The sequence below is a fragment of the Salarias fasciatus genome, chromosome 9 (genome assembly GCF_902148845.1).
Source record: "Salarias fasciatus chromosome 9, fSalaFa1.1, whole genome shotgun sequence".
In the NCBI taxonomy this organism is placed as follows: domain Eukaryota; kingdom Metazoa; phylum Chordata; class Actinopteri; order Blenniiformes; family Blenniidae; genus Salarias; species Salarias fasciatus.
This window is the reverse complement of record NC_043753.1, coordinates 11,957,769-12,029,857: the sequence shown is the minus strand read 5'-3', so window position 1 is coordinate 12,029,857 and position 72,089 is coordinate 11,957,769. Positions and strand designations below refer to the sequence as shown.

At 41.0% G+C, this 72,089-nt stretch overlaps 2 protein-coding genes across 2 annotated transcripts; one reads left to right on the top strand and one right to left on the bottom strand.

Moving 5' to 3' along the window:
- Positions 1–29,860: 29,860 nt before the first annotated feature.
- On the bottom strand, positions 29,861–36,633 carry fbxo15 (F-box protein 15). Its single transcript, XM_030100075.1, has 9 exons — positions 36,539–36,633; positions 34,994–35,098; positions 34,341–34,565; positions 32,732–32,935; positions 32,504–32,633; positions 32,290–32,372; positions 31,271–31,416; positions 30,211–30,335; positions 29,861–30,127 (listed from the first exon to the last, which is right to left on the bottom strand). Exons 1-9 carry the CDS (start codon positions 36,631–36,633, stop codon positions 29,861–29,863), a joined length of 1,380 nt encoding a protein of 459 aa, XP_029955935.1.
- Positions 36,634–41,191: 4,558 nt separating this feature from the next.
- Positions 41,192–44,128, top strand: cbln2b (cerebellin 2b precursor). Its single transcript, XM_030099842.1, has 4 exons — positions 41,192–41,515; positions 41,900–42,446; positions 43,051–43,170; positions 43,299–44,128. The coding sequence occupies exons 2-4, from the start codon at positions 42,159–42,161 to the stop codon at positions 43,494–43,496; spliced, it is 606 nt and encodes a 201-aa protein (XP_029955702.1). The 5' UTR covers positions 41,192–41,515; positions 41,900–42,158; the 3' UTR covers positions 43,497–44,128.
- Positions 44,129–72,089: the final 27,961 nt, after the last annotated feature.

Here is a 72,089-nt window from a genome sequence, read left to right as displayed (position 1 = left end):
CCGCAAACACCCGTCAGAAAATATATGTGTGACACCTAATTTTGCAAGTAATTACCAAATACATGTCATGTGCAAAACGGCATGAATGAGGGCACGGAATGGCACACGGGTGCATGGAGGTAAAGTGACTGCATAAAAACCCTGTAATTATTCTAGCTGTGGTATTCCCGTGCCTTGAGGAAACGGGGAGAATCTGAGTTGATGAATGCATTAAGGGTTTACAGCAGAAACGAATATGCTAATTATATAGTGTGTTTGAGAGTGAGAATTACAGACACGAGGAAGAGATGGCAGACCAAAGCCATAGCTTTAATAACCAAACATCAGGGCAGCGCAACCAATTAACAGTCAGTCTGCCGTCGGAAATGCCAGAGCACACATAAGATAACAGATTAGCATTAGCGCCCGGCGTTATTACTGGGTGGAGGCTGTGAGAGTTGAGCAAAGTGTCAGTGATTTCTCTATCGCTGATTAAGCAAACGTAAACACCAAGACGAATGTCGCGCGAAAACTGCTTATTGATTTTACCCATCATGACTCGTGCTCTCCGAGGGACTATTGAACCACTTCCACGCTTCGCGACGATGCCGAGGGATTGGTCTTTAAAGGTCAATGAAGATGATGCATGTTTAGTCGAGTCTACATTGAGACGTTTCTGAGTTACTCCAACTTTTTGCAGACCCGGTTAAACGGTTATGGAGGCTATTCGACATGGAGCAGACGGCGAGCCTGACCGTATGCTGTTTGACTTGTTAATTTATAAGAATGATGACTATGCATGCCTGCTTGCGCTGTAACAGATTCATCTTCGGTTTCATTTTCACAACTGCTAATTACACCAGCTGTCCGTTTTTTTGGATGAATCCTCTCATTTCACACTGAGGGAAGAATTCACAATGAAAACTGCATAATAGTAGAAAGCATCACATATTATACACAATGAATACAGTTGTAGAAGTCAGTTACAAATCAGGGTGTACATTGAAAACAAGGAAATCATGATTGGAATTTGTCCATAAGTGACTGTTTGAGTGGTAAAATGAATGGATGTAGTGTTGTATGATGCAACAAATCCAACAAAACAACAAGAAAGTTTGAAAAGTGTCAAAAGCAGGTCTGGCGCACTCCGCTCAGGTGTTGCCTGTCCAAGTGATGAGTGCTTTACTGACTAATGACCAAAGATCACACACCAACAAAATAACAACGAAAATACCAGTGAAAGATTCTCCAAACCGTCTGTGTTTCCAAAACATAACTTAAATGAAATGTGATTCATTTGGTTATTATTAACCTTAAAGGTACAATTATTTACTATGAGAAACATGAGTGAAAGTCATGAAAAGAGAGAGAGAGAGCACAGTTCCTTTATTGACTTTTACTCGACAATCTTTTCAAGCCTGGTCTGTCAGTTGTGTTGTTTGTGCGCCTCTTTCCTCTCAGCTTAACCTTCTATTCATCTGCTTTGATCCGGCTCTCTGAACAGGCAGCACCTTTCGCAACAAGCCCTCTGTTGCCTGAAATTCCTTGTGAATGGTGGCATTGACTCTCTTCTGGATAAATGTCAAGTCAGCAATCTTCTCATGACCGTTGTTGAACCTGACCGACACGTTCACGGTGCTCAAAAAATGCAGCAATCGCTGAGTGAGTGGTGGTTAACCTCCAGTTTGTAGTTACCTCAAAAACAAAGAATGCATTTTCTTCACGACTGAACGAGATCAAACACATTTGTGGATATAAATACACGTTTTCTTCCTTCTATCTTGGAATTGCTGACTGTAGTTTTACATTACATGTATGCAAATATTAATTTACCAACTATGCAAATAAAAGATTAGCTCCCAAAAAAATTCCCATTGACACAATTGTGTGTTTAGGATCGTCCAAAAACAACACAGATGAAAGTAAACAAACTTAATTTATCTCATCGATAACTTAAATGACATGCCTATTCATCTTCGGATGCATTTGAATGTCACACAAACGTGAAGACACTCGTCTGCGTCCCTTTCTAATCTGATGTTGAATAATCAAGTTTAAAAGATATATTGCCCGGCACATGGTGTACATCACTCTGACGTTATCGCCCGCTTTGATTAATTCACACATCACCAAGCAGACAATTTGTAAACAAGCGAAGCCTGCATGGATTTTTTTTTTTCCTTCTCTTTTTGATCTGACAGAACAAAATGGATGTGGCTCAGACGGTGAGGCAGATCGTCCTCTAATCCCCAAGGTTGCTGCTTCGATCCCGAAGTCTCCGTCTGCTGGAGTGTCCCTGGGCAAGACGCTCAACCCCAAGTTACTTCCAATCAAAGACGAACACCCCCAAAAGCATCTTCAGCGCCACTGGCTTGTGTAAGTGTGTGTGAGTGTGACTGACTGTTTAACTCTTTGCGACTTTCAAGCTTTTGGTTCTGGGACTAAGTCCTCATTTGAAAAAGGAAAAGTACGAAATACAACAAAAGTGTTGCACAAAAAACATTTCAGGTTAAAATCAAAAATCTGTATGAATTCAGATGATAAAGCCTTGCACAGACACTTAACCATCACACACAAAAGGAATGGTTCGTGGTTAATCTTGGCGTGTGAAGGAAAACACCTCTATTTGTAGACTGTGAATGAAATTCAGTTCACAATAAGTAGTGCAGCAAGAAATCCATTTTACAGCCCTGGCCTTATCTGCATTTGCTTAATGGAGTGATGATTAGTGCCATGAAGTATTTAATGGTTTTTATTGTGTATAATTTACTGCGACTGTGGAATAAAGTCCTTTTTTACGTTTGAACACCATGAACGCTCCCTATTTTAAGTGAACATACAAGAAATAAGCATGTTTGATAAGACTGAGGGTGTTTTTCGTATGTGAGCTTGTCATGTTTTTATTAGACAGGTTTATTTGGTGAGAGGAACAGATTAATTTGGAAGTTGTTCCCCCACTGATTTAAAATGAATAATTATCCGGTTAATGACGGGCACAGTAATCAGATTGAACATTGAAATGTGCATCTTAATCACGCACAGCAGTCAGATTTCAGTGCGAAGTCGTAATGTAAATTCTCTGTTTTCCATTGTCTCCGTTTTCTTTTTATTCTTTTAGCTTTTTTTCCAATACAAAAATGCCTCCTTGAGGTTGCAGGCTGTTCAGCTTTATACTTTACGTCAGACCTTTCAGGAGGGGAAAAAACCGTTTCCTAATTAGCCTCTGGTGCTGGACTCATTTCCCCCTTTTAATCTCTCAGGTGATTACCAGGAAAACAATTGAAATCCTTTAAATGATGGCGCACTACTGTATTTCAGTCCTAAATTACACACCAGATCAAAGGTATGACGCTGTGTTATTTGATTCTGGAACATTTTGTGGCTTTTACTCAGACTGTGTGAGTGACAGCAGCAGGGAATCAGAGGGGATTAGCTCAGTCTTTAATGTTTCCACCCTGCATGCTAAACAGTTGAGCTTGTCAGTTAAGATTGCATCCACAAAAATGCTACAAGGGAGGTCATGAGAGAGAGAGATCAGTGGAATTTAAGCATAGGAAAGCATGCATGGGAGGATTCTTCGCATGCATTGTACTGATAATGCGATGTAGTAAATATTGCATGCTGAAAAACGAACAACAAAACACAGATGGAGGGATTATGAGCGTAAATGTTGACTCAAGCTGGTAAATAAAACAGGATGCAATTAATTGAACTCATTTTTGTTAGACACTAGAAAACAGACAAGTTACTGGGACAAATTAAAGAAATTTTAGATATAAGGTAATCTTACATATCATACAGCCGTTCTTTGGCACGAGGGGTGTAAATATGAGGAAGAGATGAAATGTTTTACACACAAAATGAATGAGAAACTGTGAGGGATGGTGAAAAGTTAAAGGAAGGGAAACAGCAGCAAGTTATGTTCTATCACTGAGAGACAAAGCCTGACATGAAATAAAGATAATGTCTCTGGCAAATGTTGAATTCATATTAATGTATGCACGCAGTATTTTTAGTACAGAGGCGTCTCCACAGCTGGAGAATCGGCTCCACTGAGCCAAAAAAGGCTTAGCTTTTTGTTGCCGCTTAGATTCTTTTGTTGGGAGGGGAAAGGTTCAACATGAGTGAAGTATTTTGGTTTTTGAAACTTGCCCGGCAGAAGCTTTGATCTGCACCCCACCGTGAGGTTATGAAGCATTTTCATATTTAACCCTCAGGCTCACAGTAATGCACAACAATATTTGTAGAGATATGTTATTGAGATAATGCATATATTTATGAAAATCAAATTAAAAGAACATTAAAAGTGAAGATAAGCAACTAATAGGATATGAAAGATAAATCACTAAGATTAATCTTCTGAATTTCACCCTGCTTATATTGCGTCATGATTTTTTATTTTATTTTTTTAAATATATATTGAAATTCATCATTGTGTGTGTATCACCCTGGATTATCATATTGCAGAGAAGGTGGCATTATTGAATAATCAGAAGATCAGTCGTCACGTGTTATCGTTGCAGAACCAGCAGAGGAGAGAGAGGGCAGGCGGTCGCCTTTGCTTTCTTCACAAAGAAGCACTCCTCCAATCCTGTTTATGTTTCAAACATTTCATTTTCACCGTCTGCCATCTGAAATTCAAAGCATGTCTCAGGGGAGCCGGGAAAGTGTTGAGGCCTGCAGTCAGCCGTCATACCGCTTACTCAAGCGTTAAAGGTAATCAGTAAGTCAAGCAGCCGCACACCTTATTTGGTCCAAATGACTGTGGGCAGATTTCATGCGGCCAGAGCCAATGGTAGGTTCAGCTGGCCAAACATCCTGTCGCTTTACATGTCTAAACTCTATTGATTGCATTCTCAAAATGTTGTGATTGTTTCTCAAACCTCCAGACTGCATCCTCCACAGCTGATTTGCTAACGAGATGCTGAAGAGTCCAGAAAACGGAAACACCGGAGTGGGATCCAAAACAGAAGGTGCGACATCGACTCCAGGCGAAACAACCGGAACTAATTCAAGAGAGCAGAGCAGGTAATTAGGCTGGAGACAAGGACGCTGAGCAGGGAGACTCACAATAATGCACAGAGTCAGACCTCCATACACACACCGGCGTTTAACGAGTCACAGGTGGAAACAATCAAGGATATTTTGTTAAGTAAGCCACACAGAGGACTCAACAAGACAACAGAGATGAGGGAAGAGAATGAACATGTGGGGACTTAAACAGACGTGAACGTAGGCAATCACATCGCCATAAAATGAAATATGCAAACAGGGCAAAGCACCAAACTGAAACAGTCATATTTTCAGGAGTCCAATCACAAGAAATCTGTGTCTGAAATCATAAATATAGGTCTAGTAGACCGAGACAAACAGTCTGAATGTTTTCTGACTGGAGTATCTAAAGAGAAAACGGGTATTTACCACTAACTGACTGTAGTAATCAGGTTTAATGGACTCACTCGTGATTGAATACATTTTGAAATGCCATTTTTAAATGCTTAAGTGTGCCTTTTTTTGTCTGGCACTTTGTTTTTTGTTTTTTCAAGTTGAAGTGTTTTGCTTGATGAAATCACACGCTCTGATTACCTAATCACTACGTTGTTTTGCGCCAACACTTGTTAGTCTTGATATAATCAGTATAATACATCTTGTTTTGTAGAAGCCATCATCGCTGGAAAGACGTTTTGAAAATTCCTCCATATGTTTAGGAAATGTCCTCATAATCACACACTCCTTGAGAAATGCTACACCAGTTCTGTAAGGCACATTATTTTTGACATCTTGAAATTTACTTATTTACGGATGACACTTGACTGAATTATCAGTTTGTTGGAGGGCAGCTGCTTCTTCAAAATTTTTATTTGTTAAACATGAGGATGAAACATTTATATCAGTTCTCGTGCATCTTATCAAAATATACTTAATATACAGAAGATAGCTGCTTTAAATCACACTGAAATTAAACCCAAGCTCTTGTACCTTACCACTCTGTGTTGCAGTCTGTAGGGGGCTGGCTGTTTAAAAAATAAAAATAAAATTAAAACAAAAACAGATTGCAGCTTCGGAACTGAAGCTTCTGGTCTCTGTTACTCGGTGGAGTTTTATGGAGTAATTTCAATACTTTGCCTCGTGTTTACCTATGAAGGGAAACTTTCAATCTGCATCCTCAAGGGAGATTTAAAAACAAGTTCAACTTTGGGACACGTACCAAAGAGAGGGCTTGGCACCCAAATTCAAGGAAAATTAATCTTTAATGTGTACATTATGTCCAATTATGTCCAAAAAAAAGTACAGTTTAATATAAAATTACAAAACATGTCATCAGGAAATAGATTTGCTTTATCAACAGCTGTTTAATCAAACAGGAGACGTGTTACTATGAAGTAATTGTATTTCACCAGCCATCAAGGCTTTTTCCCCAGTGGATGTGCAATTCTTCCCTGTACCTTTCAGAACTTGAGTTTTCAGGAAATTAATTCATCATTAGGGGCAAAACAAATGCACTTGACTGATGTGTTTCATGACTGAAGGTTAAAGAATTTTATTGTCTAATCCTCCTCTGCCGGTCCTCACAGGAAGGAGAGAGAGTAATAGCATCGCCTTCAGCACAGCTCACTCTTAATACTCCCCAAACAGGAAAAAAATAGACTTACACTAAATCATGTTAATAATTTAGCTGTGAGGGGAAAGCCGAGGCACAACGTGTTCTACATTTCAAAGTGAAATACTTTTATGAATTCAATTAAAAGCGAGTTAAAATAATGTACCTCTGTAGAAGTGGGAGACAAGCACATTCTTGGTGAAGTATTGTGCAAATTGACAAAGTGTGTTTTTGCAATATCAGGGCTTTGTCATCATTTACTTTGTACTATAACTGAGGCCGGAGGAGCTGCAGGCGCAGAACAAACGATGAAGCATCACAGAGGAAAGTGGGATGCCATTAGATGATTTAAGCCTCAGAAATTAAAACACTTGTAAACAGCGCTGATTTAAAATCTTTTAGCTATTTTCAGACACACTGAGAAGTGTTGACAAAACACAGCGTGCGAGTAGTAACGGCCAACAAAACACAGGAATATAGCTGATTGACTGAAGTCATTTTCCCTGGCTGAACTCTGCTGTCTGTGGGCAAAATCAGGGGAATGAAAAATTAACTTCTCCCCCAGGTGCCAATGAAACCCGGTAAACCGATGGTTTATCCAGGCATGCAAAATAGGCTAACTGCACAGGAAAGCCACAAAGCCCGAACACATACCAATTCAGAGCTAACCACTGCTAACCACTGTGCAGCCTCAGCAGACTTTAAGTTCCCAGCTTCACAAAATATCAAGCAAAGGTGAACAAAGATGAACATCTTGGGTGAAACTTCTCTGGGTGGAGAACGGATGAGACGTGTTGACACTCACTAAACACATCAGTACGCTTCATGAAAGCCACTCGCGTCAAGACAACACAGGTACCGATGCGATGAGTTTCTTAAAAGCTTCATGTGAACGAAATGACAGAGAAAAGAAGCATCCGACATCTGTTCAGTCGGCTCTGACTGGCTGACATATTCTAAGCCAACAAAAAGTTGACTGGCGTTAACTGTGCAGCCAAACTGTTTCATGATGAAGCCTCTGATGATAGGTTTGATTGCAAAAGCATCTGACAGCAGCAACTTGTGACCCAACATGAAAACTGCATTGTTTTCAGCATTTCTGCCATTTTCATGTAACATCATTTTCAAAATGTTACAGTGGAAATGCCAGATTTTCTGAAACATAAACAATGAGGTTTCACTTTAACGCTGTCATTTAAATAGGGTTAACTTATTTAAATAGGTAAATAGCTTAAATAAGTTGCATCTGTCAAAAAACAAAACAAAAAAAAAACATCATAAATAAGCTTTCTGAAATATAGGTCCTATAAAGATGTCTTCCATATAAAAAGGAGTTTTTCCTTTCCACAGTTGCTTTTGCTTGCTCATGTGACTGTTGGGTTTCTCTGTAAGTGTCCAGAAATAATTATGTTGCAATTGACCCTATATAAATACGACTGAATTATATTGAAATGAGTTTAAAACAACATTTCTGAGTCAGACTATGACACATTTATTTTCCCATGCCCAGATGTAACCGTTTCGTAAATAAACCTCGGCCTTGTTGTTCAACACCACATGTGAATTTGTCCTTCAACTCTGGCTGTCACGCTTTTCACACATGCTTAGTCTTCTTTTTATTCTTTATTTGACTTCTAGTCTGACGTCATTGTGCAGCACGGCCTACCTGACTGGATGTTGTTCTTTGTACTTCATCTGAACACATATGATTTCACACTGGTTTGAAATTTAAAAGTCGCACAGCATTTGAAAATATGCCTGTTGAAAACTTGTTTAATCTGATGACTCTTCTAACGATATTACCAAGCAGTGAAACGCAGCAGCTCCAACTCAAAATATGCAAAGTGAATCTATAGTCTAACAATTCTGTTGAAGAGAGATTAAATGCTCTCATACCATGTATGTTTTTTCTGACACACAGTCTTTCCTGAAAATTGCATGCAATGAATTGTGTTTTTTGATGGTTGTTATGATGGAAAGACAATCAATGACCAGCTTTGAAGCTGAAATATCTGTTAAATCTTCATATTTAGTCCGCAACTGTTATAACCACTCAAAATATGGTTTTAAAATAAGCCTTTTCACATATTTCAAATATATAAAAAAAAAAAATCTCTCACCATGTTTTTCTTTTACAATACTCAATTGTATGAATTTTTAACTGAGAGAAAAGTGAAGTTCCCTTATCACCACTCAAATGTCCAACAGTCACGCCTTGTATTGTATTTTGTATTTTTCTCTCCCCCTTAATTTTCTATACTCGCCCCTCCTCCCTTTTGAGTCTCAGGTATTTCCGTCCACGGCTCCTGTATTGCACCAAGCCTGTCACTTTCCTAAATTCCAATTATGTTGCCGACCTCTGCTCTCAGCCTGTTGTGAGGAGTCCTTGACAGGCCCAACACAATCAACCTCAGTCATTATCGTATATCAAACACATTGCAGCATTAGTGACAGTGTCGGCGCTTGAGGCGAAAACCTTCATTTTGTGAATGGCTGCCGTGACAAGTGTCTTATTATTGGGAATTCAAAGTTTGTAATATCTACCAAATGAATAGGTGTTTTTAAATGGGCTGTAATAGAATAATGGGAACGCAATATGGGAGACATAACTGTGTTATGTTGTCATAAAATTAAATTTTGCGTGCGAGTGACACACACACAGACCATAAATGAATGATCCAATTTCACAGCGATGTGTTCACTAGAAAGCACAGCAATGCAAGCCGTTAGCTATCACTGAGCATGTTCATTTTTTTATACGTATATCACTGAAGGTCTCGCAATGAGGCTAAGCAAATGGACTGGCAGCTCTTTGAAATACATTTTCCATGTTTGCCATTTTATTTCTCCCATTGTTATTTCATGTCTCCCATTGTTTCTCTGGGGGTTCAGTCTGTTCTTTTTAAAGCAGAGCTTGTTGTGGACTTCACGTTGTGATCAGTAATTGCAGTAAATAATAGCGTTACCACTTTAGATTTGTTAGTCTTGCCAACCAGCAATTTCAGTTGCCCGCTCTGAATGGCCGTGACTTCCAGGGCTTGAACAGCTGCAACAGTGAAAGCAAGAGAATGTACCACACTTTATCACAACTGGTTTTGTCAATCTGACTCATGTTCCGTTGTTTTGAATGAGTCAGGAGAAAATTGTGTAAAATACCATCATCACGCATGTACTTGCAAACTATTTTAGTTGCGTAACAACAAAGCCATCAAACCATGAAATTACTGTGTTGGAATATCATTTTCATCCTCTCACTTGTATAGTAAGATAAAACTGCAATTTTATCACCGATCCCACCAAGTGAAATATTATCCTCAACGTCTCTGGGATCATTTGATATGCATTTCTGTAAGATTGTAGATGCATATGACTTGTTGTGTATATTTACAATGATCACAGCACTGTTCACATTTCAGCTATTACAATTTGTAATTTTTAAGGTCAGTAACATTGGTTTCTCCAGGGTTATACCAAGTGCCTTTGCCAGTCAGATACACAGCAAAGGAAGGCAGTGTTTCTACACTCAATGCATGTACTGATTTGGAGGCAGGGGAACAATTGTGTGTTCTCAGAACAGCGAACACTCGGTCACCCTGCGCTCCTGAGTTCACTTCATTCGCAGTCGACACAGCAGCCATGAAATTTAAACAGCCGTCAGGTGTGTTTGGCTTGCCTCTGTGTTGTTTGTGTGCTGGAGAAATCACCAGGAAGCAACAGGAAAGTTTTTTGATAACTTGTCTCAAGGGTAGACATATTTGTAGACCCGTTGCTCTCAGTCATTATCGTCGATACCAAAACTAATAAAAATGCTATTGGTTTCATGGAGGGATCTATCCTGACAGCCGTCTCCAGGGCTTCATAAAGTGCTGTAAACGCTCCCAGTCTTACAATTCCAAAAACCACAAGAGGAAAAAAAGCTTGCTCAGGGCAACAGGTCGCAACAAGAGTACAAATGTGTGTGATTTGTAGTCTGCCGAGAATGCTGTTGAGTTTTCACAAAATTTCACACAAGCACACAGGACAGGTACTGTGATTATCCGAGGGTGTGAGCTCAGGCCTTCAGCACCGACGGTGCTTCATTGATTTCTGTAATCACTTTGAGGTAATTATACAGGAATATGCTGAACGAGGTCCTCGGGGAACAACACAGAACACTTTCCGTAGTGCGACTGTGTGATCACAGCTCCCCAGTGACACTCGCCGTGCTCCGCAGCCGCCTCGTGACACAGAAAAGCTCCAACTCGACACATTAACTATGTGCATTGAGGGATGGGTCTTAATGCAACAGAGCAGCATCAAATAGAGAGGATCTCGCATACATTATTGCAAGCTTTTAAGTTTACTTTGTGCTTTTCTTGCTAACACTTCCTTTAAGTCGGGGGAACGACTTCAGTGCAATGAGTGTACACACAGCCTGAGGTTTGGGAGACGGCTCAAAGTCTCCAATTAAATTGATAGGTTTTACAGCAATGCCAGAAATTGGAATAAGACAGGAAAGCAGCATGTAAAATGTTCTTAAGCAAATGTGGAGGAAAGGAAGCGAAAGTAATAAAAAACAGTTTGCATCAATCTAGGAAATGGCAAAGAAAATCAAAGGCTGTACATTATTTTTTATTCCCCAACCAGTTAAATTGAATTGTCCAGAAATCACTCACAAACTTGAAGGGACAAGCAGGCCCTTCAGTGTTTAGATTACTCCAGACGCTGAGATGGAGTGTTTTTAAAGTATGGATCAGCTCTAACTTTAAATAGAATGTATCTATTCCAAGGTTCTGCGCCCTGCGGCTCCACAGCTCTACAACATCTACACAGTGACTCTTTATAGATTCCACCACATTTGTGTAGATTAACATCCATCAGTCCATTTTTCCATGTGCGTGAATCCAATTTAGTGTTATGGAGAGCTACAGCTGATCCCTCATGACTCCACGAAGACAAGTTTTATCTTTCTCTTATCCTCAAGAAAACTCACTTTGAACATGTTTCTGTATTTTCTCAACTTAAATTATGCATCATATCACACTATATCGGCGCTGCAGAGTGCTGCAGTTTCCTTGTTCTGCTTTTGTGGTCTTTGATTTTCTCTGATTTCCTTCGACAGTCCTAAAACCTGTCTCTTGTGCGAGTTGGTCATTTGCCTGGAGTGGTGGACGTGTGTGGACTGGGACTGTGTCCCTTCTCCCATTGTCAACTGGGTCAGCCTCCAGTACCCCAAAGCAAGATGTAAGATAAATGACTCAAGCCATATTACCTTCCCAGCTTCTTTTAACTATAGGTGACAAAATCAGACATTTGTGATTAGAATTTTGAGAGTTTCTCAGTCCAGCCGTTGGTAAACTTGAATAAATTCTAAAAAAGAAAAGTCTCGAAAGGATAAACAACTTAATTTAATGTGGACGGTCTGAAGGTTTCACATGTTTTGAGGCAGCATGATGCAGTAGTGGTTCTCACTCTCAGGTCTGACTGCAGACACTGCTGGCCTTCTGCACACGTGTGGGTTTTCACTGGGCAGTCCAGTTTCCTCCCACGTGCGTTTGAGGTTAATTGGTAACTCTAAATTGCCCATAGGTGTAAAAGTGAGTATATGTGATTGTCTGTCTCACTTTGTTGGACTGTTGACCTGTCCAGGGTCTTCCCTGGCCATATTGGCTCGAACCCTGTCCGACCCTGAGTTGGATAAAACTCCTGAGAAGATAGATGGATGGCTGCACTTTAAAGCTTTAAGGCTCCAAATAAACTTGTCGGTTGTGAGGGGGCAAAAACGGCTCTTGTGATTGTAAAGGTTGCCGACCGCTGATCTGTCCCCCTTGGTGTAGCGTATGAGATTTCGTGGCCTCTTGCAGTGAGGGTTGAGATTACAACTCAGTCGGCCTCCTTACCCTCCCCTCTCTTTTCCAGATGCTCCTAGCTTCCTCGCAACTGTGGCTGTGAAAATGTGATTTGGTTAGCCACCTGTATGTTAAATAACTAAAATAGAAGAGGCACACTTTCCTTCTTTTTATCTGGACTGCTTTTTGACATTCCGATCTTTACTCAATCTATTAAAACCATGACAGGGATTTAAGAGCACAACTTATGTTATGTTACCAGTTTACTTTTAGCTTTTAAAAATCACCTTGGTTGTTTTTTTTTTACATAGAGATGGGCTGTGTAGAAGCCTGGCAACTAAACAAAAGATAGGGTTTTTATAAAGTCGATGCCAGCAAATACATGTGGGCAGAGCTGAGCGACGTCCTGGAAATCCCATAAAAGCATGTGCATATTTTTGTATAATAACAGTAATCGTGCTAATAATAATCACAACGTATTAAATACAATGACTGCAGGCTGACAGGGTTTGACAGCGCATTTCAGGCGTATGTGACAAACGGTTTCCGCTCAGTAAGCAGAGGTGATTTTGAGATGAAGACTGAGGCTGTTCCACTCAGGCTGTCACAGGAAGCTGGCAGCATCAGTTCCACTGACACATCTGAAATTGGCTTTGGTCTACCTGTGTGTACATGGGGATCTGGGTCGACCTTTAGCAGCCTCATCAGCGAGAAGAAAGGGCAAAGTAGTAAAGGAGAAAAGAGAGACGAGTCGTGGCGTAAAACACCGTTTTGTGTCACGGAGAGTCACAACAATTAAGTCTTAATCACACGTCATGTTAATAAGGTGTGACCAGTGTTGGTTGACTTCTCGCAGGTGGTGGGAAATATTGACAAGTGCAACACACATGTTCTCTCACTCTTCTTCTCTGGCTCTTTTTTTTTTTTTTTTTGACTCTTTCACACTTTCTTGTAAGTGTATCCCACTCCAGGCTGAAAATAAGCGAAGGCTTGGTGAAGAAAATGGCCAGCTCGTTCAAAGCACTCAGAGAGACCGATCACAGAACTACACTCAACGCAAATGTCTGACTTTTGCAGCTACAATAGCACACAATCACACCTCCAAAAATAATGGACTCCCCAAAAAAAAAAAAAAAAAAAGCATAACAATGAATGGTGTTTCATAATGAAGCCGCCATTCATCTTGCAGTCCGGATATAACGCAGGTAGAAACCCGCTGCATGAAGTTGTAAGAATGGATAGGCTATATGAACAGGATACTATATATGGCCATATATGGGGACTGATCCTTCATGTGACGTCCTCTGAGTTATATACAGAGTTGGATTTTGTGTTAAAAGTTGTGCTGTTTTGAAAGAGGCTCAAAGATTCAAAGCACTCCAGTTAACATTAAAAAAGCTGCATTCAATAAAGTGAGGCTTCCTTATGTTGACTTTCTGCTGATAATACTGCTGTATGGAAACTTGAAACTGTTCCTTTCCTTCAAATCAATTCATCTGCAACAGTCTGATTTTACTCTTGGGGAAGTACTAAATTTTTGCAGTTTTAAAGAAATTGTTAGTTCAGTTAATCTACATGTGAACACCTCTATAAGCCAAAACGAAAGCAAAAGTAAAAAATCTATCTAAAACAAAATACAAAAATGAGTCCTAAATATGGTTTATTATCATAATATAAAAGCTTGTATCATTTTTCTCCTAGACAATTAAAAGAATAGCATTCCTTGTCCCCACTGACAAGCCACTGTTGACTGTCATGCGTCATATAATGCTTCATATTCATGTTCAGATATTTATAAATCCATATGCAACAGCTGCATAATGAAATGAAAACGGGCATGCTGATTTTTATATACAGTATTTACAGTATTCCGCAAACTCACATTCTTATCTTTCAATGTGCTTTCAAAAGAACCCCGGTGAAACTGATTTGCATCAGCTGAATGGCTTTCTAGAGCATCTCTCAGTCATACTTAAGCCCCCCTCCGTTTGTCATGGTTCACACACTCTCCTTCCTTTTTTTCCCCCCAAGAAAACAACAAACACTTTAACACCTACAGAGTTTCAAATGCCAGGGACGAAGCTCACTAATTAAACTTCAAACAATAAATCAGATACCTTGATTTGTGCATGCATGCCGTCCTCTTCGGCAGGCCGTACATGCCCGGGCTTCTTAAATCAAAAGGCTTTCTCGTGGCTAATGTGATTTTCTCTGCATTTGTGTGTTGGCTGTAGCTCTTACGTGACTCCTTCAGATAGTGGGATCACTGTAAATTCCCGAGGGTGTTTTTGCATGACTGTTGTTCGTAAGAGGCTCTAAATAACATACAGTACATCCCCCATGCTGTATTTATGCCAAGCCTGCCTATATCCTCATATATGTGATGCAATGCCTGCAAAGTAAGTGGACCTTTAAGTAAGTGGACCCGCCACTCTACATTATGATGTCTTCATATTATATGAACCCATGGAATTTAATGTGCAACCTGGGTTGAGGTAATTTTGTTATGCAAGTCTTTGGTGTGAACTTTGCGTTCTTAAACTGAGAATTGCAAACATTCTATCGGAAAGATGATCGTAACGCATCAAAGAAAGCAGAGAGGAAGGTTAGAAATATATATCTTTAAAACCTTTTCATCATATTTACTTGTCGTATTTGTGTTTCTGTGTATTACACATAACATTGTGGTTTATGTACATGTTGACTGGACAGTGCGACACTACTGAAAAGTAATTGTTTTTGTCCAAATCTCCTGTATTCCCCAAGTAGAGACTTTATGGATGGATTAAAATATCATGAGAACTTAAGCATCTTTGCAAATGCAAAGGTGGATTATGTGATGGACCACTCTCAGGATGACAGAAGGTCGTTTGATTTGATTCCAATTGGATTGATGTTCGGCAACCTCTACTGCAAGAATCCACATATAAGCACCTCGACCGAATCTAAAGGAAGGCAGAGGGGAAAAGACAATTCAACTCACCAAAAATACTACATGCCTCTGAAAGAAAGTGACCTTTACGCTTAATTTTCTGCACAGAGTGAGCTCTGAAGATACCAGGAAATCTTGACGCATTCATCCTGTATGAGAGTCATTAAGCTAAAACCACACCTTTGATTTAAAAAAAATGTGAACATGGGGGCGGTGTTTTTAAATCCTCCAGATGAACAGAAAGAAAAGACAGCGGTCATAACTCACCTTTCCATACAGTGAGTACATCGCTGTGAGATGTCCTTGATGGGGATTCCTAATGGAAGTTAACATTATAGCACGTGGCCAATGTTCATCGAGCCATCTTTCAATCCCAAGGTTGATGGTTCAAGCTCCCAGTCGCTCCCAATATTTCACGTTGACACACGCCTGGTCAAGACACTGAACCCTCAATTGCTTCCAATAGAGGTTGAGCACTTTGGCAGCCATTGCTGCGTAAATGAATGAATGTGGTGAAACAGTATGAAGCACGTTGAGATTGCTAACCTGATAAAAATTCTCGGTATTACTGAAGTCGATTTATATTCTGTGATGATTCAAAATTAATGAAAAATATGAAGTTTGTGAAGACATCAGAAGATAGCGTTGTACTTCAGTCATTCAGACCGTGATCAGATGAATCCTTTCTTCAAACCTCAACAGAATTGAAGAAGTGAACAACAACACACAAGATGATGAAGAATCCAGCAGAATGAGATAAACAGTGGCTCATTTTGAAAATATAAATCATGTAAGTATTGAATACATCTAATTAGCTACATAGCTTCGACAATGTTAATTAGAAATTTTGAGCATTTACATTTGCTACTGATGTCATTATCAAAGCAAGTCTGTTGTCTTTATTCTCTTATCAATTTCCTCAATTTTTACCTTTATCAGCATCGTTACACTGTTTTGTGTCCATGCCCAGAATGCATAGTGCCTGGCAACCATTCCAGATAGAGAAGATGAGCATAACTCGTCTCGTGTTCCATTCAAAAGGAAAATGTAAGGAATTTTTCTCTTCGCTAACATCATCATTTTTCAAATACTGTGATTTTACCTGATCAAATTTGCGGTCTGTTGAGTATATAGACAACAACAAAGTAAATCTTATTGATATTGTGAGAAGATACGAAGAGACTTTGACCCAACCAAACAGTCTAAAACATTTTTTTCAGTATATTATATTAGTTTTTTCTTCCTTGCAAAGTGTTTGAGTCACAAAGCTTCATTCTGGAAGCAGCAAAAGCCGCCGAATCACACACCTTATGGATCAGTGCTCAAATAAGGGACTTTAAACCTACATGAGGACACAAAAAAATGTTCTATCTATTTAGTTGCTATCAGCAGAATCTAAAGGCCGAAGACCTTGAGAAAGATGCAGCGCATGTGTGGCTGAAGTATCACAGGTCAGGAAAGCTAACCTGCAGTGCTGGAAATGAATGGATGAACTGAAATGGACTCGGGGCATCTACAGAAAGAAACGCACCGCTGGCAAAATCACAGTGACGTTGATGAATGTTGTCCTCTGAGTGTTAGGTAATATTCTCTGATGAGATGCAGTGTGCGCTCCAGCCCACAAGGTTGGGAGTACGGCAAAAAAAAAAAAAAAAAAAAAAGTGATGACGAGAGGGTGTGTAGAGCCAGTACAGCAAGGCCACAGGAGGAGGAATGAGGAGACCAGTGATAAGAACAAATTATGCCATCACACCTGGACAATAGACCTGGAGGAAGATGTCAAAAGTATCCTTTTTTTTAATGGGAAGGTTTTTGATATGTTGTTGGATTAATATAAACAAACTTGACGTTTTCAGTATATTTTCAAGGAAAGATGTTTCCCAACACGAGAAGTGGTTATCTGAGGAATCTAATGAAACACCGATCCTACTGAAATTGTGCCACATATGCACATGTTCTTAATGAGATCATCCCTCTTCATTTGAAACTGTGGTCATAGGACCATAGGATCATAGTTCAGGATCTAATCAAAATCCATGTAAATATAATGTGGGATTACTTCCCAATTTCAAAGCTTCCTGAGCATGGAAGTTACTAAACATCACCGCATGAAGTTTCACAGAGAAGTGGAGGCGGCTTTATTTTTTCTAAAGAAATGCAGAAAGGAAGACTATAAGGTCAAACTAACAAATCAATCTTCAATACTTGGGTTTTTTTTTTTTTTTTTTAAGTAAAAATGGACTGGAAGCATGCCACAAATGTATAGTGTATACAGTGTAACGCATTATGGGATTGACTGATTGGGTCAGATGATATTCTTGGTGCCTATAAACTCACTCAATAATCTGATCACTTTATTTAGCGTCTTTCAATATGAAATACTTCAATCAAATAGACAAAAACAATTAAGACAGGAACTATACAAACCTAACGATAGTTAGATCTATCGGATCGATTACATGCTCCACTCTCATTGCATGGGAGTATAATGTCTCACTGTGTGTCTGAACTAATTTCCTAGATTGTGCAGATGAAAAAAAAAAATCAAGTCTATTATAAGTATATTGCCCTGAATTAAATAAAAGTAACTATGAATCTTGAATTTGCATTTGAGAAGGCTCATGTGAGGCTTCACTCTCCCTTGATATCTGCAGCATGAAATAAAAAGCAACATTTGGCAGATGCTAAAACAGTAACGGATTAAATCAGGCTCTTTTTTTGGGGGGAGAAAATAGCAAAAAATTGAAGTCGATGCATGGTGAATCGTTATCGCCTTGCTCGTGCCTCCTGTTGTCTGGCAAGCAAAGCAATTTTCTTAAAAACAGGAGTGCTGCTACACCGTTCATCTCAAGCTTTGGGGTCAATATCAGGCAGAGTGTATCGAGCGTGACAGGCAAATCGTTCACAACAGGTTTTGAGGGAAAACAACAAAACCAATTCTTACACCAGCTTTCGCACACACACACACACACACATACACACACACACACACACACACAAATCCACACAAATCTTTTATTTTCTTAAAAGTGTATGAACGAAGAAGTGTACATTTCAAAGGTTTCTTTTTCATGCTCTGCTGTGTAATTTTGTTAAATTTGGGTGTAAACACACAATGTAAAAACTATAGAAAGCACAGATAAGAGCAGAAAAAAAGAGGATCTCTAGAAACCTGGAAAGTCATGCAGCTGCTGTTTTATGTATGGCAAAAAGATTCACAAGGCGCTTCAGTGCCTTCTTGTGGCCACTTCATAAATCATCCCTGCTTGCAAGAGCAATGCCTTGCAGCAGTCACAAAATATCACAACTTAAACCCCTTTAGAAATTCTAGGTTACATACTATCAGAGGTTATTCCAGGTCAACAGGAAAATCCAGCTTTTTTTCTTTTTCTTTTTTTTTTTTTTTTGTTATAGCTCCTGATTTACTCAGTGATTAAAGATAAAGCCTCTTATCTCAATGCAAAGTCTCCACACGGCATTCAGCGCCACGGAGGATGCTTACAGCACGACAAGTTACGCAAACATGAAAAATGATCCCCCTCCACTTCCAGTAATCACCATTAAAATATGTTTCCTCCACGCCACAGTGACCCCACCCCCACCACCACCCACCCATTTCATTTCCGACAACCACTTGCACGTGAGAGTAAAAGTAAATGCCCCACCCCCCCTTCTCTGTTTCTCTGCAAGCGAAAACCATTCATCTCACTAATACCAGAGGTGAGTGATCATGAAGTGTGGAGACTCCAATGGAAAAGTTGGGACCTAATAGTATCAATCATCATCATGCCTGCTGATGAAGATCTCTCATCAGACAACACTTTGCGGTGGGGGAGACGAGCGGAAGCTCTCTCCTCAGCCGCTATTAAGCGCGATCATTAGTCAGGTGTGTTGGTCATTATTTAGCACGGAGCCTGTGGGATTGTTGCTACGGAAGGGATAACATTCATCAATCCCATGCAGATGTGACACATTCAATCACGGAGCGAGGGACTAAAAGAAACCCATTTGATTAAGAAGACAGCATAATGAAGTGAGGTGCACCATACTCGACCTTTCACGTTCACTCCACTCTGGCGGAATGAATCAGGGAGCCATGTTTAACCGCTCGCTGCACTATGGGGGCTTTGTTTCCTCATATGTAACACAAAGGCCCATCTTTTATATAACAAGATTGATTATTTTCACACCACAGTGATGCTAGAACACAAATCTGGTGACACACAGTCTATTAAGCTGAACATGATCATTTGTCTTAATAAAGTATTTAAAGTCACAACATTCCACACTTTTCTAAGAATGCCGAAGTTCTGATCTCATGAGTTCACAGAGACCTTAAACTTTGACCTCAGTCAATATTATTCTGTCATTTTTGGTGAGCAAATCTGGATATTTCTGACAACTATAATGACTTTTCCACCTTTTTTTTTTCCGACTGGAATGAGTAAGGTGCAAATGTTAGACTGTGGATTTCGATCCCACCATGGTTATGAGCTCGCCTGGAACGTGTGACTGAGGAGGACACTTTATTTGTTTGTACAAAGGCAAGCGAATTGGTTTTTCATTTATTCTCAGATAAACTTTATGCTGTTAAAAATGTCTTCTGAATTCTGTAGTAAGGTCATTTTTTTCATTCATAAAAAAAAGCATTTAAGGGCTTTAATAGAATACTCATTAATTGGGACAAACTGATTAAATGATTGATTGCTGGTATAAAATAATGTGGGTTCAAAGAAATTTTATAAATGAGTGTGATGGGCAGATGGACAGTATGATGCCTTTGGATCGGACACAAATGTCCTCACTGTGGTGTAATAGATCAGTGGATATCAGTTGTAAGGACAATGGTGAACTAGAAATCCAGTTCAATAATTAATCCAACATGTCTTTCTTTTTTAAATTTTTTTTTTATTTTTTGCATGTAAGGAGCAGATGTGTCATATCTGCCCATTAAATGACCAGTATTCCTATGACTCTTGCCAACAGTCAAGTATAGTCAGGCAAACTAAGCAAAGGGTCATTGTCATAGTAACACAATCTCATCACTTTAATATGCTCTGTAAAACTTGACTCTGGCAGCCACATAAAATGATGAGTGAACACAAAAAGCCCAATAGGAAAGAGTCTCAGTTTATAGCGCCATTTGATGTATTGGAAATGCCATCCTGCACATGCACCGTGGGGATGAAGGCTCGGAGCCTGCGTGGTGCAGTCGAATCAAATCTTATGACTCAGCGACATTTGGATGATCTGGCAGGCTTTTCCGTGGAAAAGCCCAGGTATCACTGTGGCAGACTGCCCGACACATCTGTCTTCATTTGCTTTTGCGACAGCGGCGAGTGTGAGGAAATGTCATCCCAGCCGCACCGACTGCCGTCATCTTTTAACGGGTGTCACAGGTAGGTGGCCCCGCAGCAGCGATGTGATTAAAAGGTAATCATGCTGGCTTACTTCATTGTGCGTAATCGAAAAAGTAGAACTGTATTGTTCCTGTGAGGAGAGCTGAATGTCAGAACGGCACATGCAGAGTTACACTTGCTGGTGATTACAGCACAGCCTCACAGTGAGAATATCATTAGTTCAAGTCCAGCTTGCATGTTGTCTGTGTGTTTAGATTTTCTACACTGCAGTAACCTGTTACTTTACAGTGTATTACTCTCAACACTGGCCACATGTGCAATTTTATAACTGAAAGATTACTGGTAAACTACTTGGAAGGTTCACAGTTGATTCTGTTTTTGAAATCTGACTCAGTCAAGTGGCTGTTGCAGCTCTTCTGCTTTCGCCGACTCGATTTCTAAACGAGCAGCAGTGACCCACGCAACCCAGTGCCATCTCTCTTTAAATTTTCATTCCAGGCAAAGCCGTAAGCGAGCAATGAAGATCTCAGCATGGCACTTCACCGTAACAAGTCAGACACGAGCAGTGAGTCGAGGTCCCATGAGTATCCTCCAGTGTCAAAAGCCTAAACAACATGTTGCAATGACACAGATGCAACTGTTCAATAATTCATCGCCCTGTAGAAAGGGTTTATAGAGGAAATAAGCTGGGCGTGAGTGGGTGTAATTGATTAAAATATACCACTGACACTTAAGACACATGCTGTACAACCCATTCTGTGACACAGCACTCGATGTTCAGTGTTTGTATCCCTGAATTTCAGCATGAAAACATCTGTTCCCCTAGTTCACACATAATAAAGGACACTTTCTCTGTGTGCCTCAAAATTCTGCCTCGCTGTGTTTTTATCTCCCTCTCCCTCTCTTGCTTTCCGTCTTAATAGTGGTTCAGATCAATAGAGTTTGCCTTAGGCACAGACCTTTGCGCGGGAGCCAATTGTTCCAGGAACTCAGATGCAGCACAGCTCAGACCATTTTCTGTGAATCCTGTCTGCTTTGTTTCCACCGTCCTCAAAATGTGCTGCATTTAACATTTGCTTTGGGCCCAAAGAAAACATGTTTATTTTGCTTAATGTCAGCATCACGCCTCGAATAAACGATATCCACAATAATAGTGTCTTCGTCACAATTCTCAGGTCGATTTATATGTAGTTGGACTGAGAAAAATGTTTGATATGTGGTTCTTTCCTTCTTTTTGGGAGGCTGCATTAAGGTGTAGTGGTTAGCCCTCTCAACTCATATTGAGAAATCTCACTACCACAGGGCAAAGCTGTGACCAACCACTTCTACCACCTTTATAAGGATTTATGGGCTAATTTAATGTAAATAAATAGTTGTTTGCCTTATTGTCACTCTCTGCAGCTAATGTTGGGATTGGCTCAAACACAGCTAAAATGCAGTTTAGATTTAACATTACAGCACAGCTCTGTCTGCACTTCTGCATATCTTCACTGCCTCCTCTGCTTGTTTTTGGTTTCAGTCTTTTTCTCGGCAGGCTGATAATGTTGGTATAGCTTTGAATGCAGATGAGCCATGCAGCCATACATACTCCATACAGTCCTTCTTATGAGATAGTGTAGCTTTCAGCTTTTTTGGCACTGTTGACACCACTGTCATAGTAAATCAAATTAAAAGGTTGGTTGTTCAAGTCTAGGGCAGGCCAGAGGGCCCTTTTTTTTTTTTTTTTTTTGCATGTTTGAATGTTTTCTCTCTGCATTTGTGGGGTTTCTCAAGCACTCTCTCTCTCTCTTTCTCTCTCGCGCGCTCTCTCTCTCTCTCTCTCGTCCTATGATGAATTGGCAACCTTTCCAGGAATTATCCTGCCTTTGTCCATAGTCAGCTGGGAACAGCTCCAGCACCCTGTGACCCTAAATTCTATAAAGTGGTAGAGAAGACAGATGGATGTAGCATAAATTCTTCACCAACACTAACAGAAACCCAGTCGACGCTTTATAAACATCAGTGGAAAATAGTTTTAATCTGAACATCGTGCTAAACGTTGCCAGTGATCCGTACAGTGACATATAACCTTCTGCAAATTGAAAACATTTGTTTCTGAAACTGGAGTAATGCTGAAAGTAAAAGCTTAGGGCATAGATATTACAGGCGACCCTTTTTTAACCCCTATTCAGTTACAACTGGATCAGAGAGCAGTTTGGGCACCTGCCTACTGAACATCTGCTGTGAGACCAGGAAAACACAGGATGTTACTGCGAGCGCGATACAAACTAGTGAGCCATGGGAAACTGCGGAAAGTGCTTCTACAGTATAGTGGATAATGTGCTGACTCATGCCGTCTCTTTTTCTCTCTGGCACTGAGTCACTTATGGGGGGGTGGAGGGGATAGTGGAAGCAATTTTTTGACACAAAGAAAACTGTATCCGGCTCTCTTTAACAGTAATATAAAAAGTGGCACAGAAACCCTAATGCATCTTGCATTACATGTTTTCAGGTACTTTAAATTTAAGTAGCTCAAGTTGATGGAAAAGCCTTGTCAAGTGAATCCGCTCATCATTTTGTCTGAATTAAAGTGAGATTATAGTGAGATAAAGTAGAAGCCGTATTGCGTCAGTGCTGTACAGCGTTATACAGGAACACCTCTACTGAAAGGACAACTGCAAGTGGTCAGCTTATATCAATCCCAATAAAAAGTAGGAATAATAAATTTGTTCTACTGTATCTTACAAGCTGATAGTACATGCACTAAGAATGGTACTCCTCCTCCCACACTGTGCTTTGAGCTCTGAGAGCCACGGAACGAGCAGGGGCTTTGATATAAATTGATTTCCCCACACCCGTTTGATCGCGATGCACCATTTAAAGAGGAGAATTAAGCGTTGCTCCAGCTGGGCATCACGTACCGAATTATAACTCTGTCACGACTTAAAGTTTGCCCCGCTATCTGGTTCTGCTACTCTAGAGCAGCCTCAGTGAAGGAGGTAAAAGAAGAAAGAGGGGGGGGGGGGGGGGGGGTGACTGCAGTGGTACAGATGCTCATGGTGTCAACAAAACACTGCTGTGCTTGAATACACAGCTGGAAGTGCAGATTGAAAGGAAAGACCTGCAAGACTGCAGTTGTTTTGCTCTTTAAACACATTAACCTGTTCTGACCTCATGTATTCAACGAACTGGGTGATAAATGTGCAAAAATATGAGTTATGAGTTACATTATTGGTTGCTATGATTTGTCTTAAAAGAACATCAGAATGAGTCATCTCCCATTTTTTGTCTTCTGATGCCAAATTGCCATCTCGTCTGCTCCTTCCACTGCACACCTGTTTAATGAAGCCAGACTCCTGCTCTGCTCTCAGTACTCCTCAGATCATCTGCTTATCCCACTGTGGTAACTACTGAATCTCTGAGGAATGAAGGAGTCGTTGCTGCCTGTTTGCCTCTTCAGCTCCTGACTGCCATCCCCTCTGCTTCAGGTATCCTGTTTTTTTTGCCAGCTTCGTCCCGTTGAGTCTCAGTCCCTCCTCAAAGAGGACACACATCACAACACATCATCAGTGGGGTAAAACTAAGCTGTCTCACGACAGTCTAAACCAGTTTACTTTTCCTATCAGTGGGTGAACAATCCAACGCTTGGTGAATTCTGCTTCACAATGATGGGAAGAGTCGACATCGAAGGATCAAAAAGCGACGTCAGTATGAACGCTTGCCAGTTATCCCTTTTCAGATGAGATCTAGACCTTAGACCTGATCCCTCTCAACCCCACCAGCTTTTTTTTTCTATGTTTTGCTTGATGAATGCTTTTTTCTTAGGAGTATCTCCATTCAATTTTTGTTATGTTGTTGAACTCCTTTGTCTCCGTGTCTGAAGGCTGTTTGTTGGAGCCCACTCGATTCAACTGAACATGGTGCATTCTACTTGAAAACGTAGCATAAACGGAGAAGTCTGTGTGCAAATGCGACATACCAGCAAGCTGCTCTGCTCCTGTTGGAGCTGATGACGGACGTTGTCTGGCTGTTTGCCTACTACTCCTTCCACGCAGTTTTAAATAACTCTGTAGTGTGTCTTTCCTTGCTCTTTTTTTTTTTTTTTTTTCAAAAATTAACCTAGATGTCTGCTTTTAATGTCAAAGCTGCTGATGATAGTTTTCCAGCATTAACCTCAACCTCTTGCTTCACTTCTTGTTTGAAAAGGAAAAATCCACACTAGACTTTTTTCTCCACTGCAATGACTGGGGACACTCGGCATCCACCGATTACCAGAGGGAGAATCGATATTGGTGATAGGAATATCGATATACAGTATTGTTTCAATTTAAATTTCAATATGTACCTCAGTATTGATTTTTGTGCAGCTCTATTATGCACACACTATTTTCGTAAAACACGGCATGCCTTATTTCATCAACCAGGTGAAGTTGCTTGCTCCTCTTTGAGCTGCAGGGTCGTGAAGATGGACTTTTGCTCCTTCTGCTGCTGTGGAAGTTAGAAGGGTTGGAAGCTGATCTCCTCCTTCTCTTCTTCCTTTGAGGAAACAAGCTCTCCTCTCTCTCCTGGATCTGGGCCATGAGCTGAGGATTCAGGGACATCTCTTGTTCCAGCTGGACCTTCAGCTTCTCAGCCTCTCTTTGGAGACTCTGATGGTTCCTCTCTGCTTGATTCCCCTCAGCCGACCTTGAATTTCAAACGGATTCTTTGATTTATTTCAGACATACAAAACAATCCACGAATGAAATAAATTTGTTAAAGAAAACAATGCTGTAAAAGGAGCAATACCTTTGATGGAGGAAATGCTGCGTTGTTCTCAGGAGGTTGAAGGTCTCCAGGTCCTGTGACAGCTTGTCAGCATGAGACTTGATCTGTTTGTCGAGTTTCTCCTGCAGGGCTTCTTCTCCTGCCTCACTGCCGAGATCTCGTTCTGGTACTTGGTCCTGAGGTGCGAGGCTCGAATGCCATCCATTTCCTCCTGGACAGCTTTGTTTCTCTGCCTCTCCGTCCGCAGTTCAGCTGCCAGCTTCTTTTGTTTGACCTTGTCGGCCACGTGAAGCTCTTCACAGTCCTTCTGCAGAAGCTTCTTCTTCTTCTGTTTGATGGTACTTTGAACCTAAAAAAAAGCCCCTCTCCAGCTCTCTCTTGGCATTATTTTCCCTGCTGATAAACATTTCTTTCAGAGTTTTTGGCCTTTTGAGCTAAGCCCGCTATGCTTGGTGACTTTGGACCTTTTTTCCATTGTTTTGCAGCTGTTTACACTAAATATTTAAGCATGTTGATTCATATCATCGTCGGAGTGTCCGATGTAGGAAGTGAACCGGAAAGTAGTTTGCTGATAACAGGCGAAAATCGGAAGTACGTCACCGTGTTTTTTTTGCACAGACTCCATTCAAGCCGCTCTCACACAACAGGTGTGTGCGTTGCCATGGACACGAGGAATGCGACTGTAGTGGGCTGAGTACCACTCTGAGAGACAACAGCTTTCAATGGGAAGTGGAGGGCTCAAACAAATGTCTTTCATTCAAGAGACGATTGACCGATTTGAAAGATTCTTGATTTATTAGCGTCAAAAGAAACTCGTGGAATCCTGGTGTGTATTTCACGCTTGTCAGATTAGCCATATAGCCAGAGGGACTAGAAATCGTTGAACTTTTCAGATTCACCTACAAATTCTGACTTTAAAATGCATTGAAGCCGATGGGCAAAACATTGGCACTTGCTCCAAGAAACTTGTGTGTGTGTGTGTGTGTGTGTGTGTGTGTGTGTGTGTGTGTGTGTGTGAATTGACAGTCTCTCTCACTCTAAATTCCAACTATTCTTTATCTTGCTCTCCTTAATCCACTTCCATTGTAAGCTCCAAAAATGGCTCAAAATCTTACCAAAATTAAAAGTTCACAGTTTTTGTGTAGAAGATAGATAAAAGTTTAATGACATCGCTGCGTAAAAGACAAGAGACCAATTTCGGGGAATTTTCTCGAAAACAGCTTGCCGAAACACTTAGAAAAGTCATAACGCACTGCTTCCAAATTTCCTGCACGCTTTGATGTGCTTTTTTGCGGATGTGCTCTGAGCAGAGCGGGACTAGTTACACAGCAAATCAAAAATAAAAGCTCTGTCTGGGTTGCAGGACAGTAATATATGCCTCTTAAAGAGGCAGACGCATATAATAAAGTAAAACACATTATGTATGCTGGCACACACACAATCAGTCTGACTTACTATTGAATTTCATTAGTTGACTGTTTTTCTCCATCGAGAGTACTAAACAGGGACTGTGTCATTGGCTTCCGAGGCTGAATAGTTTGCGGGCCCAGCTGGTCACTCACAAGGGAGAGAATTAAAGGCTAAAAATGGAAGCAATTTTCTTCCAAGATTAGCCTGTGAGGAAACTCAGAAAGATGAGTTTAATGAAGCTTTATGTCTCTAAAATTGCCCATTCAGTAGTTTGCCGGTGGATTCTTTCTTAATTGTTATTTTGCGTGAAAGACTTAAGTTTTGATTAACATTCACGCTTGTAATTACAAGAGGGGGTAAAAAAAAAAAAAGCGAAAAAGGGAAGGGCCATAATACACTCCCTGCGTATTATGGCTGTGCAAAACAAGCCGGAGAAAATAGTTTGTAACTGTTATGCAGACAAAGAAAAGAAACATCTTCATCAGTAAGTTCTGTGTAGGTTTCACTGAAAACGCTCTTGCAGCAAAATCCAAGTCCTTGATGATTCTTTACTTAAGAGAGCCATCTGCTGGAGGACAGCCTATATGAAACTATGCTCTGATATCACAATCGTGTTGCATTTAGAGGTATTTCTAAGTTGAATTGCTCATCGTAAACTGACCTCAGGCACATGTAATTAATACTTTATGAAAATTCAAAACACGAACATCCTGTGCTTTTTGTAAAGACTGCGTATTCTTCCCCGACAGCCATCACTCTCACTGTTTGAATAACTTGCTTTATGTGCCTGGCAGTCTATTAGCAGCTCACAATACTCTCGACTGCTGGGCTTTCTAATAAAATGAGAATGAAGGATAGGCAGTTTGCAACAGATGGTGTGGAGGCAAACAGTAGCTTGAAGGTCAGTGTGATGGGAACATGCAACCTTAACGCTTTTCATGATGCATGTCATTCAGTGCATGTAAAAGGCAATGCCATTTGTCAGTGCACTGCTCCTTCAAGTCAGTAAGCCAGTGGGTGTTTATATGGTAAAATGATTAGTTATTTTAGTTGTGCAAAATAAGTTCTTTTGTGACATTTTAGTCGTGAAGCCTTGTGAAAATAATTAATCAGTCCCCAAATAATTTAAGATCTACAGGCAGAGATGTTGCTGATGCATGTGAAAATAAAAAGAAGCATCTTTTCAAGGTGATGATGACCCTCTCTAAGGAAGCCTCTGAAAGCCTGTTATCCAGCCAGCCTTATTGCATTGCCATCAGCTTCGCTGGCCCGTCAGCAGCATGGCGACTGTTTCCAACAACGGCTGGGGCGCTGATTCTCTCACTGCGGCCAGATTTGGCCAGGGTGTGGGCTTGGACTTCAATTTTCATTTAAAAGTGATTCCTTAATGTCTGACATTGATATTGAGAAAACGAAAGGCCTGCAGTATAAATACCTCAGGAAGAGCAACATAAACCTGATCGGTGTGAAAACATTCAAAAAGAACAAAACTTCAATCTGAAACACACCAGTATGTCTTATTTTTCTTCAGAGAAGAGTCGGAAACCCCTGATTAAATGGAGGTGCATTACTCCTAATGCTCACCTGAATAATCACATGAACAACAAAGAAACTGAAAAATCTGGGAAATGCATGAAAGACGACTTCAAAAAGAATTGTTCATGACAAATTAATTTCACGTCTGCATACTTTCTGCTAAATGAGGAAAACTAACTGATGAAAGAAGATTTAAAAGCTGCTATTACAAAGTCTCAATGTGTTGAAAATCATAGCACACGTCACAGATGCGCTTTTATTCATAACCTGTACTCAGCTTTTCCCACAATGCAATCAAACATACATATTTACAAGTGAATGGTAGAATAGATGAAACCAACCACTACTGGACACAGTGAACTCCAGAACTCTGTTGCTCGTGTGTTGATGAGAACCAGAAAGCTGGATCACATTGATTTTAAAGGCATTGCATTGGCTCCCCATGCCTTTAAGGATCGATTTCAAGGTTCTTTTAATGGCTTTTAAAAGTCTCAGTTGGTTTGCACCTTCTTATCTTACAGATTTAATTTCATCATGTGAACCCTTGTGTCCTCTAGCACCGGTCTTTTAATCATTCACCCCATTAATAAAAGAACCTGCAGTGAGGCTGCTTTCCAGCTTTATGAACCACATTTAAGGATCAGCGTGCTGGAGAACCCGAGGGCTGCAGAGAACGTTCATGTTTTTAATAAGGCTTTTAACTATAATAACTAATAATGTATATATGTGAGTCGTACATCAACAAAATACTTATGAACCACTTATAAATTTATCTTCTTACCTGTATGTAGCCTAAACACACACATGCAAATATAGTTTATCAAGATCCATATTTTGTGAGGAAGCATATTTGGGTATGTTAAACTAAATAAAAGAAAAGAATGCTGCTTTTTTCTGTGTTAGCTGTGAGCAAACAGCATGAGGGACACTGAAGGGATTATAGAAAGACCAGTATTATTAATTTTCAATTACATTTATGATTCACCGTCATTGCTGGAGCTTGTAAAGTCCCTGAAATCAATTCACTCATTAGCATTCTAGGAATACACCATCCAGAAACCATTTCTTCATATTCAAACATCAATGTTTTAACTATTGTGCACCACCTCCTCTTAAACTACACTCTTAGATTTCAAATCTTTTTTTCTTTTTAAGTTTCAACATTTGCTATTGATTGTACAGCTACTGTGTCATGAATTTTTCTCACTCTTAATTCTCTCACACATCTCAGAGATACCTTCAAATCAACAAGAAAATCCAATTACTAAAACTAGAAAAAACATTCGTACAATTTGTGGAGTCATAAATTTATTGAAAAATAGCTTACTATGGGTTTACAAAGTTTAACATGCCACAGATGAAGGTTGCAAAAACTGACATTACTTGAAATACATTCACCTTTCAATACATTTTATGACACGTTATTACTGTGAACTTGTCTGATATGCACAGCAGATGTGTATTCAGATCAGTAGGCTCGATGGAAATGCTCATTGACCCTGCAAACACTCACAGCGACGATTAAACTGATGAGGGTAAACTGCTGCTGTTCCTTCGTCCACACAAGCTGAATTTTCACCTGAGTGTCGGAGTCTTGATAGTGAATCTGGTAGTGCTCACCATCATAGTCATAGGACACATGGGTTTCCTGTGGCTCCATCAGCACTGGAGAGCAGATGCACTTGAAGGTTCTTCTGAATTCATCCAACAGAGTCACACTCATTATGCAGCAACTCTGTCCACAAAGCAAATATTAATCCATAATGATGTTATTATATGTTTGTTTTTGTTTTTTTCTTCTGTGCAGACAGAAAATACCTGTAGGGCGCCCTGCAGGGCCTCACATCGCCACGGCAGGAAGATGTTGCCTGACAGACGTGTGTGCTGGGACAAGTTAGTCCTACTGATAGCGGTAAACTGGATCCATCCGTCAGAGATCTCACCTGTAAAAGACAATAAAGTAACCCCTTAGAGTACAATTAACAACTTTTCACTGCCGGCTTATACATTACGTATAAGCTACTTTCAGAACAACATTTTAAAATATTAAATGCCTAATGCCATATTTATTGTACATATGTATGTAAATTTTTGCTAACTCAAAAGATGTATTTATTCCATTATGTGCAGTAAAATGCAGAGAAGCATATTCTTCTGACTATATTAAGATGATATTAAGGGTGCAGTAAAGCATTGTTTCCAAAGGCTGGTCTTTGGGGAGCGCCTGCGCTGGCTGTTTCAGATGGTTCTCTCTCTCAGCACACATGATTCAAATGAATGGCTCATCATTAAGCTCTGCAGAGGCCTGCTAACAATGTATTAATCTGAATCAGGGACACTGGAACAGGGAGACATTGAAAAAATGCAAAGGTGCAAATCTCTTAAGATTAGAACACGCTGCAGAAAAAGAAATGTATGAACAATATTAATGAAATGTATAATTATCAAGAATATGGTAAAATAAAAATGTTTGCAATGTACACAAATGTACACAATTCATAAAAAATGATTGGAAACTGCAAGTGTATTGGTGTATTAACTTTTCAAACGTATACGTGATCACAGACGTGTGGCAAGTTACAATGAAATGTTTTTTGTGCCTATGTGCAAATAAGCAAGATGCATGGCAGAGGGCAGACGTCAGGAGATACTTTTTCTTTATATCTCTTTCTGTGTTGGATTCAGAACAACACAAGCTTCAGAAACTAAACTATCTGTACCTTAGCAGACATCTGGATACTGGTAGACACTGTTGGAAAATGTTTTCAGTTTTTTTTTTTTTTTTAATAAGGACCCCATATACAATTCTGGAAATACTTCCTATTTCGTCACCTTCATTCACATTGTGACTGTGTAAATATGATGATAAATAAATTACTTCTGTGGCAGAAGAGCCGCGGACTGCTCCCGGACATGAGCTCGCATTTAGTGTTGTGGAGAATAATGTGGAGCTGGTAACCATGGAGACCGTATTCGGGATCTATATCATCAAAAGGAGCTTTGTCTGTTGGCTCCACATAGGGACTGGAAAAGAAAAAGCAGAAAAGTGAAAAATGAACTTGGACTACAGTTTGCAAATAGAGCATTAGGAGAAAAACATTTCATTAGGTTTATTAGTTTTGTGAGCTGCAATCCAAACTCATGGTACAGTAACTGGACTGTGTTGTCAAAGGCAGCCAGAAGAGGGAGCTATATCCACACCAAACCAGAGACCAAGTGTCCCAGCAGGACTGCAGATTAACACCTACTATGTTGGCATGGCACTGCTTCAGTTTAGTTTAGTTTTTTCCCATTCATGATCCGTGACAAACTATTAAAAAAACAACACGAATTTTGATTCTTCATCCATCAATCCTCTACACCACTTCATCCAACTGGAGCTGATCCCAGATGGCTGTGGGGAAAACGGGACACTCTGGACCACTCGCCAGTCCATCACAGAGAAAACACAGGGAGACAAATAGTTCCAATTACCCCAAATGCATGTTTTTTGACTGTCAGACAAAACTGGTGTAACCTAAAAACGAACAAACGTACACACAGGAAAGCAGAAGAAGGCCCTGAACCTGGATTCAAACATGGGATACTTTCAAGTGTAAACCACTGTATTACCCTTTGGAATCTTTAAATGTGTTATGGATAGAAAATAACTTACAAGAAAAACAGAGGGTTTCTGACCTCAGCCTGGTCACATTCTTCACCCATCGAGCAAGAGGCAGTTATGCTGAGGCATCAAATCTCAACACGTAGTGAATCACAGACGGGTCAAAGCAGGAGCAACAAATGGATCCTGTCAGTTATCACGTTCTTTCAGTTCCAGCCATGAACATCTGACGGGGACTCAGAGAAAACCTGTGCCACATGCGAGTAAGACGCACCTGTTCTACTGCTGCTTACCAATCATGGGATCCCTCAGTGCTTCTTTCCACCAACTTGTTTAAGTGGAGGGTGAACATGATGAAGGCGACGGAGGTCTCACCCTGCAACAAGAGTAATGCTTTCCCTGTAATTCCTTCTCCACATTTTGACATTAAAAGAGTATCCATCAAAGTCATTCAGCTGCTATGAGTAAACAATAATTACATCCCCTGACTGCCTGTGAGGTAATTACTTTCCAAACAGCGATGGCGATGCCCGGCTGCAGCAGCCTCAGCTCCACCAGACTGTCCTGGCCAATGACCTGTGCCCCTTTAGTAAGTGTCTGCATGTCTAACTCTGCCATGAGGGACCTCCGGCCGGGTCTGATAGAGCAAAGAAAGAAAGAAAACATTTGGTTTCCCTGACAAAAGAGGAGACTGAGACAACGGAAAAGGTGAAGATGGATGAGGGCTGTCTCTACGTCTTTAGGCTGGGGCAGTTGAGGGCTATCCTCCTGACGCCGTGGAGTTGAAGGGTCGAAAACTCCTGGTAGTTGGGCAAGGAGCCTCCTGCGCTCCAGCACAGTATCACTGCAGTCCGGAGAAACTTGGACCAGCTGAGCTCCAGAGTGTTCTGACGGCCTGCCCGATCGGTGACCGTCAGCTCCCAGGTGACATGCAGGTTTCTAGAGACAGAAAAGACAAGACGCAGAATTTGACTTACATGATTTTTGAGGTGTTTTTTCCACATGTAGGAATTAACAAGAGGTCTCCTTCACAAAGTAAATCAGGACACTTTATGTTTATGAAAAGCCTCATAAAGATATAAACGGTACTCCATAATAAAAATCTTACGATTTTATTATGTTAATATTTTAGGAAATTTGCTTGAATTCAGTTGAATTAGGAAAATAATGACTGTAATGGCTGTTACATTTGTCAGCAGCAGGAAGTAGTATATGGCTCCTTTTAAACCAGCCCCACAAATGAAATGATATGCAGCGGATGAAATGGAAACCAGCTGCTGTAATGAATCTCTTGATCCAATTCAGTCTAAACTGTGATTCAGGGCTGCCCCTACTGTGATGCAGCCGGTGTCTTGCTGAGGAACCATCCAATATCAATTAAGTGGGGGAACAAAGCCAAAAACTGGAGCAGCCCAAGAGGCCCGGGATGACCCAGGGGATTTTCGCGCAGCACTGTCTGTATGTGTGATGTCTTGTGAAATGATTATTACCAAGGTAAATCGCATGCTCCTCAGTGTCTCTAACAGACAAACCCCCGTGGGGAATTGTCTGAGTTTGTGAGAGGAAGGAGGAAACAGGAATGTGTGCATGTATGTGTGTGTGTGTGTGTGTGTTGTGGATGAGGGGTTGGGGGGCTAAGTAATTTATTTCAACAATTCAGACAGCCTCTGTAAAGAACACAATTATTTCTACTTCCCCTCTGTACCACAGCGACTGCCACAGAACTCAAAATTGAGTGCTGCACAGCCTCTAATCAGAGGTTATAAAAACACAGCAGAAACCACGGTGGAGGTGGTGAGGGAGCTCTCCCCTGTGTGCTGGCATCCCCCTGAGCAGACATCACGTTCAGACAAAGACCTCCTTCCTCACCTTTAATAAGAAAGTGTCATTAAGTGCAATATGAAAAACAAACCATACTTTGTTTTTCATTCCCCTGCAGCTTCGAACGGTCCCCCCTTCTCTTCGCTTGAACTTTCTAAACAGCGAAGGGGGAGATTTCAAAAGTTTTAGTGTTCGCTAACAAAGCGGCAGTACCTCCTAAAGCTGCCTCAAACAGATGGCAAAGACAGATCAAGACCGTTTTTTTTTTTTAATAGAAAATATGAGTAACACTTCTCTTTTCAGATGAAAAAGAAGATAAAACTAATTGATGCAATGCTTAACAGAGTACTAATATGCCTTTTTTTTTTATTTCTCTTCAGGACCTTAGAGGTTTGAATTTTAGAAAAGTCGGCAGACATTTGGACCTGTTGTTCACTTGCTACCCAAGCACCTGTTCAACCAAGTAACATAAACATTTAGAACAAACGTGGCTTACTTCTCCATCTACATTCATCTACCGCACCTTAGTCCTTGCTCGGTGTGGATGGGCAGCCCAGTGTAGCTGGTGACGGGCTGAGGAACTTTTTTCCACTTCTGTATGTCCAGGCTAGCTATCGTTTTGAAGTACAGGCTCCTCCAACAGGCCACGTCTTGATGCTTCACCTCCATCTTCACCGGCAGCTCAGGCATGTTTCTTCCATTTCTGTTCCGTCCAAACTCTGCCTCGTATATCTTCTTCCACAGGGCGCTGCAACGATGGGCATTAGAGAACAATAAATGTGTTGGAAAGTACTAACAATGAAACGCTGTTGTTAATAAGTGATAGAATGACATTCCAGAGGTCTGTTCGGCATTCGCAATACAAGTAAGTCAATTTATATTTATCCTTGGAAAAGTTTGAATGTGACTGCTATCTGAAGAACGAAAACTTTAAATACAACTTGATTTGTCAGCATATCAGAACGCTGATTCTGAAATTCAAAACAGTTTCAGACTGGAGAATTATCCTGTTTTCTTAGCCAGAAAACACTACTTATTTTTAGTAAATGAATGAAGACATCTAAAACACCCCATCTTACAAAAGCACACTGTACTCATTGATGGATGAGATTAAACAAACTTGCTTCTTTATCATACTGCATCTGTTGCATCTGACAAACTGTGGCTGTTACTTACTTATCGTTGGCAAGCTGATAGAAGAGCTTATTGATGTGGCTCATGCTGTAAAGTGCCGACACATCCAGGTATGACAGAATCTTAATCATTATCTCATGTGGAAGCCTATAGAAAGAATAAACAGGCATACAAGGGGGTGACACAGGTGTTTTCAGGCTTTGTGTTGTTCAGTTCTTAGTTCATGAGACAGGTTTTCAGCAAGCAACTTGGCAACCTTATTATAGAGTTCTAACAAGAAATAAATCTTAAGTGTTTTTTTTTTTAACGGAACAAAACAAAATACTAGTTAATTACAAGGAAGTTCTAGTTGAAACATAAACCTAAATCGCAATGAGAAATTATTATTTAAAAAAAAAAACATTTTTGTGGGCTGAAGATGTTGTTTATATCTGTTAATGAGACATATTGCAAATTCAGGTCTGCTTGCTGCTGTCCAGCCTGATGATGCCATTGCTGCCCAATTAATCTACTTGAGCAAGTAATATATTCAGCTTCCAACAACCTGCCTGGTCTATCGCTGACATCTCAAAAGGCAAATGAATAAATCATAGGTGTAGGTGTTTCAACAAGGTTAACGATACATATTTCACCTCAGACTGAGTTAATCTCATGCAGACTCGAACAACTGTGAACACACACACATGCTGTTTTCTAAGATACCTTCTGGTATTTGTACTGATGTTAATGATACAGTAGCTTCATTTTACTGCCAGTGTGAAACTTGTAATGAAAACATCAAGTCTGGAAACACTGGTTAATGCTCTCACCTCACAATGAGAATATTGTGGATCCAGATAACAGGCCGGTTTGCATGTTCTCCCTATGAGTAGTTAGGGTTTTATCTGGGTATTCCAGTTTCCTCCCACAGTTCAAAACACACATGTGAGGTTCATTTTGTGTGAATGTGAGTGTGTGTGGTTGCCTATCTCTCGTTGTCCTATGATGTACTGACAACCTGTCCAGGGTGTAACGTGCCTTCTCCCACAGTATGCTGGGATTGGTTCAAGAGCGCTGCGACCCTGACAAGATACAGACTTGTACGCATGAAAATGCAAGATGAATGAAATGCAGATGAATTAATCATTGGTCTTAAAGTGTGGGGAGGGTTTGCACTGAGGGTGCCAGACAGCTGCAGCAGGTGGAATCTGGTTTTTGCTGCATGATAAATTCCCATTCATTTATGATGATCTACTATGATAAAGGCAGAATAAGGGACGATTTAATTATTTTGATGAAAGGCACATTTTTTAGAACGGCATTTATTTCAAGTACAATGGAAACAAAAATCATGTTCAGAGCAAAACCACCGAATAAAGAAATATAGAGACAGACATGTGAAGCAGATTTTCATGTGAGTGAGCTGTTCCCCTGACATACTGGTGTTTACAGCCTCACTTCAAAACTAAAGGGGTCGCTAACTTTGTGGATGCAGTGTTCCAACCGCACTGGTTTTAACGGTTTCCTTGAACAGTCGGCCGGACTGAACACCATAGCGTTATATGTGAGAAAAATATAGATAATTATGAACTGTTACTGAGAAATTACCTTTCTATAAAGTTCTTCGTTGATGCTGGAGATGACTTGTTGGCTCTTTTGGACGACCCTCCTTTGGAAAACACCGTTTTCGACGCTGTTGCCATGGTTCATCGGTGTTTCGGATGAAGTGGTTTTCCTGCTAACTGGTGGCCGACTTCCTGTTGCGGCCCTTGTTTTTACCAGTAGCAACCAGGGACGCTACAGGGATGTTGCCATGGTTCACCGGTGTTTCGGATCAAGTGGTTTTCCAGCTAACTGGTGACCGACTTCCTGAAGCGTCCTTCGTTGTTACCAGTAGCAACCAGGGACTCTACAGGAAGTCGGTCACCAGTTAGCAGGAAAACCACTTAATCTGAATCACCGGTCCGTCTGGAAGTCATCAAGACAACTCTCAGGGTGTAAATATTATTATAAAGGTCACATACACAGCGTTTCTTCTTGTTATTCCACGTTAAAATGGTGGAAGATGCATTGAATAATGAGCGTGACCTGTTCGTGACAAAAACATATGCAAATAAAATACTATATGAAAAGTTCAGTGAAGTCAAACTGGTCTGCAATTTAATGTCAGCCAATATTCATTTCTTTCCAGACGTTCCAACTTAGTACACGTAATACAGTATTTCCCTGAAGTAAAACACTCCTGAGTTTATATTTCTCCTAAAGAAAGCTGAGTGGTCTGAATAGAGATCTCCTTATTAAAGAACATCTTAGGATTACTAAAGCAAACATATTATTCTACTAAAGTACAAAAGAATAGCTGCAGACACACTTTTATAAAGGGACTTATTCCAGCATATGACAGACCCTGAATGCCGATTTTCATATAAAAGAAAAAAGTAGCCCTTCAAAAGCCATTCATGTTCTTTGAGATGATTACTTTATACATTTCCATTATATAAGACTATTTCTATGGTAGGTGTTGCCTCTCTGAAATTGCTTCTTTGCCAGTCTTCTCTTGTTCAATGTGAAAAAAATGTCTCAACTAGTTTCTCCCATAGATATAACATTCACCCTTGTTTTTTGATCAAGTTTTTTTATGTTTCTTCTTTGTAGTTACCTCTTTAAATGTTTTTAACTGGCAATGTTTCACATGAATTCACTGAAGTCAAAGTTAGGTACATATAAATGAACCATAACCCTAACAAATTAATTTAAAAAAGTAACTTATTTTAATTGATGTCAGATATTTGTCAGCTACTTCACAAAAGAAGAATAACTTAATTAAATCAAATTAACTTACATGAAAACTAAGGTGATTCGGTCCAAATCACATATCTTTTTCAGTCATCAGACCATACTGATAGTTATCCACATGGAGGGTGAGCCACTGGTGGTTATTGCTGGATGGGCTGGGTAGAATGTTGAGTTAGACCAGTTTGAGAGTAAGAGGATTATCACTAACTCCTTGGCCCTGAGGGCAACCAATCCCATCACAACACTATCGTTTATCCAAGAGGGACAGAAACCCAACCCAACCATCCCCATACCAAAGAGGCTGGACAGCTTGCCATGGCCCAAGATTGGAAGATGCTGGTCGATACCAGCCAGCAACTGATCTCTCCACCTGAGGTTGCAGCCACCACCCTTAGGCCAGACGTGGGATTCTGGTCCCCTCCAGTGGAGTCTGTTTACATTATAGAGCTTACAGTCCCATGATAACAAAAAAGTGCACTACCCCAGAACTGGCAGCCGACGCTCAACAAAGTGAGTGGAATGTGAAAGTTTATCCGGTTAAAGTGGGATGAAGAGGATTTGTGGCTTTTTCTATCATCATGCTGCCGAAAGAACATGGAACCTATGGACAGGCGCTACGACAGACAATTAAATCAGTCTCTGAAGCAGCTGAAAGAAGTTGCCAGTAGATATGGATCAAGCAGAAAGATGAACCAGACCCTTTGACATCAATATTATGAGGATGCACACTGCAGCATGAACACCAGCTAACAAGTGGAAAGGCGAATCAACATCAGAGCATCATGGAGGAGGATAAATATTCGACCACAATGGGAAAACGGGAGGTGAAGCTAACAGTCAGAGGTATGGAGAACACATTACAAAGGAAAATAGGTTTAAGGAGAGCTAAACTCAGCCAACTCACAGCAAAAAAGAATGAGGTGTATCTTTTAATGGATGATGATAGCAATTTGGAGGTGGTCAAGACCATAAACTAAACAGAACAGCATAGTCCAAAGCCTTCATGCTGGGACAATATTCCATTTTGTTCTACATTCAAATAAATGTGTGAGAGTCTGGACATAGAGTGGAGAGACTCAAACACAAATTCACGAAGATGTCCACAGTGCTTATCGTGGGTGACATGTCATGATGGTCTGTTGCGTTCTGTTCTGCACAGGTCCCTCTTGCAAATGAGACCCTGGGTCTCAATGGGATAACCTGTATAAACAAAGGTTAAAAAATAAAAAATAAAAAAATCCAAAGTCAAAGCAGTATACCGGGAGGTGTCAGAAGTCATCATGCTTTTGTTGGCTACATAGGAATACATTTAAAGTTTCAATAAGAAACTTCTTTTTAGTTGACATTATGAAATGTATGAATATTTTGATGTACCTGTTCTCTCCTTGGGCCAAAAGTTCTTTTTATCAAGATGAAGAATAAGGACTTTAAATATTTCAGGCTGCTCTCAAATCATGTGCCCATCAAAAAGTTCAAATATAGCATTTACCCTGCTCTGAATATAAAATTTTTGGTTTACGTTGTAGGAAAGTGCTTTTGTCACACACATCCACTGTCTCACACACAAACACAGAATATCCCTTACTGTATTTTTCAGCAGGCACAGTACAAGCTGATGTAAGCTTTCTCTGAGTTACCTATAAAACTCCTCATAGTGCTAGTTATCCTCTAGAAACAGACTAGATTGTTGCTATTTTCCTCTCCACACATGCGAAGATAGAGGTCATATCTCTCTCTCTCTCTCTCTCTCTCTCTCTCTCTCTCTCTCTCTCTCTCTCTCTCTCTCTCTCTCTCTCTCTCTCTCCCTCCCTCCTAAGCACATCTCATGAAACAAATTCCACAATTGAAGCACTTTGAGAGTATGACCCCATTTCTAATAGGAAGACATACTCATTTCAAGCTGCACACAGATGGATGGGCAGACAGATGGACAGAAAAATAAATTATTTCAAACCGGATATTTTAGCCCTGATGAAACATATGATGATGTGACCACAGTGGATGTCATTTGATCACATTCATTACACGCACAATATTAGACGCAGAGCTGCCACGTGTCTGCAGGTGCATTGAAATTGTGTCACAGAAAGGAATCTTCACTGGATCAAAATCAAAACCAAATCACGAGAGGACTTATGCATATGCATAATTTAGATAGAAAATCTACAAAAAAAAAAAAAAAAAATTGCACAGACTGAGGAAAAGTCCTTGGCTTTGCAAAAGCAGATGGCCTGCTTTAAGACCATACCATAATCGACCTCCCCATTTCTGGAAGCCAGTAGGCTCTGCTGACTGTCAGGGAAAATAATCATAACGCTGTTGTCAGTCCAGCTGATCAGCTTGGCTGATGGAAGTGAAGTCCCTTTCAGGGCAACAGCAGCCCGTGGTATGGTAATGCCGTGTAGGCCACATCCCTTTTCCTTGCATGTCCCTCGTACTTGACATTTGATTTTTTTTTTTCTTCAGTAGCTATGTGTCCTTCTGAGAGCCGGAGGACAGTTGTGGCTCTCGGATACCTGATGTCACTCTTCCGCTTGGTTTGTCAGTCAGCTCTGACAGTGCAATGTGTGTCAAATGGGACTGAGAACGAAGGCCAGGATTAACTATGATAAAGTCTAAAATAATGGCTTTCCTTCTGAGTGGTTGAGTTTTCACATATGGAAGAATCAGGCAGATATTTTCCAAGTCACAGATTCTATTTTCCAGTCAGATTTTTAGAATTTGAATCACTGTGACGCTTCAGATTTGTTTTGTCCAGTTATGTAAGGTATCGCTCACAAGTCAATCCCAAATCCCACTGTGAATGAGTAGAAAGGAATAGACATTTTCTCTCACAATTTACTTGAGTGGATAGAGCTGAGGATAATCTCCAGAGTACATCCCTATGCCCAAGTGAATGACATGAATATCGTAACCCAACGGCATATTTTAAGGTAGGAAAATGACAGCTCATTAAAGGGCTTATGTGAGGGTCCACCTCTTGTGACACCCACTCTCAAACCATTCAGAGATGTGAAGCACTGATAGGGACCCTCTACACCGCTCTTCATGTGATGCCGACATGTCGGGATTTGAAAGAAAGGGATAAGTGTGGGAAGGAGAGGTGCAGGTCACTCTTACTTTAGTGAGCCATTTTATTAAGTGCCACCTGCTTCCAATAAAGTTCTGATGTTCTTCTTTGATTTGTGACATGAATGTGAAATGATTTTAAGACGTATCAGTGCGCACCCATTAATGAAACACAGGTTTATTATCTGAAAAATGTTCATGATTTGATTTTTCTTCCTTTTGATGACAAGCTTGAACTCGTTCTGCACAATCGATATCCGCCACTGGATGGCGCACAAGTATCTGTTTTGGACTCACCAAATTGCTCGTTTAAGTCGGAAATTAGTTACATATGCATGCATGCTGAATGTACCATACAACAGCAAGGTTATTCGTTACAGCCCCCTTCATTTTTACATTAATCAGCGCGAGACATGAGAAAACCCACTGCATATAAATGACAGTCACTCAGAGCAAGTGATCTTTGCTTTCCTCTGGGGCCCCTGAGCTCAGAGCATTGGACTGATTGATATGTAAACAAACCCATTAGTTCACGCATGTGCCCCTAATTGCGGAATACTTCTGAGGAGTCTTGTTGCAGTGGCTACACACAAAGAATGGGCGTGAGTTGTCCCTCGAAAGGCAGCGCAGAGACTCGTGCGTTTTTTGCACCAGCGATGTGAGCGCTCAGTTCACAGTCTGGAAGAGACAGTGAGCACACCAGCGGCATGGATAACACAGGTAGGTCGTACTTTGCTTCTATTCCTACAAAGGCATTCCTAAAAGTGATTATTTTTATCGACTAAGACAAGGATAGACAACGATCACTCTTTTTGGGCATATTAATTTGGTGCAAAGTACTGCGCAGCATACTTCTGTCTCTGAACACGAAGTAAAACCAGTAATAGTTTGATGAAAGGCGTACAGTAAGAAAAGCTTCCATTTTAATGGAATGATTTTCTATTTTTAGTGTTTGCTGATAGCGGCTGTATCTTCTTTTACGCACGACAGCCGTTTTACGCGCGCAGTTTATGAGAAGTTGAACGACTAAATCTGTATGAGATTACAATGTTTCTACTGCCTCACATAACAAGGAAACATATTTTTCTTGTCTTGTATCATCAGGATTTCTTGCGACAGTTATCTGAATACTCTCCCAAAATCAACTAAGACGCACAGGAGGGAGGGGAGTCTCAGCCGGAGAGAGTCTGAGTGCGTCTGTGTGTCAGAGGGTGTTTCAGAGAGTGAGGGAGCATCACACCACAGAGGAAGAGAGAGGGGAAGAGAGAAGGGACCAAGTTTGGACCAGGTGATCGAGAACCAACAAACCTCCAAGGGGCTGCTGCCGGGTTTTATCATTGTATACGGGATCAGCGATCCAACCATGGTGCCAGCGCGCTACCCAGGACGCTGTGCCATCCTGGCACTGGCCCTCCTCTTGGGATGCGGTGTGGCTCTCTGCCTCGGCCAGAACGATACAGAGCCCATCGTGCTCGAAGGAAAGTGTCTTGTGGTGTGCGACTCGAACCCTTCTTCGGATGGAGCGGTCACTTCCTCACTTGGCATTTCAGTCCGCTCCGCTGGGGCAAAAGTGGCTTTCTCTGCCGTGCGCGGAACCAACCACGAACCATCAGAGATGAGCAACACGTCAATGACCATCTACTTTGACCAGGTCAGATATGCTCTGAATTTACCCCTTACAGTCCGATAAAATAGGCGTGATCTAACATATAAACTGTGGGCTTGTTCAACTGGCCGTGAATGTACACAGCTCATAACTTAATATCATGTTTCAGTGATTATCTATCACTGATAACGCTCTGTTATAACGGACAGTCTTTTTTCCAAACCAAAAGAAGACTGTTGTTTTTTTTTCCCCTTTGAAAAATGCACAACTGCTGCTGTGCGTAATTGGCTGATTTGGAGACGCGCCACCAAAGCAAATGATCTTTCATGTAGGCTCATTTACCACGTATGCGTCTTAGGCCTGTGTCGTATTTACATGTACACTGTGCAGCTTTGATGTTCCAGGGAGTTTTCACGGCTGAGGTCTTTGGACAGCGGCCTGCTATACGCATAAATTAGGAACTATCCCAAACTGCGAATGAAGCGCATCCTAAAACGCATGGCACACTGGAATAATGCTTTCTGCTACGCCTCTCTGCAGTCACTACATGTACATCAGACACAAGCGATATGTCACATCAGTAACAGATGATTTGTTGAGGGGCGCAAAAATCAAGCACTGTCTGATTCTGCTTCCTTTCTGGTCACAGGTTTTAGTCAACATCGGCAACCATTTCGATCTCAAAGCGAGTGTTTTCCAGGCTCCAAGAAGGGGGATCTATAGCTTCAGCTTTCACGTGGTGAAGGTGTACAACAGACAAACCATACAGGTGAGCGTTTCGGAAATAAACGGTCTGCAATCAATCAGTTTTTAACGGATGTTAATTGCGTGCGTCAACTTGAGCATGACTCTACTCCAAACTGTTTCATTTTTTTTATATTTTACTCTTTCGTGCAGGTGAACCTGATGCAGAATGATTATCCGGTTATATCAGCCTTCGCCGGTGACCAGGACGTTACAAGAGAGGCTGCCAGTAACGGAGTTTTGCTGATGGTTGAACGGGACGACCGGGTCTATCTGAAGCTGGAACGGGGAACCCTCATGGGCGGATGGAAATACTCCACCTTCTCGGGCTTTCTAGTCTTTCCTCTATAATCTAATCTGCGATGGGCCGACGTCGCACGAGACTCTTCTTTAGGTTGAAGAACAAAAACAACAACGACAAAAAACGAAAAACAAAAAAACATGCCATTTATTTTTAACTTAAATAACTGTCAGCCAAGGAAGCCGACGAATATCTGTATACCTACACTCGTCCACTATCTAGTCAAATATGAACGTTTCCTTGGAGTTTCAAATATCCAAACCCATCAGTCAACTTTAACGCAATGGATGATTAAACGTATCGATCGGCCAGTGGCGTGATCTTGGCGGGTCCGTGGATTTTTTCCTCGCTGGGAAAACAAACTTGGTCGACGGACGAGCGGGTGCACCTTGGAAAAATGGACAAGGGAGAAGACAAGAAATGGATGAACTGATGTCCTGGACAGGCCGAGTGTGTTATGCTCTATTTTATGTTTGTATAGCCTTAAAGAATATACGGTTTCCGTCCAAGTGAAGTATATGGAATTAAGGACAACCACAGAAGAAGTGCTTTCACGCCCAAGGCATTTTTTGCACGAATGGAAGTTTTTTCCTTTATGTTTTGTGCTGTCAATGGTGTTGCGTTTGGATGCTGAACATATTGAAAATAAGCCAAATGTAGGCCGCCGACGAGTTTATTAAAAGAGAGAAAAGAAAAAAAAAGGCGACATATTTCAGCCACCAGAGACAACTTAGAGCCCTTTTATTAAAAGAAAAGATAATTATATAATTTATAAAGTACATATTCACATTATTGTGTGTTCTACATTTCGGAATCTGCGTAGCTTTGACTGATTTAATGTTCAGTGACGTTGCTCACCAAATGTACATTGTGGAAATAATAGAAGAATCCCTATATGTCCCGCTTAATAAAAGATATTGTATTGTATAGGCTAAGCGCATTTATCAGTTTTCATTCACAATACTTTACACTGAAAGTGGTAAGAATGGAGATTTAAAAAAAAAGGAAAAAGTTTGTGCATTCAGTCAAAGTCCAAGGCCTCAGGAGGATACAGACGTGAACAGTCGCTGTCCGTGGTGCTGAAGCGCAGCAATGGCTTTCTCACTGATGCGCGCAACAGCCTCTCTTTCCAGTCACGATAATCAGAAAGAACTGGAATGCTTTTTTTTTTTTTAAGTAGAGAGAAAAAAAAAAGGAATCTACTTTATTTATTAATTCCTAACATCCTGGAACCCGTTTGTCATTTTTGCGGATTAGAAACTCTTGCCAGAACCGAAGTGATGTAGCGCTGACCGGAGCAAGCCTCCCTGATCAGGTTACAGCAAAGCGCCGCTGTGCGTCGGAGAGCTTTTCTGCACGGCTCAACGCTTTCACTGAGAGGGAAGCAAACCTCACACCAAATACACGTATCCATATTTCATTAGGAGACAAATCTAAATAATCCGTGGTGTGGTGTACATCAACAAGCGTTTAGTTTCCGTTTTAAATCCCCTAATTGGATGGTATCTTGCTTGAAAATCAAAGTCTTTAATATTTCAGCCCACCCACGTCTCTATCTCTCCCTCTCTCTCTCTCTCGCTCTCTCTCTCTCTCTCTCTCGCTCTCTCTCTCTCTCTCGCATATATGCACACTCTAGCGCTGCGCACACGCGCGTGCATACACACGCCCCCTCCCCTCGCAGTCCACGTAGTTTCAAGCTACACCTGAGTCAAGATTGCTCAGGTTAACGTGACCAATCAAAATCAGCAAGAGCTGTGCTGTATTCTTTACATGAATGATGATGATGATGATGATGATGATGGTGTGCGTTTCATGTGATCATGTGAGCTGCAACTTTTAATTTGGTGTAAGGATGCTGTTCCTGGCAAAACCTGAGCAGCTGGGTGCTCAGGGGTTTGCTCAGTGACTGACAGAATTGACCCATAACCTGCAGTTACAAACTCACTTTAATATCCACCACATAAAATATAATTATTTTTAAATTTCTCTAATCAAATGCGCCTGAGAAAGAAAAGAAAAACTGCATGCTATCCCTTGGGAGGACTTAGTGCAATTTACCAGTAATAATATATTCAAACAAGCACATTTTTTATATTTTAATTCATGCATCTGAAGAGGGGAAAAAAGCTATCTTTGGATAGCATATTTCAAAGAGGACAAGATACACTCAGTGTTTTGTGTTGTACTGCAAATGATGTGAACTCAGGTGTAAGCCTCTATCCTTCATTGATTTCCCTGGTTTAGTCTGTGCCAGTCGCAAGCAAGTCAGAGCTCTCAAAGCAAGAGAGTTTCAGGAAAACTGAGATGTGAACTGAGCAAAAGCAAAAGTGCTGCTGTTCAATATGAGAACGGTGTCCCTACTGTTTTGAACAATCTCACAAGTTGAAGCTGGCCAAAAGTTTTTAATTTTGCAGGTCAAGATAAATGATCTCTCTGATGTGAGTCTGTTGGGTCTGTTAACTTTTTCAGCTTTGTTTGTGAGAATTTGACATTTTTAGTGCTGTGGGCCACTGTTGTACATAAAAAAAATTTGTGGTAACTTTGGGGATACGATCTCGGATGCTGTATGGACACAAGCTTGATTGTCCTGTAGCCTATAGAAGATAGGGTTTGGTGTGTGTATTTATAGTATTTCTCTTCTGACCCAGGCTGTTAGACTAATTTGAAGAGAGAATCAAAAAAGAGAATTTGTAATGACTGATTGTGAAATAAGTGTGGATGTCACAGCCTTTGAATTGATATTTTTTTCCTGTCCTGGATATTTTGGATCATATAGTCAGGACATCCTTTCAGGTAGAGGTTAGTGATACCATAGAATAGGCATTTTGAAAACATAATTTGTGTTGGGTTTAGGACCACATGATACAGTGTGTGTGTGAGTGTGTGTTTGTCTTGCATTGAAAAGGTTAAGACAAGAAAAACCTCTGAGAAAGGGGGAAAAAAAATCTTTCTGGGCTGAAGTTGTACAATCATTGCAACTATTGTTCCTTGTATTAGTGTTTTCACTCAGGCATAAAGAAGCCAGGAATTAGACTTTACAAATTATTCATTTATTATTTATGCAGGTTTCAGAATCAACAAGGTGCTTAAGTGACTAGTTGGAGATTGTCTGATTGGTTGAGCATCATCACGCTGATCCTCATCCTTCCAGGGAAAATCATTCTGCGGAGGAAATAACCATCTAATACAAAGCCAACGTGATACTGGCAGGAGAAAGAGCTTACACCTATGAGTGATGTAGAAAACCTGCAGAGTTAAGAGCCACATTGCAGCACTTTACCCTAATCCTCAGCTTGTTGAAGCACAACAATACACCGCACATCGTTCTGTGTCAAACACTAACATAAGAAAGCCTTTTTAAAAAGACTGTTCAAATGAGGTTAGTGGGCCTGAACCTGGGAAGCATTTGCATTTAGTTGGCAGCATCACAAATATGAGCTGCAGAATATTTTTCTTTAGCTTTCTTCCTCCTGGTATATACCTGTCTATGTGTTCTTTTTTTTCATTTTAATACACTTTCATCTGGTGTATATGAGAAAGTAACAGCTGAGAACAAAGAGAAAGGCCTGCTGATATCCTGCTGATGCCAGCAATAGGACTGCTCAAAACAGCAGACACTGCCAGTGAATCATTGTGATTTGGAGTGTATTAAACTGGCCTATAAAGTGCTAATCGTGCCTGCGGTGGATTGAAAGGATCATGTTTGAATTATCTCCTTAGATAATTTTAGTAGCCATCAAAACAGAGCCTGTGCATACAGAAACTAAATAGAAGAAAACATTGTTTGGGGTTATTGCATCTTATCGAATATCCCTGACAACATAATCACTTGCGGTTTTATAATTGTTTGAAATACTTCTCTCATAAAACTATTTGCAACTTAGCATGCAAAGAGTTCGAAAGAAAAGTGTCAACAATGCCATAAGATTACTATTGCTGCTGCTAAATATTACTCATTATTCCAGGGATTTTTTTGTTGTTGTTTATGGCAGAAAATAAAGTCACCTACATTTTCAGAGATATTAATGCATAACTTGTCCACACAACCCTGGTCGTACGACTGACTTGGGTGTGTTTTTACTGAGGCACAGATGGTGTTTTACTGTGTGGTGCAGGACACATACAGATAATTACCAAACTTGTAGATGCCATTAAAAAGCGCTGAACTCGTATGGCCTTTTGGCTTTTTTATTCGTTCTTCTGTGGTGTCTTTAAAATATGTCCTCGCGGCATGCATCCTTTGAGGCCTGGGCTTTTAATTTGTGAGAGTTGAGGTTGCGTGCACACTCTGTAAGATCATAGCTCGGATGCACTGAAGCGCTTTATGCATTGGAATTTAAATTACCTAATAGACTTGTGTCAGTTACCGCCTAATGAGACTGTTTTAGTGAGTAAACAGCCACTCAAAACAAAGAGACACACATTTTGCACTTGAAGTGATTGTGAACATACATGTGCATAACCCCCCTCCTCACACACACAGACACACACACACACACACACACACACACACACACACATCACAGACTTCAAGCCCATTCTGCCTTGAACAAAGCGTCTCCTTTTCGGAAACATCCAAACATATCTTCAATCCAGTGAAGAAGAACAAAAAAACAACTTTAAAAACCAAAACAGAGATAGACTTAAAGTAGTCCGGGGTTGATTTAAAAGCTCTCGTCTGAAGATCAAGGTGGCTTTGACACTCGATTCAATTCCCCTTGTAGTCTCAAAACATTTAATTATGTTTCCTTTGCATCTCTTCACTGTGTGATTTGTTCTGTCTTAAGAGGGATGATATTTGGCAGGTAAAATGTAATATTTTCTCATTTTTACATGGGAAAATAATGCATCATTCATGCAAACAAGATGAATGCCACTCCTCTCTCCCTACTCCTCCTGCATCCAAATATCCCAATGCTTTTTCATTTGTAGTCAACAACAAGGTCTCAAAGACTTCTATCAGAAAAAAAATATGAATCAAAAGCTGTGAAAATTAACCCCCACCCCCAGCCCTCTTTTTTGATGCAGAAACTCTCCCTAACCTCGTTTGTAGCACAAACCAAAGTCTCTGTTTCCTATCCTCTGACATAATACTCCATTTGTGTCATTACTCAGTTTTTGTATACTGTTTACTCTGAAATCATTGGCATATGTATACACACACACACACACACACACACATAGATATATAGATGAACAGATGTACAGCTATATATATATATATATATATATATATATATATATATATATATATATATATATATATATATATATATATATATATATATATAGATATAGATAGATAGACCACTAGTTTCAGCATATACTAGAAACAAGTGACACAATCAATGATTTTAGGAGAGAAAAATTATTAATGTTGGGTGCATAAATAAATGAATGCTTTCACCTTGAAGCATCGCTTCACTTGTCTGCAAAGTTCAGAATAACTCTTACCTCAGCTCAGTTGTTCCTTTTCTCCTGTCGTGAAAAGCTGCCTTCCTCAGGTTCATGATTTACTTTTCCTTTCAGAGACCCAAGGTCAAGAAAACATATTGATACTCTTGGCACAGTGTGAGACCTTTAAGAAACGACTTCCTGACCCATCTTGAATCCCAAGCTATAGTTAAACAGCAGAGAAGTTCAGCACTTTTCTTTGCGGATATCTTCTGAAAGCGATAAACAAACATCACTCTGCAGTGTGTAGATAGCTTGAATATATCAACAGCCATCAAGAAAGCTTCCCTAAATGTGCATTTTTGACCAATGAGACCAAGTTTGATGTTTTGTTTGTGTTTGGATATTTCCTGAATTTCTATATCTCATTCTTCTTTTCTCTTCCACTGGGAGTCAGTGTATGGATTTTACCTTTCTCCAGACACACACTGCCAAGGGAGAGGGACCCTAACAAGATTTTCAACCTTTCCTTTTGATTGCAAATGAGTTAAATACATTGGTATGCATGAGAGAGAGGAAAAAAAAAAAACTGAAAAGGTGTCTTTTGCCTTCGACTCATTTTCTCCAAGTCCTAGTCCCTGTTATGGGTGAAATTGCCTTAAGTGTGATTGTGAGCGCGAATAAGCCTTTCACAGCATTATTTTTATTCAAGCTGTTCCCGGGCAAACCTACAGGCGGTTCCTTTTGGGTCTGAAATGACGCTTAGGGGCCCACTCAATCTAATATCTAATGTGACTGCAAGTTAAAAGGAAATGCACACTGAATGTCACAATTTATCACCATTTTTAATGGTCCACACCTCTTTATATCATTTTTAAAACCCTTTTTCCATAGGTTTCCTTCCAAATGAGCCCCACTAATTTCATGGGCCACGGTAATGGACACATTTTGTCAGTAAAGCATGGAAACATAAAACCACCTGTACCCATCTACCACAGATGAGCTCTTTCAGTCTCCACATTCGATATTTTTTTCCAATATATTTCATATTTGATGGCCCAAATTCGCCAAATCACATTTGTCCATAAGTCATATATCCTGGCAAGTCAGAAATTTCACCTTAGGCTTTGGTATTACAGTTGTGCTGTAACCTAGCTCATTTGCACTTGAATGGAAAGACAGTGATGCAAACGAAGAATACTCTGGGTGGATAACATGTGGCAGTGGCTTGTTAATAATGCATTTGTTTGCCAAACAAATAAATAGACGCCTAACACAGACAAACATCAGTCACAGAACCGCCTCTGTGAACAGGCCCATCCCTGAAGTAAACGAGGAGGGGGGGGGGGGGGTTAAGACAGAGAAAGTCTGTTTATTCCTTCTGCCACAGCCTGCAATATCCATACTGCTGAAACATGCAATTCCCCAAAGAAAATACAACCCCGTCCAAGCCCACCCCTCAGCTACCCCCGCTCCACCGTCGCCGCCGCCACCATCGCCGCCGAGACGGCAGGCAACGCAGAGCTCGGCATCCCCGGCTCATATGAGCAGCTCCTTGATGTGATGGTTCCAATGCATCATTTGTCTGCGCATTGCGTTCAGGCACAGCAAGCCGGAGAGAAGGCATCCCGGATCCCAGCATCTAACCAGTTTAACTAGATTCATTAGAATGGCGCGGAAAACGGCGCCTCAGCACAACTACCTGCAAAGATGGACTAACACACACTGTGCGTTGTTGATCTTATGCATCAAGGACACACACACACACACACGTAGAAATGCACCTGCCTGTGAGCGATGCTCATGCGCACAGTGACAAACGTGAGAACACTGCCGCAGCAGTGAGTCTATTTTTACAGGTGTGGGTGTGGATCCTGGTTGTGGTAAATTTATAGATTATTTAGAAGGGACGCAGCACTGGGTTTAATAAGGTTACATTTCCTGCCCCTCTAACTGGAAGGAGACGGTCAAAAACAAACTCAATGTTATATTTCTAATTAAAACTCATACACGCCTCAGGATTTCAGACTGTTTGTTTTCTCCGCACATGGGATTGTAAACTTCTAATCTACATATTTTTGCAGAAATATAGAACTGAAATCCAACAAAAAAGAAAGATAAAACAATAAAGGAAATCCCAACGAGCAACAGATCTGAGAAGTCAGACCATCAGAAGCATGTCAAGCACCCACACTGTGTGGAGCTTCTCATGTGATACCTGTCACCCCACAAATGTTGATCGCGCTCTCTACTGCAGATCACTGCATTTACCCTGCGCTGTGATGACATGAGGAGAAACCACCACTACATGAGACCTGTTGTTCTACGCTGACGGAGACGTGAGCTGCTTATTTATGACTCTGCGGTGCTTTCAAGACAGACCGACCAGATACCATCTATCTGGGGTGCATGTTAGCACCAATACAAAAGCCATGTTTTTTAATAAAGCACACATTGCGATGATAAAAAAAAAAAGTATCAAGGGAATTAGAGTGTAAGTGTACACAGTTGGAAGCCAATATTGATTTTATGCCTTTGGACTCTCTTTGGAGTTTGGTAAGGGTTTGTTTTTTTTTCTTTTTTGTTTTGTTTTTTTCACAGTCAAGTGAGCTATTCGTAGATGAAAATTGAAATAAACTGGGCTGATAACTTCTTGACACATTGTGGAAGAATGGAAATTATGCAAACAGGAATGTTACTCCTCCCAAGACACACAAAGTATTCACAAGTATCCCAGTGATGTGCCATTCTCTCGCCTTAAGCAACGAGTTGCTCATCACAGGACACACCTGTTGTTGAATGTGAAATCATGAGTCTTACTACAACAGCAGTTAATTCATTTAACGAAAAGTCATAATCAAATGCTGCATATACCCCCACACTCACAGGATACAGTTAATTTCTGAACGTGCATGAAGCCTTTTCCAACTCTTGAATAAGATGATGTACAAATAACTTCCCCAAAGCTGATATAGGAAATAATACTGTTAACATCAGAGCTTTAGAGACACTTTCTTAAACGTGAAAATATTTGCCTAAAAATTCTGCTTAGGTGTTGTTTTAATTATGTTGCTAGAACAGAGGCGTTTCACATCTTAATGTAAAATAAACTATTTTTCTGGTCTTTCAGAATGAGCCAAAGGTTTCCAAACAGAATGTGCATAAATGTTTCAATATCTAATCGTAAATTAAAAATAATTTAGGAGAATGGGAAGGCAATTAAATTCGGCTGTTGCATTGTTAGAGTTTGCAGCACAGTGGTGTGATGGTAATGATCTCACCTCGTGGTGAGAATATCCTGGGTTTGAGTCCCTGTTGGGTGTGGTGATCTTTCTATTCAAGGTGTGCATGTTCTTCCTTTGTGTGAGTGGCTTTTTCAGTGTCATCCCACAGTCCAACAACACTATCAATTTAATCACCAGCAACATTTGGACCAACAGAATCAGCCTGATGTGCCAAGACTGTGTAGAGGTGGTTTGTGGCAAAGCCTTCAAACATTGTCAGTGTGTGGAGTATGAATTAAGCTTTATGGCATTTAATGAGTACATATCGTTTCTTGGTGATGGCAGTTAGCTAAAACTTAGTACTCGTGGTATCTATGAACCCCTGGTTATAAATGTTGCATCCTCTAGAGATCACAATAACCAGAAATTGCTTTACTGTTATTCAATAATTAAGACCTTTTCCATTTGTTGAGAGAGTGGAATTGCTTTGTTTGTTGGATATTCAATTTAAGCTGCATAATCTTCAATGCATCCATCCATCTTCTATACCACTTTATCTAATTTAGGGCTTGATTTACTGAGATCCTGCGTGAAGCATGCTGAGTGGCATGTTCATACAAATAGATTGTGTTTTTCAGGTGAATTACTTCAAATAGCACAAAGAGTGATACCACATGCACACAGAAGCATTCAAATGAGGGTTTTGCATGCTTTAGACCCTGTTTCAGCTGGAATCACTTCCATGTTGATTTGCTTGCAGTCAGTGAAGTGATCAGCCATAGCACTTAAGTCCCTCCAGACTAAATGTGTGGAGTTGAATGTATTGATGGAAAAGCTGTGAAACATATTGGAGGCTTGCCGCAACTAAATCTAAACTTGGCAAAAATGAAATAAATGAATAAATAAAACACCATAAAAAGAGATAACTGGTGGCAAGTCAAAATATGAAAACACTGAAAATATGATAATGTCCACAAACAAAAGTCACGGAGGGCCAGTTGAGGAAATGCCTCTCATTATTAATCTCTGACAGAGACTAAGGTGGTTTGAACCACCTTTTCTACAACATTTTAAGAGGTGTTAACACAGTGCACATTGAGCATGACTCATATTCTCCTCACATTATTTTGCACAATCTGCCAGAAACACCCAATATTCAATATTCATGAAGGTCAGTGTGTTAATAGGATGTTTTGCACCTCAGTGCGTCTTTTCCTTGTCCTCAAAATAACACTTTTGCATCCACGCAAAACCTTTTGTGAACCAGGCCCTCAGGGTTGTAGGGAGCTTGAGCTGATCCCATCTGACTCGCTGTGAAGGCAGTGGATGCTCTGGACAGGTTGCTGACCCATCACAGGATAAACGCAAAGAGACACACAGTTTCTCATACACACACATATCCATTGACAGATAGCCGACATTCATTTTCAAATGATTAATTAAACTCAAATACTTGTTTGTTTTTTTATTATGGCAGGAACAGGGAACATAGAGAGTGTATGTGAACAATCTGACATTATTTCTTCTCCTAATAAGTGTCCAGGATGATGCTTTTTACCAATAACAGCAGCTCACTTCCATTCATGCAACACTGCTGTACCTGTACACGGTGACACTCACACTTACATGCAGGATTTTAAATTGGAACCTGAGTTAGGAAATACAAGGTATTCCTGATAAACTGAAAGAAATATTCAAAGGTGCTCCACAAAACTGAGGAATTTACCTTTATTCTGCATGCTGTTAAATCCACAAGTGCACTTGTATTTTGCAGAATCCCGTTTATGGCATATTTCAGCAGCTGATCTGTAGTTCTGGCTTCACAGTACACTGCGCTACACTGTACTCGAAGGAATTGTAAGTGGCAAGAGAAATAAGATAGATTTATGTAGCTCCTGCATTCCTCAATAAAATGTTTTATAGCGAAAATATGCATTTTAAGAGGACTAGTGTCATATATTTGCCATTGATTTTGAATTCAAGGCATTATTTTTGCCTGCACACCTTTTAAAAATTCCACTATTGACAAATTGCATGTTGCTGCAGGTTAGATCAATGTCTCCATGGAAAAGGAAATAAGGCATGTGTATGTCAAGCTCATCTTATCATAAACATATGGGATGGAGAAGCTTGGAGGAGGGATTGAATTTGAGCCTGTGTTCACTGGAGTCTCTCCACAGCCTCAGGCATCACGGGGGACCTTGAGGAATGCTACAGGCGTGTTTAAGGGCAGAAAAAGAGACAGGAGTCAGTAGGCTGGAAAGTGGAGGTTTGCCTTGCGATCTATCCAACGCGGAGAAGATGGAAATTCACCTGACTGTCAATAATCACCTTCGTCGACCCCCTCCCCCGTCTGACATGATGCGCCGAAGGAGGGGATGTTTTCAGAGAAAGGAAGGTCATTTTGATTATAGAACACCTGTTAATCAGCCCATCATTCATACAAACACTTTGACTCACTGACAAGTCTTCATATCTGCGTGTTATGAATAATTACTGATGATCAATAATTCAATTTAAAAGGAGGAGTTTAACATTTTGCTGAAAATACTTTTTCATGTTGAGTTGGAGGGGATTAATGTCACTGTCTCTAGCTAGAAAGCTAGAAAGCCCCTGAGCAAAAAGATGGGACACAGTGTAACGCCAGTCTGAGGGGTCCAAAAAGCTCAGAAATATCCATACAAATAACTTCAGAGCTCACCAATTAACATCGAGGAGATGATTATCTTGTTAACAATATGTTTGATTTGCCATTTCACTGCAAGATTTAATTTGGACATGCAGTCTTCCAGCCGATGCAGGGAAAATAGCAGCTCCGGACATAAACATTTAAACAGTTTTTCCCTTATGCCATCATTCTGCACTATCTAAGCTTCACTTTTGTTTGGTAATCTCTCTGATATCTGCTTGATTGGAGTTCTGTTTTTAATACAATGTACTTGAAAGCACACTTTGGTTATTTCAGCATAATTTTCCCAAGGCAAGTAATTCATTCGTCCTTTGGCCCAAGAACGAGCATCTGTGTTTACTCCATGTGCTCTGTGGCTGACAGAACGAGCCTCTTGTTGGAGGCTCAGCCGTGCATTGGCTCAGATAGCATGTTTAAAGGATGCGACCATGCCAATCCACTTTGGGGAAAACCTTGTGTGGGATCAATGCTGGCATGCTGATGAGCTTTGCTCAGGTGTTGCCAGAGGCACCATGATAATGGTCAGAGCATGCAGAATTATTCCAAGAGCGCTGATACTTCGGGAGGAATTAACAAAAATATGCACTAAATATGAATGAAAACAGTTCTTGGCTGATGACTCAAAGTGCTGTGAGACCATACTCAAAGGTGAGAGGTCAGACAATCTCTCTCCGTCCAGGAAATTAAAGGCAGCCAGCACGGCTGACCCTGAGATTGCAACTCCTGAGAGGTTGATCCTCCCCACAAGGCATCAACACAAGGAAGCTCCTCACAGAGCGCCCAATTCCATGCAGGATTCATTACTTTCAACGCTTCAAAATTCAGGATATTGAATGAAAACTTAATTCAGAATTATTTAAAACCATTTAGAATTACATGACAGCAAAGCAGTCGGGTGCTTAGGAAATCCATTTTATTCTGATGCTACTGTCTGGTTTGTGTTCAGATTTGCCCAATCAGAGTCCCCCCTCATCCTCTCTGCCCCAGTTCTCGAACAGTCCCCATCTGGTTTGACAATCTGTTTTGATGGAAATCAGTTGTTTTTTCTCCTCTCTCATCTCCGCTCTCTGCTCTTGCGGTTTTTACTTGAAGCTTCCCAGCGATCAGAGCTCAGACGCTTCAGATGAAACTTGGGCATGATCACAGCCTCTCCAGCAGCTCCACCAGTGCCTCGCAGTGCTCGCTCACCCCCGGGGGAGTTGGGCCTTGTACAATAGGATCCCTTAAATTTCACCTAAAATAGGGCTTTCAGATTATTGAGATGGAAATTGAAGTGTTAGGTCTCCGTGCCACTGTAAAAAGAAGCTTCTTCTTCTTTTTCTTTTTTTTTTTTCTTTTTTTTTTTTTTTTGGAACCATCTGTTAATTTTTAAAATCTTGGGATTTTTTTTTTTCTTTCTCATTTTTGTCCCGGCTGTTTCGTTTAATTCATCTTACAAGACCATTAGTCAGGCTAATGGTCTTGTAGATCTTTATAGGAGCTGGATGATGTGTTCTGTTTTATTTCATTTTAAGTAGTTTTCTCTGAAACAGAGATGGGATTTATTGTTCTTGTGAATAGCAACTGACAAGGTAGCTTCTTTAAAAAAGGGGAACGGTTTCAATTCCCTCCATATTATTACCTAAACCATGATTTAAAACATGAGATGGAATTAATGAATTATCCATGTAAGCTGCTCTTTCTATCCATTTGTGTTTGTCTTGGTTTAATGCTACATGAATAATAATGTAATGCAGCAAGGAAACAGTGTTAAATTTCAGCTGGCAAGGAAAGTTTTATCAGCTCTGCATACCTTTGGATGTCAGTGTTGAAAGAGTAAACACAGTTAAGAGAGTCAGCAAGAAAACAAGAGAGGGGAGTCGACTCCCCCTCATTGCCCCTCCCTTGTCTATCTCTATGGAATAACTGTGACTACCATCACAGGCTCTGTCTCTGTCAACAACTGCCAATGCATCTTCAGACGGTAAATCGTGATCAACGTGGAGAGACTCTACCCGGGCAGAGAGGCGAGGAAGCAGAAGAAACAGCACTTCTGCTTCTTCTCTTTTTTTTTCCCCCTTTTTGTGTGCAGAGGTATTGTGAATATTCTTTTGTGTCCTGCCTTCCTACTCCTCCCTTTTATATTGCAAAGTTTTGGAGCTTTTTTTTTTTTTTTTTTTTTTTTTTTTTTAATGCAAAGGTGGTGTGCTTTTTCTACTCCCCAAGTGCATTCTTATCCCCAAACACTTTCAGTCTCTCTCTCTCTCACTCTCTCTGTCGTTCACTCTCTGTCTATCTCTCTCTCTCTCTTCTTGATTTTCTATCTCCCACAGGTTCACCAGATGATACCACTGCCTCTGTGTTACTTTTCTTCCCTCCTTCCCATCCTGGCACATATAATTTTTTTGGCTCTGACTTTAGTTCAAAGTGGTTTTAAAGCAAGTGGTTCTCCCGCTTCCTGTCTTTAATGTGAATGTGTGAGGAGGATACAGGCAGCTGCTCAAACTGAGCTTCAGTACAAGCAAATAGCAAAAAAAAAAAAAAAAACCTGATGAGTGTATCAGCCCAGGCACACTGGACACATGCACATGTATGCAGTCAGAAGCCTCTCTTTTATTTTGGTGTTCTTTCATATGCTTAATGAACAGGATAGAAAAGCCGCCGCTGTAGTTCTTCTGGCCTCCTTTGAACCTTGTGCCCAGAGAAACAGAGGAATGAAGGATGATGGCGTGCCACACATGAACATTAACACATGTCCAACATCTTAAGATCCGCCTCTCTGTTCTAAGAAGAACCCCACAGGTTCCTAGAACGCGGCGAAGCTGCTCGGTTCGCAGTGGGCAGAGAAGAAATGAAAAGCAGGCTTGATCCACGTTCGACAGCGTGGGCTGCGTTTAATCCTGGCCACAGACTATACAAGAATCCTGCCACATACACATCTTCTTCAAAATCGCAGGGCTTTAAGGGCGGCGCTTCAACCACTCCCACCTCTTCTTCTTCCCTTCCCCACTCATATGCATCTTCTCTCTCCCAGGTGTTCGCGCATTTATGTGATTTAATAATTTAAAAAAGTGCAGAGGAAGAAAGAGAGTCCTTGTGGCCACTCCCTGCACCCTCAGGCTGCTCTTCTTTCATCGTGGATTGTACTTCCTTTGCTCCGATGCGCGTGTGATGCTATTCTTTACTCCTTTGCTGTACGGGCTGCTCTGTTCGGCTAACAACAGTCCCCTCGGTGAATCAAATGAGGAGATTATAAGAACATTCAAACGGACCAAATTGGCTTCCAGGAGAGCTTAAATCAATCTAAAGTTAAAACTGCAGAGGAATAAGCCTCGGGATATTTGGGAAAATAAGGAAGATCTACAGACAGGGAGTGTGGATGGTAGAGGAGGAGGGGGATGGTGGGAGTGAACCGGGGCTGTTTTGGGTAATATCAGCATGAAATGCCACAGCGTCAATTACCGAATGATTGAAAGCAATCTGACTGTGTGTGCTGCCATTCAGCAGGCAAGAGGAGGATATAATGGATAAACAGTGATTATGCCGAGCCCTCCAGATTGAGAATCCTCATATTTACAGTGTGACACTGGGACAACAACAGCTGTATTACTGCCTGCCATTTATGCAATATGTATTTCAGTGCAGTATTCCCTCCATTACCTAATTCTTACAAGGAGCACAATACTGAAAATTCTGCCCGGTGTAACTAATAGATCACTGTTTGTATTCTGTTCTCCTTGATTTACTTTCTGCAAATGGTAAACCAATTGACCTGCGTGCAATATTACTACAGCGATTCAAGGTTTAACACTGTATTTGTCATGGAAATCCAGCTTTAAACCCGCCGTATTTCTGTGTGAAAGTCTGAAAAGGGGCACCTTTCATCTGCCAGAAGCCAAACCTACACCATCCCACCTCTGTCTCCCTCTGTTTCTGTCTTTGTCTCTCTCTCTCTGTCTAACCCAGCACCCCCTGCTTGGTTAAGCTTGCTAAGTGATAGGCCATGGCACGGGCTTCTTCGTTCAAAAGACAGGCACATCATTAGGGAGCTGAAGAGTGTAGTTTCTGCCCCCAGGGGAGGGATGACAGTCCGTCACCGCCCTGGGGCTTACCTTACTTTGGACCGTAGAAATCAAAGATAGTGCTGTGAAATTTGAATAGAATAGGATGGAAAATTGGCATTGCTCTTCTCCTCATCCGGTATTAATTCTGATGTTGGAAGAGAGGTTGAAGAAAAGAAAAAAAGGCTGGAGCCATTTTGAAGTGATAATGATTAATCATTGAGCGAGGGCCAGGCAACTTCACAGAGAGTATTAGGGGTTCGTGAAAGTAAATAAAATTAAGTTGGAATAAATGACAAAATTGTGTTGTCAGGTGTAACGCAGTCGGCCAAATGTGGCCACTGAGGAGTAAACATTGACAATTCATAAAACATTTAGCTCAAATGTTTCTCTTCTGATGTTTTGTCAGAATGTCACAGAGGAAGATTTTTTTTTTTTTTTGCCTTTAGAGAAGAACAAACCTTTTGAGGATTGCCCTGCATTCTGGATTCAGGATCTCTCTGCAGCTCCGCCGTATCCTCGCTTTGTTAGTCGCACAGTCTTGCTCAGGCTTCTGCTCAGTACAGAACCGATCTGCCACTATTCATGCCAAACAAAGACTCTCATTTTGACCAAACTGGAGCACCACTGAGAGCACAAGTTTGGATCACAGACCTTGAATCACTTTGCTATTGTATGGCTCCCTTCACTCCAATTACTCAAAGCACTTACTAGAGAGGCTCATACATATGCAAATACACGAGACACGAGGATGTAAGTGTGTGTATCGGTAACACTGGGATAAGGTGCACAAATTATCAAACTGCGACCAATGAGCTTGAAAAATAATACAGTAAATGTGTGCCAAAAACAATGTAAGGATGTTATAAATTTGCCCATCTTATAGTGTCGCTGTTATTAGTGGCCCAATGGTGCATTTACAGGTACGTTTTCCTCTCCCCAGTAATTATTTAACAAACTCAGGCAAGAAGATATTGCATATTGTCTTTTTAATCGCTCAATAAATCCAGTGAAATATCCCAAACCAGCTATGAACTGAGTCTTTTAACTGGTGCAAAGACTGACACGGTTTTCAATATCTATTTAAATGAGAATGAGTGACCAAACGTGGTCAGTGTGTCGTAGGTGGGGGCTTGAAGCAGCTGGATGGTGTTTTTAACAATGTCTGTGGTCAGTTTACTTCTCAGCAGGTAAAATGCCCAATTCAAGTGGAATTGTTGTGTTCATTCATCAAAGTATTGATTTCACAGCCAGTATATGTTGGGGATTGTTGCTTCCTAGCTGAACGAAGGTTTAGCCTTTTAATTTTACATATAGTCATATCTTAATTCTTCTTGCTGGTTGATTTCTGTCTCAACTGAACGGCATTGCTTCGGACTGGTTCAAGTCTTAACCTCTCTGAGAGACCCTTCTGTTTGGAGCTGTGGCAGTTTTCCTCCTCAGTGACCTGTGGGTCCCCCAGGGGTCAGTTCTAGGCCCCTTTACAGTTCTCCCTTTATATGCTTCCCCTGGGATCAATATTCACAAAATATGACATTCCTTTTCACTGCTTTGCTGCCGGTGTGCAGATGTAGCTGCCATTAAAGATCCCTTCTAAATAGTCTCTTCATAATGTGTTTGCATTATTAATGTGGCTAGAAATTCCTAAATATTAAATGAAAACAAAACTGAGATTGTGATGTTCGGTCGCCCTGACCAGGTCCAGGGCCTTGCTGGTTCCCTTGACCCACTGACACCTCATATAAGATTGTAGGTTAGGAATCTGGGTGATATTATTAATGGGACATTTAAGCTAAACCAACAGATCAGCACAGTGGTCAAGGCTAGTTTATTTCAGCTTCAAAGTCAAATTCAAGATTCTAGTATTTGTTGTTTAGTTTCTGAACGGACTGCCATCAACCCTACGGAGCCCTTAGGTCAGCTGACCAGATGATCCTGGACGCTCTTGCCAAATGTGCTATAAATACACCTGACATTGACATTAATTCAGAGTCTTTATGTGAGGAGTTTGCATGTTGTCCTAAAATTGCTTGTGTGGATTAGCCGACCAGGATTACCAATTCATTACAGTGATCTGACATCTATCTCAAGTGGGTGCAGTATTTTTCCTCCCAGCTCGATTCAGGACTCAGAACATGTTTTTGAGGAGCTTGCATGTTCTCCCTGTGCCCACTTCGATATTGAGAACCACAGTTGAAATACATGCATAATAAGCTGATTGGTTGCCTTGAATTTGGATTTTGCTGTGTTCTAGGCAGGTGCACTCTGCCTTTCACCAACTTTGAGTCGGGACTCCAGTAAAGAAGTTGGAAAGTCTTTGAATTTTTGCCGCATAGCCTTTGCAATTCTGCTTTGAACATTCGCACTTGCTGTGGCTTGTGACCCGTTCCCACCTGCACCATAGCACACTGGTGGTTGTGTCACTGACTGTTGTTCTGAGGATTTCTCTCAGTCATCAGATGCTGTAGTTTCACACAGACGGCCTGCCCTGTATTTTCCTGTTAAGTCCAACAGATGTTAGTTTATGATTTTGAACATTGCATGATCTGCAGTGGTTTTCAAGACTGCTATTGTTTGTTTTGTTTTTTTCTATTTTCTCTCTTCTTCATCTTCTTCTTACAAATGAACTGTTTTTGCTGGCGTCGGATTCCCGGTCTTTGTTTTGACGTTTGCCTTCCAGCATGGTTTCAACACATGGCAGGAGAGACTGAAACCGGGGCTACATGCCCACTACCCATTTATGTCTGAACAATCCATTCACAACAAACATCTGAAAAACAAGTTCCACCTGTCAGTGAGTCGCTAACATACTTTTGTACTCCTGAAAATGGAGGCATTTAACAAAATGTATGTGCATGTGAGAACCATTAAGTGAAAACTGATTGCTGTTTCCTTTGTTTTACACTTGTCTTTTCATTTAGAATTCAAAGACTGACTTTATGGTGAAAAAACATCAAATTTCACTCTCTTAAGTTGTGGAAGAAGTTGGAGCAAACAAGCAATAAAAGTATGGTAAATGTGCCAGTATCACTATATAACAGAAAATAATTTAAAACAGGTACAGTTGCATTCATTTTCACTATTCCACAGTGCTTTAGCTATCAAATGACTTTTAATATTGTATAAACAGGATTTATTTGCTTGTTTAGGTTATTGGTTAATTACTTAACTAAATGATGGGCTGATCCACACACACATTTCTACAAAGTCTTCACATGTGGCCGGTAGAAAGGGAAATGAAAATCCAGTGTCTCTGAGTCTTGACTTAAAACATTATTCAGTGGGGAGCTGTGGGATTTGAGGGACCCCCAGCAGTTTGATCTATTTTGGCTCCCGAACAGGAATGTGCTGTCTGTGTGGTGTTCTGCACATCTTTACACACGGGAGTCTTTGTTAATGCTAATTGGCCAGCATGCCGACCAGCGGAGTGGAACACAGCCTCTCCAACACATCACATCTGTTTGTTATTGAAGCAATCCAAACGGTTTGGTTCCTCCGGCTCCGCCGAGGCGACAGTCGCCCCCCAGGATCTGACAGGGGAGTTCACCGTGTCATTTTGTACCTTACTTGTGTCACACTGGTCCGAGGGAAGTCGCCTGTTCACACTTGCCGGGTGTGGAGGAAAATCTCCAACCGGCTCATCCTCTCCTGCTCTAATAGCTAAATCTCAATTCCCTGACACTCAATTCATCTCAATTTATTGTATGTTGTTTCCATGGAGAACCTATTAGCACATTAGCTGTGTGCTCATTCTTGCCGTCAAAAATCACAGTGAGAAACAGACATCTCCGTGCAACTCCGTGGCACCCTGCGTGACTGTCGGAAGCTACTGGGTAGTGGTGGTAACACAGCAAATGCCCCCATTTAATGTGTAGTGATTCTTTCTGTGGCATTTTGCCTCCTCCTGTTGTCTCGCCTCTCTTATTAACATGCACTTAAATTCCCTTTGTTCTCTCAAGTGCTCATTAAAGAATTCAGTGCCTTCTGATGTCTATAGTTTTACATAATTAGAACCCAAGAGGGTTCCACGTGTGCACTAAAGTTCTCCATTTGTTTTACTCTGCATTAGAGGAGCAATTTGTTTAATTTCTCTGGAGTTTAACCTTGCTGACTGTGATGGAAAAGCACCTGCAAATCTTGCATTCAGTCAGATCACCGGTGAGAAAACACTGCTTGAGATTGTTGTTTCCCTTCCCCGTCTGTGATGTTATGTACATCCAAGGCAGCTGTAAAATGTATCTATTTTTTTGATATAATAACCACATAAAAAATGTAATGTAATTGCAATAAAAGCATTATATAATGACTTATCAATTGTTGTGTATGACTAATTCATTATCATGGTACACACACATTATTCATCATCAGAATTTAATATTTATAGGTTTAATATTTAATCCAACAACATGTTGTCTTTTTATCTGTATGATGTGATGTTGTGAAAATGAAAACGAGTCACACGTTCCACATTCGCTGCTTCGTCTCATGGGAAATCCTGAAAGGGTTTGTTGGTCTACATCTGTCCTGGCTGACAAAACCAATGTAGTCTAACTTTATAGCTTCGGCGAGGTGTTGAGCTGAGTGCTTCCTAACCCGCAAACATTTCCAAAATGTGACTTTAAAAGACAGGTTCAGACGCTTCTCCGCTAATCCTGAAGTTGGTAGTTCAATCCCCAACTCTCCAAGGTAGGTGGCAATCCTCTTGCTACTGATGTGATTGTTTGAATGTAACTCACAGCATCAAGTGCTTTGAGACCGTAAAGCAGAGAAAATGTGCTGTATGTAATTACGCTAATTATAAGTGCTGTCCATTTAAGTATTGCTTACAGCCTGCGTTGTATTAGAAGGCTGAAAAAGAAAAGAAACATGGTACTTGGATTAAACACAAACAACATTCGAAATCCTTCAGGATCATTAGCACCAAACTTCAAACTTGTAATTTCAGTAGCGTATCTCCTCTTTACACACCCTTCTTTCACAACAACCTGGCAAAACACTTAAAATCTATATACTTTCAAATATTAAAGTAAAAGTTAAGGTGCTAGAGAACAAGTATGATCACAAGGATGCGCTATTCCATGATGCAGTGATGCACCATCAACAAGGGTTAGGGAGCGAAAAAAAGCAAAAGTTCTCAATTTTGCAATTCTGTACACTCATCTACATGCGCACAGGTCACGTTCTTGGCTGAGGGAAGCAGTTTAGTGTAAATTCTGTAGAATTAAGTGTAATCATGTCACCACATACAACAGCTTTGCCTTGTTTAAAGGTTTTATTCAGAGAATAAGATCACCTGCTGCTGACTAATAGTGCACAATTACCATGAAGAAAATCTTCTTCATGCAACTCTTTCAGTATCAAAGTATACATTTCACATTTGATCCATATAATGGTCTTATTTTAACAGAACTCTTATTTCAAAGGAGTTTTCCTAGTAACCACATTATACAATTGCCTCCATCGTGTGTAGCGCCTTTGTTTGAACTCACCACAGATGTGCGAGAAGGAGGAACTGGGAGCTGTGCAGATACGTCCCCCAGGAGTAATTTATTTCCTAAGCCAATATTGCTGACTTTTCCTTGGTAAACTCGAAGCCACGGAAAGGAAAGTGTGGTTTGAATCTTCCTCTCTTCTCCCCTCCTGCTGCAGGATGAATAAAAGGAAAACAGTTGGCAATGTTTGCCATACTGGTGCCAACACGAGGGACAAGGACAGAGAATTTATTCAGAGCCATGCCCCCTTCAGCATCTTTTCATGTGACAAATTCTCTATCAAAGATCCAAAAAGCTCACTCTTACGTGCCTTACAGGTGCACAAGACGGAAAACGGTGAGCAGCCTAAAAATGTCTGTGCGTTTATGTGTGGCCGTGCTCATTTACACCCAGTTTGACTGTCGATCGTGCGTGTTGTGCAGGTCTGGACGAGGAAGATTGTGAGGTGGGGAGGGCTTGATGTGGCGTTCCAAAGTGAGTGGCCCGCCGAGGAAAACAATAAAGCACGAATGACAGGAACAGATGGCCTTCTTTATTGTCCCCTGAAATGCAAACACTGAATATCTTTGCTTGGTGGGTGGCATCATTATATATTTATTTTCCCCCTCCTGTCCCCTCTCCCTGCTAATAGCGCTGGTAGCTGGCACAAACCCACATTTAAGACTAAAAGGCCTGATAAAGGGTTGGAGCCAGATGCTTATTATTGGTTGCTTAAGATTTAATGGCCAGTGACACAGAGGAGAAATGACAGGGGATGGCACAACTGTCCAAGCAGTTGGATAAGTGTGCACGAAGGACAGGGCGCCCATACTTCAAACATCCAACAATGCAGCGGTGTGGCTGTGTCTGAAATCACAGGCTACTGTGATGCATGTCTCAAAACCGGCTGTGTTAACCCTTAACTTGTCTGTATTTCAGAAAGGTAATTTCTTCTAAGTCTAGGTCAGTTAAACCAAGTACAAAAAAATGTATTTGTCTTTCAATTTTGTGATTGAATTTGGCTTTACTACCAAAAAAAAAAAAAATTCAGATATTTTACCCAGCTTTTTTCTTCTTCTATTTTCTTGCTTGGAGTGAAGTGCTTTCTGATGAGGGTTGAGCTGTGTGGTGGGGGGTGTGACCGAGCAGGGATGGTTCGAGGGAGGCGCTAAGGAGGGAGGTAACACATCACACCTGAGTCCCATCAGGGACTAATGACCTCTCTCCTCTCTCGCAGCAGCAGGCTGGGATTCATAAGGAGGACGCCTCAGGAGGACGGAGGACTCCATGGCCTGAAAAGGCACCAGACTGAATTGTGTTTATGAAATAAATGGTCATAACGTGAAGCTGACTCCGGGTATCTGTGTTAGGACGTCTCTTTGCTCCTCCAAAGCCCTGGCTTGAACCAGGCTCTGATGAATCACGGACTGCATGCAGCCAGAATCCACCATCGCCTGATGGATTTTTGGGTTTCACTACACTGCCACACACAATGAAAGAGTGTCCCCCTTTTCCCTCTCGCATTTGCTGCAGGTGTCCGAAACGTTTTCATTTCTCCTGCCGAGCTTTTCTCGAGACATGCTTGTCTGCATCAACCAGTTATATTGCATTAACCTCCGATGAGTGTTATAGTTCTCAGTTGTGCTTGAAGACATGCCTCCTCCACAGAGATGTTTTGAACTCGGTCCTCTCTCCAGACCTCCACCCTCCTCTCACATGTCTCTGTACATCCCTCTACCAGACAAATATAATTTGGAAATCAAGACTTTGACGATCAAGTTTTTCTGTGTTAGATGTTGATGACATGTCAAGACTTTGATTTTGTCGTGGTTTAACGATGCTTCTCAGTTGCAGGTATTTAAAGAAAAAAAGCCTGACTGCAGGGTGTGGCAGTGATGTGTGGTTTGAGTGAACCTGCAGTGAGGAGCTGGAGGAGCAGCTCAGGGAAGGCGCCACAGAGACAGGTAATACAGGACACCCGAGTCCCATCAGGAACTAACTACCGCCCTCCCTTCTTTCATGGCCGCATGCTGGGTTGTAAAATGAGAGCACGTGCAAAGAGGAGGAAGACAACGGCCTGAAAAAGTACTTTGAACACTTGGTCATTATGAATAAATACTCAAAACAGGAGCTGGCTCAAATGTCATCAGTACCTTTTACAAATTGTGAAGATCTCTTATTGTCCGTCACCTTTTTGCAGCCCAACATTTAATTTCAAGATTTTGAAGTCGGCTTTAACATTCATGAGTTTGTGATGGCTGCTCTATAACTTCAAAAGCGGGTTTTATTCAAGCACAGCAAAATCTGCCTGAAAGACTTATGCAAAAGCTCAATCTTTGCAATTATGTATTAGTGAACATATCTTTCATGGTCAAAGTGCATTTCCCCCTTTTTTCTTAGTAAAACACAACATTAATCAAGGGGATGAATTAGCATAAACATGCTGGACCCAGGAGCCGGTGTGTTTATGAGGGGGCAACTGATCCAGCCCTTTTATGCTGTTATCATTCTGCATCCTTGATGGTGAAAAGACTTCGTTAAAGTTCAAGTATTACAGCCTTAAAGTGGGCGATCATCCCTCTCAGATATTGAGCATGGCTGCATCATGCTGACACTCTGCAATATGGGTCACACTGTTCGGGGGTCTCAGCCCTGTCTCATTGAAATGATGCTTTCAGATTACTAAGTTGTAATATCACCTGCAGGTGCAGCGCTGCTGTGATTTCTTTTTTTTTTTTTTTAATTAATAAAATTAGAACAATAAGAAAAAAACACATAGAAGCATGCAAAGTGTACACATTTCTGCTTGTAGTAGTTTAACATTCAGCAGAAGCAAACGAGTCATGGTCATATGAATATGTACTCGCACTCCACTGGGGTATGGTTAAGGTCAAACATTAAAAAGATTGTGATATAACGCATAACGTAGCTCAATGTCACAGCTCTCTGCTTGGGTAAAGTCAGTATAGTCTTCTAAATGATACTGTACTGAAAACAATTAAAGGCAGCTTTGATTTGGATTAGGGGGGGATTACTAGTTTAAGCTCTTCATTACTGAGTCTTTAGCAAAGATATCTTCCATGTCGCTGTGGTAATACGAACGGAGGATCCACAACCTATGTGGGGATTTTCGATCATGAGTTTGAAGAAGTGAAGTTCCACGTTCACACCGGCTTTTGGTAAATCATGACTGAACCTGTCTCTCTCGCTCGTCTCTACTTCTTACACATCCCTCGTCCTCGTCTAACTTTTGCCCATCTGTTTAACACAACCTCGCTCCGTCTTGCTGCATATTTCCCTCCGCCGCCTCTTATCTTTCGCCAGCCCCTTCCTGTCTTATCTCACATGCTCTCTCTTTGCCCCTCTCTATTTCCCACCACTCGTACTTTGTCCCTCCCCCTCTTTTTTTTTTTTTTTTTTTTTTTTTTACACCTTCCCCTCCTTCTTTCGCGCCTCGCTCTACGACCATAACGCAGCGGCGGCTGCCCCGGTTTTTGCTGGGTTCATCGCTCCTCTGCCTGATAATTCCCCTGTATTAACTGGCTGGAGTTATTACCCGTTATATGAGATGTCTATGTTGAGAGCGCTTTATGAGATCCTGGTCCCCGTGGATAAGATGATGGAGTTGGTGAGTGCTGTCATCCCCCAGCCGTATAATGGCATCAGTTGGGAAATACACAATGCCATGGATTATTGATAGAGCCATATCTGCACTTCTGCTGACAAATTCCTGGCCCGCGTTGAAGGGGCACATAATCCTGAAGAATATCTCTGCTAATATGGCCGCCTCCATACAGTTACACCTCTGTTCTCTTTGGGGTACTTTGGTTTCTTTCCTCCCCTGTGACAAACGGCCGAGCATTCCCAGTGATTCAAATGAGAGGGTGAAGATTTATTCCAACAATAGGCTCTCCCACACCGTCTTACACGGGAATAAGTATCACCCGACAGAACAAACTGTCTGCCTGCTGCAGCTGCTGCTACTCCCAATGCCAAAAATATGATTGTTTTTTTATGACATAAAGGAAAAAAAAAATCATTCAATTGAACGAGGAGGACGGGCAGACCTTAAGGATGCACAGTGAAAAGAAGCCCTTTGACTCTCGCAGGTAATTCCGAACATGTACGTGTAAAAAAGCTGAAGGTGATGTAAAAATATGGCAGCGGAAAGACACCTCCTCTCATTAGCAGTTCACCACCCGTCAAAACAAGTAGCTCCGAAAGAAGGTAAACAATCCTGCACTCCCTATAAATAGAGAGTAGTAATTCTCCTGGCTCTCATTACATGCCTCCTCCCTCTCTATTCCTCAATCTGTCTGATGTGCTGTGGTGGGACTCGGGCTCAACGGCGTTTAGTCGGCATGAAGACCACAGGCTGCATTCTCAGTTGTGGCCTTGATTTTTTTTTTTTTTTTTTTTTTTTTGATCCCAGATGCAAGCATTCAAACTCAGATGTGTGGGGCAGGGAAGCAAGAGACAATAACTGATCAAAGGCGAGCGGTTAACAAAGGTACCAGGGGGGCCGTTCTGGGTCCAATAAAAAGGAACCTCCTTCTGGTTCTGGGGGTGTATCCCAGGCTGCTGTGTGTACAGAAGATTCTTCCAATGCCCGCTCAACGGAGCTGGTTGCAACACATTTGCGTATTTGTTTGAGAAATTGTATGCAAATGACCAGACAAGCATCTTCTTGTGAATTGCTCTTCATTGCTCATCTCTAGACTCAAGCCTCAGTAGCCATGTTGCTTTTCAGAGGAATATGAAATTACTATCACATTGAGGGAAATCAAAGTCTTGTTCTGCTGCAGTCCTCTGGGCAGCATTGTGTGGTATTGCTTTGGAAACGGGCCTAATTGGTATGTGTGGGCCAAACTCACCCCACTGCCTGAAACTAGCTGGCTTCATGTTCACAACAATTGGATTTGGAATAGCTGCCCTAGATTGTTTGTGTTTCGCAGTTAGGGTGTGTGTGTATGTAACATCAAGAGCTAATCCGGGTGTCGTCTCGGACTATCATATTAGAATGCATGACTCTTGTAAGCGCTTGAGGTCTACTGTAGCGAATATACCAACCGCATATTTTCCAAAAAACGGTGGGCGGCGGTGGTCTCGTGAAGAAAATGGGGAGATTTGAGCTGAACAATTAGTGGCAGCTTCCATCTGACAGACCACATTTCTGCCTTTTAGCTCAGTGTATGGCCTGGCATTGCACCAGAAAGCAGAGAAAAAAAGGAACATTAAGTCACCTATAATTTGCTTTCTGACAGTCAGAATGTGAAACAGACACATGACAGCTTCGTGATTCATCTAGTCCGTGCTCCGTGTCTGCCTCCTGAACGTTGATTGGCTGTGGCACGGGGCTCGCTCCACCATGCGAGCGGAGCGTGCGGGTTCCTGAGTCGAAACCTTCACCGTTGCTTCCTTTGCTGTGCTCCAAAAAAGGACTATTAACCTCATAGCTCATTTTGAAATAGGGAAGCTGGGAGTTTCTTCTTTGCATGTGTCTGCATTCTCTGGTCTCTACACGACCCCGCCGTAAGGGGGACATGTTGAATGAAAGCTCCCCTGCCTGCCTCTCACCTCTCGTCTGAGGCAATAAATGCACAATGTGTAAATAATTTGGGGAGCATATTAACTTTCATTCTGTTGCTCAGCAAAACCCTAAGCACTGCTGGTAATGTGCACTGTGCTCACCTCCAACATGGAAGCCTGCCGTTTTAGCTTGCGCCAGTAAGTTTTCTCCTCCCAAACGCACCATGGTGCAATATAGGGAGAGAGAGAATGTGATTACAAACAGTAAGTTATTGCCTCGGGCACAATTAAAACTTTGCAGACGAGCATTCCTGATTGCAAACTGAATCAGGTACGGTGTTGGTGGGGCAGGTTGCTTGTTAATTGGTTAATTACAGAGCAGGAAGGCTTGCTCGTACAAGTATTAACTGGGAAATCTGCTCTACATTTCCTGTCAGTCCCACATGTAAACTAGACACAGGGGCAGCCCCTCCACTAAAAATAAGCTCATCAGCAATTTGAAGCTGTGTGGGCCGTCTCTCATCATGATGGAAGAGCTTTCACAAATGGGCCGCTTGCTGCTCGCACACGCACACACACACACACCACAGTGCTATTCTTCAAAACATACAATCTTACTAGATGCGCTTGTTACCATGGGAGCAGTGATGCTGTTATATTCAGAGTTGAGGAAAACTGCCTTCATCTGTGTAATTAAGCAAAAAATAATAATAATAATAATAGCTGCACACAACTCTCATGGACTTGTTTTTGAAGTTATTTTAAAATAAAGCGCAAGATTTGAGATGCATTTCGGAGTTTATTGGAGTTTTTGTTATTTTTGTGACGATGAAGCTGTTCTCAGCCAGATAAGGAATAAATGAGGTTAACCGTGGACTGGCCCAAGGACTGTGAAGTGCACAGCACCAATGCCTTAACACCATGACTTGCAGGTGTATTGCTTCATGCAACATGTTTCTGACAAAGTCGGGGGAAAAAACAGCCCAGGGCAGGGACTTGCCACAAGGACAGCAGGCACGCACACACACACACACACACACACACACACACACACACACACACACACACACACACACACACACACACACACACAGAGATACACACACACAGGCCGGCACACCTCATACCTCTGAGGAAATGTTAGGATTTCTTAGTCAATGCCCCCACTGCCTTAAATCCTACAGGTCTTACTCAGAGCCAGTGTTCACTGTTGCTTGAGTAAATCAGAAGTGTTTTCTGACTGCAACTGCATTTGGCTTTGATTAAAGCAATGCCACAGGCTAAAAGCTGTCCACATCCCTTTATGAGCATGCTTTTCTGACCTTTCTGTTCAGCGAGTCTTCTTAGGACTGAGGACTTGACACAACATGACATGTTGCCAGGTCAGTAAACATGGTGTTGCAGCACATGAAACAGCAGCAAGCAGGAAAACAAATTGGAGGTTTGATGCAGGCTTAGATTTCTTTTCATCTGTTGTGTCCAGCCAGTGATTTGATAGGAATTTTATGGGTGAATTAAATTGTATTTACCACAGACTTTAGCCACTGTTGCAACCAACTGATGATATGCCGAGTGTTTTTTTGTTTAAAACACATGCAACTACTCATTTCATGTTTCTTTACTTCAATTAAATGCTCAGATATGTGATTGTGAAGACTTTTTTTATGCACAGTACCTGTTCACAAATTCAGGGAAAATACCAACAGTGCCAAGTAATTTTTAAACCTGTTAAAAAATGTTAAATATTTTAACACACTTTTCACTACAGGCTTGAAGAATATTTTAACATAATTAAGCAAAAGTATGTTGTCTTTTGCACCAATATTATGCATGGAAGCTTCCACAATCAGTGTTATGTTAGGTTTTTTTCCTTTTGTGGTTTAAAATTGTATCAACTGAATGAAATACTTTTCTTTGATGTCATACTACAACAGATTATTTTGAATAACTTTTCATTGGTATGTTTTTGAGTAAAGAAAGCATTAATTATTACTCGCATGTTCAGAAACTAGTAGTGAGACATCTGACAGTTAAAATTGAGGGATACAGTTTAGTTAAAACAACAACATTAATGTCAGGATAATGCTAAAGAATTATTTTTGAATTTTTGTTTCATCGAGACATCACCTTGTTTCTGTGTTTTTTTTCAGTCACATCCGGCAGAAACAGCTTCCAAATCATCAAGTTATTGTTGTTGAGCATCTGCTTGCATAGCTACACTTTACATAAATGTGCCTGTAATGCCAGATTAGAGATACATTCAATGGTAATGGGGCAAGTGAATGAATAAGTTAAC

Coding starts and splice junctions, on each gene's coding strand:
- cbln2b (XM_030099842.1), top strand. CDS start 42,159: ATGGTGCCAGCGCGCTACCCAGGACGCTGTGCCATCCTGGCACTGGCC. Junction 42,447..43,050: donor TGACCATCTACTTTGACCAG/GTCAGATATGCT, acceptor TTCTGGTCACAG/GTTTTAGTCAACATCGGCAA. Junction 43,171..43,298: donor ACAACAGACAAACCATACAG/GTGAGCGTTTCG, acceptor TCTTTCGTGCAG/GTGAACCTGATGCAGAATGA.
- fbxo15 (XM_030100075.1), bottom strand. CDS start 36,633: ATGGCAACAGCGTCGAAAACGGTGTTTTCCAAAGGAGGGTCGTCCAAA. Junction 34,566..34,993: donor TATCAGCTTGCCAACGATAA/GTAAGTAACAGC, acceptor CCATCGTTGCAG/CGCCCTGTGGAAGAAGATAT. Junction 32,936..34,340: donor CACACCGAGCAAGGACTAAG/GTGCGGTAGATG, acceptor TTCTGTCTCTAG/AAACCTGCATGTCACCTGGG.